The 72,089-nt window shown below is 43.3% G+C and overlaps 2 protein-coding genes across 3 annotated transcripts; both read right to left on the reverse strand.

Moving 5' to 3' along the window:
- Positions 1-14,149: 14,149 nt before the first annotated feature.
- On the reverse strand, positions 14,150-34,908 carry efnb2a (ephrin-B2a). 2 transcript variants are annotated; one of them, XM_028393718.1, is made up of 6 exons: positions 34,778-34,908; positions 34,045-34,653; positions 26,165-26,448; positions 18,862-18,954; positions 17,662-17,763; positions 15,681-16,090 (listed from the first exon to the last, which is right to left on the reverse strand). In XM_028393718.1, exons 2-6 carry the CDS (start codon positions 34,155-34,157, stop codon positions 15,681-15,683), a joined length of 1,002 nt encoding a protein of 333 aa, XP_028249519.1. In that variant the 5' UTR covers positions 34,158-34,653; positions 34,778-34,908. The 2 variants fall into 2 exon arrangements, with proteins under 2 accessions (XP_028249517.1, XP_028249519.1); XM_028393716.1 differs by having other exon boundaries at positions 14,150-16,090; positions 34,045-34,903.
- A 2,902-nt stretch (positions 34,909-37,810) lies between these two features.
- arglu1a (arginine and glutamate rich 1a) lies at positions 37,811-44,783 on the reverse strand. The gene is made up of 4 exons (XM_028393411.1): positions 44,209-44,783; positions 42,594-42,819; positions 39,876-39,959; positions 37,811-39,324 (listed from the first exon to the last, which is right to left on the reverse strand). Exons 1-4 carry the CDS (start codon positions 44,538-44,540, stop codon positions 39,160-39,162), a joined length of 807 nt encoding a protein of 268 aa, XP_028249212.1. The 5' UTR covers positions 44,541-44,783; the 3' UTR covers positions 37,811-39,159.
- Between the last annotated feature and the right edge of the window lie 27,306 nt (positions 44,784-72,089).

The raw sequence follows: 72,089 nt of genomic DNA on the forward strand, positions 1-72,089 counted from the left end.
ACCTGCTTTAGTCTCATTTCATGTGCTTGATTTATTTGTTCTGTATTGTATTAGGCTTTGTGCTATGTGTATGGACCAAAATTAAGGCAAGTAAAGGAGTGTCCTGTGTTATTTTGATGAGGCCTATATCCCAGATATGTACTAACTGTTTGTGTAAACAGCGTGGACACTGGTACTACATCAGTGGTCATAACATTAACAGTACATTGACAAAGGACAATGAGGTGCAGTTTAATGAATATTCCACATGTGGTCTCTTGTGTCCACAGCATCCCTGTCGGCTCAGATCAGTGTCATATTTGGGTTCCACCCTTAATAAAAACATAAAGCAGTGACTCAGAACCATTCTAGATGAGCATCAGCAGACAAATACTCAGACTAATCACATTTTTTCACTGCAGGAACTTTGCATGGGAGAATCTGGGTTATGTAGTCCACTGCTCTTTGTGTTTCTCCCACTGGTCTGCAGGTTCTGTGTCAACTCGCAGACATCAAGTCTTACTAGCATAAACTTTTAATCCATGGAGGTTTCCCCAGGATTGAAAATTCATTGCAGTTTTTCAGGCTTCAAGCGATGTGAATGTGAGTATCAGTGGAGAAACCTTCCCTTGCTTGCTCTCAGTACACAGGTGGGATTGAGCTGCCAACAGACTGTGTACTGTGCCAGTGGGCCGTGGCTCTTGCAGAGTGATTGGCAGCTGTCTGATCCAGTTCTACCAGAGGAAAGTCAAAGTCAAGTCATTAGAGGTGAGGAGGTCCTGTAATCACGCCGGGCTGTCTGTGGGGCCAAATAGACGGCCTGCTCACCAGCACTCTGTCTAACACACACACACACAGTGAAACACACATCAGTTATTTGTCCAGCCTAGTACTTGGTCTCGGTTGGAAAATGTGTATGTGTGTGTGTAGCATAGATTAGAATGTGCCAGGGCTGGTCAGGAGTAGAGAGAGGATCAATGGTGGAACGCAGCCATCCATGGCCGCTGACTGTCAGACACAGACCTGTCAGACACTCCACGGATAGATTGGTGTATCAGTAGGTGGAAAGAGTTCCAACACACACACAGACACACACACACAGATGTTAAACCATCATTTTTAGAGAACCTCAGTCTGTGGATCTAAATACTAAGTGCCAATAGTGTTTTATGAACACTATAGGGGTCCACAGAGAGAGAATGTTGTGTAATCCCATTTGCTGCATGTCTTCCCACAACATCCATGTGAGGTGGTCAGTTAACATGACTGAATTACAAATAATATTAAGCATATTCTGTAAACTGCCTATTTACACTGCACAGTATGCAGAAATATATCATGTTTTTGCTAGCCATATTCACAAATATCAATATACCAGAATTAGCAACATTATCTCGGTTAAGTCTTCCAGCTCATTGTTTTGTTTTTTTAGGTCTAATGTTTGGTTCGGCCTCATTGCTCCTTTACCTGCGAGGCAGCACCCAAATTCATTAGGTCACAAGACCATGACCTTTGACCTCTCACCACCTGTATACTGTTTTTAGCTAATTGTTGGTGCCAGAAATTCCCCTTAGTTATTCCTGAGATTTTAACTGAGCTCACAGTGACTCTGACCTTTGACCACCACAACTTAATCAGATTAGTGATATTTTTACCAATTTTAAAAAGGCATGTCATCAGGCATGTTAAAAACAGGATCATAATACTTAAAGGCATGGCTTTTTGTGTTTAATAGTCTATTTGTTAAGTATTCAATCTGCTTGTATTTTGGCCCTACAGCATGTTCACATGATTAAAGTGTGACGTATCCCACCCCAGTGCTTACCAAAGTAACTGCTGAGATCTTGGAACTAAAAAGGTCCAGCCAGCACAGAACTAAGCATTCCAATGATCAGACGTGTTGTAAACAAATGGACAAGCCAACTTTATTTGGAGAGAAAACAAAGACTGATGTTCCACCCCTTACACAATAACTTTGTGATTCTGTCTTGTGTGAAGAAAAAAGTTTTTCAAATGACATTTCTGTAGCTATTAAATTGTCAAACGGCTCCACTTAGTGAGACTCTGGCTTTTATTGTTAATCCAGGCACATTTTATGACTTTAGTCTGCAAGACCTTCAATCAAAGAAAACTTCATTAGAGGTACACACAGTGTAACCTGTCATCCCACCAGCATCTGTCTCCTTTTACCCACTGGCCCTTATTTGTCTGCCTCTTTCCACAGATTGGCAGGGATAAAAACTCTCATAGTTTTCCAGGAAAATGACTAAAAGTCACATTAGCAGCCTGGGTGTGGTTTTTTGGAGGAGCTTTAGAGTTTGAACAAACCCCAACATCTTTGGTGTAAACTTGCCATAACTCTCCAGTCTTCCTCCAAACGATTCTCTGAGGAGCAGCTCCACATTTCATCTTGTGGCTGACATCACAGATGAACTCTGGATCTCGTGGACTGCAGCTTGAAAGAGGGAAGAGTTGTTTATGTATTTAATAAAAAGACAGAGCTCCGCAGAGTAATGTATGCGGACCCAGTTTTAGCCTGGATTATTTTCATTTTAATGCAGCACAGTCAGGGGAAGTGATTTTACTTGCAAAGGCTGTTAGGATTCTGACATATTAGACATATTGCTCCATAGGATTACATCCACTGAGAGAGGCCACACAACGCTAAAGATGATATTTATGAATGTGAGCTACATACATTTAAGAAAACATTATTTAATGGCTGTTCCTTTCAAAGCCTCATTGCAGAAGAAAGAGCCTCCAGCAGTGGCGACTGAGCTGTATGTGAAGTTAGTCATACATAATGAATGTAAGTAATGAGCTAAAGACATGAACCCCCATCGCCCTCATAATCCTAATCTTCACCTCCGTTATCTTATACTAACTTCAACCAATCAGATCAATGAATCACTGAAGAGGAAACACAACAAGCTGCTGAGCATCTTTGAATGCAAGCAAGTAGCAATTAGCACGTCACTAGATGATATCTGCCATTTTGTAGGGATACAAGATAAACAGCTGATTCTTGTCAATAGGTTGATGTCACACTTGAATTATAACTACAAGGACATTTGGTTGGAACCAGCCGCGGTTCAGCTGCAGGCACATTTATAATCTTATAAATCTAATGAGAATTCCACTGCCTGGCAAGGTGAGGGATGCGCTGAGATGTCCACTAACACTGCTTTATTTACCTTCTGTGTATTAGTGCACAGGTTTTTATTTTTGCCTGCATTTAAATGGTCCCAATACGTTTGTGATTTTAATCTTATATTCAGTTTTTGGGGTGACTTTGTCACATCTGTCCACATGAAATATTGCCTCTCGGGTAGTGAGCTCACGAGGTGGGCATCCCTCCTAATTTCCTAAAAAGCACAATGGAAGGAAAAGGCAACAAGGTAGGGGTGTTTATATCCGTCTATATCTGAAATCTTTCCATATTTCTGTTCCAAAATCTTACTCATTTCCCATCTTACTTGGCTGACTTGTGTCCTCTCATTATTCCACCATAATGTCCAATTGTCTGTCACCACGCTTGCGATTAGCATCATGTCCCAACACCTCATCATCAGCCAATCATACGGATCAGTGCCGATGAGCCGACTGGGGCGTAAGAAAAGAAAAGCAAGCTATTGTTTTTTTTTTAAGACTCGCTGCTTCTTTCTCTATCTTCACCACAATTGACCAAACGTGTCGCTGAGCTTTTCACTTTTTTTTTTAGCCAAACAAGATAATTCATCCATTTATATTTATGTATGCAAAACCCTACTACTCTGCCATTAAAACAATGCAAATGAAATTGAGTTGCTTTGTTAATTTGCCTCCCAAACCTCTCAGATAGAGGTGAATTAGAACCTTTGTGCTGCAGTCATGCACCGCTGAACATTTTGGGGGAGAAAAAAAACAAAGCCACCGTGAGCTGATAAAACTGACAAAAGAAGTCCATGATCTCAGCTTCCGAGACAAAAAATGACAAGAGATAACAGGGACACACCGAGACCGAAGCTGGGTTTAATAACTGAACTGATTTAGGGCGGTGGGAAGAATTCTGAATCACAGATCTGACACTATTTCAAGTTCACTTGAAATCACTGCCTATGGAGTTATCTTTAGCAAAACTAGTCACACAGTATAGAGCAAAAAAAAAATTTAAATATTAGGATTGCACTGTGCCATATGATAGACTGGCAACTCGTGCAGGGTTTACCCTGCCTCCCCCATTGACAGCAGAGATTGGCTCTAGAATGGATGGATGGATGGATTGCATCACTATGTAATTTGAAGTAACTAACAATATATATCAGCAGACAGCTAAACAGGTCCTTCAATGAAGATGGGTAAAAAAAATGACAAGCCAACAAAACACATGCACCTCATAAAAGGGGCAGAACATTTTTTCTATGTTGATACTCAACTCACTCACTCTGATGCACAAATGTCAATGATGTGCCAGGTCTGCAGAATTTGATACAAAAACAGCGTTTTTGTCATGGTCACACGAACTTGGGGAAACAAAGATGGACAACCCTTCTGTGACATCAGGTTTTGAAGCTCAGAGTGGAGACCCCACCTGGGCAACCAAATATGATGTCATATAATTCAAATTCAATTTGAAATTAATATTTATTTTTCCTGTAACCTTTGACCATTGGACATTTTAACGTGGTCTTTGGGGATTAATTGACTCAATTTTAGAGGAAGCCTCCAGGGGTCAGTGGAAATTATTGCACACAGCAAAGGAACAACATTGCATGTGCATCCTGTATGACACAGAGTTGTGCTTAATTCATCTTTTTGAAATGTTTAATTTTACAGCCAGCTCTTTTACAGTGTAAATCCTACTCTTCTCTAAATTCTTACTTCATATTCCTTTGGCTTTCAGACATCAGAGGGGAAGTGAATTATTATGTGAGTGAAGACAACATCATAGTAAGTTTCATTTCCCAGTACAGCATGACAAGAAGACTATACACAGGAGTAAGGATTTCAGAGTAATAGCAAACTGTCACCCTCAACTGATGCTTTCAGCTGAGACAGGTGATGAGAAAAGAATTGGAATGAAAGAAGAAAGGATGAGGTGTGGGGCTGTCTTCTATTGTCAGGATTGCATTAGAGGCAGTAGAAGAAGAAGATGTAGGTGAAGGGATATGATTATGTGTGAAAATGGTAGCGTGAGGTACTTTTTGAAGAGATGAGTTTTCAGGCCTGGATAGAAGAATCTCTGCCGAGCAGGAAGGTCAATTCAGGGAAGTGAAAGCTCAGTGGGTGGAATAGCACTCCTTCTTTCTACATGCTGTGAGATGATCCTCACTGAGGTGACGGAGATTCACTTGCTTTACACTGCAATCCAATTCCTCTCCTACAAATCCATAACTCACATTCAGCCTGAGCAGCGGCATACATAAAGTCCTTAAATAATGCCATCAAATGTACACCAGCAACAGTTTTTTTACTCCCTGTGACATGGGTGGTACAATGGTACAATTACAGTCATCAGTGCAGCCGTTCTATTTATTACATTCCAGTGTATTAGCCTATTAAGTGAAAATCATGCAAGTAAAATTGCCGTAGACCTTCAGCCTGACATTGGTTTTCTATTCATAGACAGAACAATCTAAATATCACCTCGACAGGTGCTTGAAATAATGAAACCACCATTATGAATGTACATTGTGTCTTTAAAGAGCCTTTCTGCTGTCCTCGCCAAAAAGGTGCCGTCTCAGGCCGTGTCCTTTAGCTAGACAGCTAGAGCAATTTCAACAATTCAGCCTCCAAGGATTTTTCAAATATGCAAATACCTTAAATCATAACAACAAGGAAACTATAAACCAGGCAAAACACTCAAAAATACAATGAAACACTCTCAACCAAACACAAACAAAAGGCTACATTAAATGAAAAGGTCACCAAACCATCGGGAAATTATCATTCAATTATTCCTAATAATGAACCAACGCACCAATAATTAAACAAACAAATTAATATAAGCGTAAACTAAACATAACTTACGGATGGTGCTGTCTCACTGCAAGGTTTGACTGGATTGTGCTGTGGGGTGATTAACTACTCAGGCCAATTCAAACTAATTCAAACTGGTCCTGACTTCCTGTTACCCGTTTCCTGTTGTGAAGATCTTCACCTGCAACTTATTTTTTGCAGTGCCACCAAGTGGCGGTCTGGAGGACAATGCAGAATACAGCACACTCCCTGCCTAGCATATTAAGAAATATGCCACTAAATGCCAAGTTTCAAATTATTCATGATTTACATAAAGGCAAAATTCACTGGATTATAAACACAATAATATTTCATAAAGTCACATACAGTTATTATGAGGCCACTAGGCCTGAGATTGTCCTTCCTACAACATCTAGGCCTAATGAGAGTTTAATGCATTGTTCTTGTCCTCAGAGACAAGCAAGATCACTTCAGAGATGGGCCTGATGAATGTCTTTATTGCATCATTTCACTAGGGGAAATTTCCTTCGATTTACATCTCTTTAAGTCGTATATGGTATTTGTTTTTACATGTGGATGACCATGCACAGCAGTAGTACAGAGATTTGTATGAAGTGTCCTCACAGATGGACAGAGTCCTCTTTGTGTTGACATTGAAACTGAAGAAATGGGGTCAGTCACACTGTTTACCAGAAGACACCATTCAGCAGCAGTGTTTAGCGGTATCTCTGTGTGTTTGCGAGGACATGTCTCTACTGGGACATGCAGCAGAGGGCTGTGGACTTTAAAACAAGTGTGGTGGCTCCTCGGAGGTTTATGTTTGGGGGCTGACAAGGTTCTAATGATGCCGGTGTGACTCTGGTAACAAAGGTAGCTGAGCAGTTCAAGAGATAGACGGTCCCATGACAACAGGATGAGTGACAGTGCCCAGGTCAGTGTGAGCAGTGGGAGGGAGGGATCCCTGCACCGATGCACCCCTTGATTTGCTGTCAGTGAGCTTGATTGACAGGTGATGGTGACATGGCTGCAGCGCTGTTCAGTTTAAGGTCCCAGCATCACTTAGTACAACAAGGTGCTAGGACCAGTGGGTATTAAAGAGGCGGTTCAGCCAACCTGAACAGGCCGAGCCATTAGCTGAAGGATTACTGCCTGTGCTGTGGTTAAAACTGCAGGACAAGAGACACTTTAAAATGAATTTACTCTAAATATAAAAGAAAAAGAAATTAAAAGTAATGCATTTGCACTTTTATTGCTACATGAAATGAAGTATTTTGTGCAAAGTAGTGTGTGTGGACTACAAAATAATACGCGTTGCTGTAATAAGTGTTTAGGGCTGACCGACAGTGTTATCATACCCGAGTCAGACTTGATAAAATGACACAGTCATCACAGTCAACACTGAATGTGCTGTCAATAGAAACAGCACAGGGTTATCAAAGGGTTTGCAAAAGCACACAGTTTCATTGCTGTGCAATCACTGGGAGTGTTCTTTATCTGCTGCACATACTACATGTGACATGGGAGTGTTTATGAGTAATCATAAATACATAAAGGCAGGAGGCTGGGGTGGGTTATTAAAATGACAGAAAAAGTATTAAAATATGCTGAAAAGAGGCAACGCCACAGCAGCATGGAGAAGGGATTAAGTGATTTCAGAGCTTCCTCTTTTGTTCCTTTTTGTGCTGCAGGAGCCTCAGACGCTAACACCTTCCATTCAGCCACACAAAGAGCAGGGGTGGCGCTGGATGTCTGTACAATACTGAGCAGAGCAACAGGTGAGGGAGGCCGTGCTTGCAGGGAATGGAAACAGGTGTGTGTGTGTGTGTGTGTATGTGAATATATGTGTGTGCATGCTCTATTAGCTGAAGGTGTTGGCTGTATTTACATGCCTTTGAGATATGTCAGCAAAGTTGACACCCTAACGTTCATGAGTAATGTTTGCTGGGTTTTTCTGTGGTTCAGTCACACAGACTGAAACTGAAATTTGGTTTGGTTTCTGTGGATTAAACTGATTCATATATGTTACCTCTCCAGGACTCCCATGTCAGAATACTGTATGTATAAAGGTCCTCTACAGTCTGTACCTTCTCACTGTTCCCTGAAAGACTTTAAAGCCTGGTATATCTTATCCCTCTGTGTCAGAGCGCCGTTGTTGTCCACCACAAACACATTTCTTCATTACTGGGAACACGAGCACTCAGCTGACTCAATTCCACAAACACTGACCTGCTGGCTGTAAAAAATAGAACTCCTGTGCGCAGTAATCCCAGACAATGGTATGGGTTTGTCTGTGTTTTAGAAAATGAAAAATGAGCGAAGACACCAGTGGCCGGTCTCGTTAAGATTTCAATCTGCAGCAGAAAATCACAGGGCTTAATGAGTGGAGGGGGTGGGAGGTCAAAGGGAAGCATTCATTCAGGATGTTTACATGCACACAGAATATTCTGGTATTATAATAATATTGTCTCTGTGTTAGGCCATTTTAGCAAGGATGTGTCAACTGTTTAGAAAAGAGAAGGTGAAAATCTGACATTGAAACTCCAGACACAATTCTTGTTTATACAACAGCAGAATATTGTATGTCAACAGTTATTGTAATTCATTTTAGCTGCTAATGAGACAGCACTTACAGTCAGCGTATACTTTGTGTGGCTGTGTTCAGATAAAGGGAAACAAAAGTCGCAAAACAAAATGATTTTGTACCACAGAAACAAAAATCCTTTGTCATATGACGAATTTTTCCCATATGCACTCACCCAGGACCAGACTCCACATTCCTGCATGAGTCACACTGCAGGAATGAAGAGTTTCTGTGTGGATTATCTTCTTATTGTCCAACAGTGATGCACCCTGATGACTTATTTGTTTACGCCACATATCAGACTTAACGTGGTCCAGCCTGTCAGCCTGTGTGCGCTGTGAGGGACAGGAGTTTTCTTCACTGTTTGCCATCAGAATATATGATGAGTGCAGCCTTCTGCTGCTTTCTTCACACCATCAAAAACAACAAAAACTGTACGTATGCAGGTCTGCTTTCAAAGCAGCCTCCACAGAGACAGTTTCAGCAGCTGTCTCTCCACTAAAAAAAGACATAATCAGCATTGACACAGGAGCCTCCTGGGCTTTCAGACAGCAGGGTTCTCAACAATGTTAAATTACAGACATGTGGAGTGAGGTTAAAGGCCTGAAAACCTGACTACTCCCCGATGTTAAACTCTTCAGCCTCTCCAAAACAAAAAACCCATTAAATATCCGCAAAGCATCATCGCCTCTGAACAGTGTTTGCCGGTCCAAGGCATGAAAGCCAGGGAGATAAAACGGAAACGTTAAATAGGAAAAACATCAGAAAGCCCTCCCCCTTCTCTTCTTCCTCATCAAAGTGTGTGTGTGTGCGAGGAGTGAGGATATGATGGACCACCGTGAGAGAGCAGAACAATTCAAGCCTCACAATTTGTTTTCTCTTTTGTTTCTTGCTGTATTTTCATCTTGGCTTCTGAGGCAGTGAGAAACAGTCAAGAGTTGAGCTCCTCTGCTGTGAAGATATTTTCATTTTCAGCTGCAGCCTCATAAACAGAGGGCTGGGAAGACAATGTGGTTAGAAATGATGAATATATAGCCAGTGGCTTTAATATCTTTAATGCTCGCCGCTGATGTGGCAGAGAATGGAAGGCGTATTGGATAATGATGAAAAGCAAGAAAAAAGATGGCGGGTACAGCTCTGAGGTTTCTCTCTCCTTTAGGATTTTTACTGCAGGTTGTTTCCATAATCCACACTCGAAGGCTTTTTACAGTTTTGTCCTGGCAGGTTTGACAAAGTAACACGAAGATCTGCAATACAGTCATCCACTCATGTGATGCTGAGTTTTAGTAAATCTCAAAACCCTTTCTTAAGTTTTTTTCAAATAAACCCTTAAACATCCAAGCTCTGAGCTTGAAGATGAATCACGTGTGGTGTCCACCAATAAGTAGCACAGGCAGTGATGGAGAGTGCTGGATACAAAAAACAACCAAAGCCAGTAGAATGAAACAGATGTAACCAAGACTAGGCTAATAGGCTAACAGCCGGCTAGCTATTGTTTTGTATTCTCATCTACCTTTAGAGGAATAATTTCCTGAATTACTCTGTTAAGGTTTAAAGCTCTGATTTGAACCCAGAAGCAGACAATCAGGCACCGGGGAGCTGGATAAGGAGAAGGGGAAAAAATCAAATGGAGGCAAAAAAAAAAATCACATAAGTCATGTTGGCTAAAATGCAGCAGTCAGCACTGAAAGAGACAGAGTGAACTGATACTGACTGATATTCAGGAGCTGACGAGCTTGATGAGAAGAAGGTGTGTTGCTAATCAGCCAGGTGAGGGGGGCGGAACAGGAGCCACACAGGGACAACAAATCTCTCTCTCTCTCTCTCACACACACACACACACACACACACACGTTATAAAGTAATTGTAGAGTATGTATGTGCTTTACTTTGCATCACTGGGTTGATCTCCATAGGTTGTTTTGCACTGTTATTATGTTATTATGTGGACTGCATTGTACAGTCACATGTTTCTGTTTTTTTTTGTTGGCGGCTGACATTATGGAAACTGCAATGGTCTCACCCTAATCATCCAATGGCTGATTACAGCTTCATTAGCAGCAACCAGAAGAAGGTATGACCTTAGGGTTGATATTAAAAAAGCTTTCTATTAAACCTTGTTGCAAGGTTTAATATGTTTCAGTCTTTTCAAGAAAGCGTAGAGCCTCGCTGACCTGGTGTTGATGCCCAAATAAAGCCAAGAATCTGACCACACTAATCTAAACTTGGCCAAGCCTGGCTGCTTGGCTGTCAGAACTATAATCCTGCCTGTTGCTCGATACCCTGGTTTGCGGACTCTTTGGCTACAGGGGCGAGCTGCAGGGCTATACGAGCTGATTTAGTTGCTGGCTGCTTGGTTTTAGCCAGCTCTATAGTGGAGGGGATGCTTGGCTTTGTGTGGTTCTGTGTCTGTGCCTGGCTATGTTCTGGCAGGTTCTCCTCCTGACTCACTGGCAGCACTGCTGGTTTTACAGGCAAGCTGCCTGGATGATGTTGGCTGACAAAAACAAGACTGACTCACCGGCTTAGTGACAATTTGGCCCTGTGCTGGTTCAGTTTCAGAGAGTAACCATCATCCCACTGATAGGAGACAGGAGCCCTTAATCACTGTGTCCACATTAGAGTGTGGCCCACCCTTTATACAGCAGACACACCTTCCCACTGAGCCCACAGTACCACAGTACCACTTAAATCTCTGCTGTTGTGCAATATATGGACAGAATGATGTAGAGCCTTAGGTAAGTAAGAGACAAATAGGAAAGGCTGGCTGTTCTTTAAGATCATGAATGGTGCCTATTTTGCATATTACAAATTTCACACGTAATCCTCACTCGTAGTCAATGATCACCTACCCTGCTCTATCTGTCTATTAGACACTCCTTTACACTATAAAACTGCTGGATTAGGTTTAGTCAATACAACTACTTGGTTAGGTTTAGGTATTAAAATATAAGACACATACCCAAAGGTGTTTAAGTATCTACCTGCTTTTACATAGCCAGGATGGACTGAACATGGAACTCAATCTTAGGACCCTGTACCTGCCCCTGAGACCCTGACTAATCCTGGCTATTAAAAACCTTAACTGTTCCACTGCTTTTAATTTAAAGATCACTAGAAACCCATCCCAGATCCTGGACAGGTGCAAGCCAGCCACAGGGCCTCTTAAAAGCTAATGAGTTTCTTCAGAGAAATGTCGACATGAACCGAAGAGGAAGTGGTATCATTTTTGTATTTGTATCTGTTATTAAAACACAACCTGCCAACATTTTTAGAGTGCAGCACATTCAGTAAAGAGGCTGCTACTTTGACTAAAGAGGGGACAAGTGTTAGTGAAAGCTGTTTAGGCTTCATAGCTGTGCAGCTGTTAGTGATGGAGTATGCGGCTGACTGGGAGTAAGACCCTGCAGCGATCCAACATTTGTTTTTAGTTTGTTTAAAAAAAAAAGATGGAATAAAAAATATTCAGCAATCCTCGCAAATATTTCCTCAGATGTGACTTTGTAAATTAACAATATACATGTCACGTGGTGTGAAACTAAAAAAACAAACATGATTTATTCACACAGCGGAGCAGCAGAAACACAGAGCAGCACAGCGTGTCCATAGGAAAAACATTTTATTGAAAAACATTTTCAGTTTGTAACAGACTGGTGGAATGTGTGTCATTTATCCTCACTTTGAACTTTGTTTTAAATTTCTGAATGTTAAAACCATTTGTTTTCACAGCCTGGCCATCTCATAGTGTGAGGAACAGGGTAGAGGAGGGCTACAGCCGCCCGGTTACCATGACGTGACAAAAGAAAAACCAGGGGGAGACGAACAAACAATGCAAATATAATACTGTGTTACTTACAAACTGGACTGAAATTAAATCATTAATAGAACAAAAAAAGAAAAAAAAGAAACTAATTCAATAAATATTTATGGTACACACTTATGGCACAAATATGCAGCAGTCGGTTTGGCAACTTTTCTCTCATTTTTTTTTTAAACCAAATTACCATGGAAACAGTGCAAAAGGGGAGGGAGTGGGGAGGACACGGGCTTTCCATTGAGCGCTAGCTAAAATACATAGCAAAAAATTCAAATTTTATACAAAACATCTTACTTTAAGAGTTTATAAAAAATGTTTTTTATTGGGTTCTGGTCAATATTTACATAAGCTATTTACCAAAAAAGTAGTATGCTCTGTTTTTACTGAAGTGTATTCCATTTTTTCTGTTCTTTTTTTTTCCATTTACTTTCCTAAAAAGGTGAATAAGGCTATTGTAACAACCCAGGATCCATATACAATACAAACATTAATGTATTTACAGTTTCTTACCTACAGAAGTACGGTGCAAAATTACTGAGTCAAGTGACCAAGGGCTGACCATACGAGCAAGGCATTTTACAGTAGCCTGAGGTGCTTCTCCTAGCCCGTGTGCTAAGACTCTCACAGCATCGCTGCCACGTGTCAGAGCAGGTCCAGAAGCAGACCCGGTCAATGTTGGGAGAGCGTTAGACGGTTTGGCAGCTAAGAAAAGGACGCCAGATTCTAAGAAACTAATAAGATTGTCATATTCTGCCGCAGACAGACAGCAACTAAACAGCCATTTCTTTGTGTATGTGTGTGTCTTTTTTTTCCCACCTCTGCTTTAAATACCTGTTGACGTGTGTTACATATGCTTTTTAAATGGTTTCATTTTTCACAGTTTACCTTTTGTAACTACGGCACATAGTCAAAACAGAAAAGGTTCAAATAATACTACAAAGAATGCAGGAAACAAAAGCTAACAGCAGGCTTGTGAGACGCACTTTGCTAGTTTTGTGTTGTTGGTTTTTGTTGTTGTTGTTACATCTTTCAGTGGTTAAGAACACTTTCCATGTTTTTCTCTCAGAATTGATTAAAAAAATAAATAAGAATTGCATATTTGCAGATTTTGTAGCCTCTCAGAGGCACAAACCTCAGATCATACAAGGCTTGGCTTTTCGGTGAAATTTGATGTTCTTCATGAACGAATGAGAATGTGGACGATGGGCTGATATATGCTCGGGGTAAGGCCTAAGTCACCATTGGAATCCTAAGCCAAAGTTCTTAATGAGGGTGAAGTCACTGAAATGCACACGCACGCACACACACACACACACACAAACACACATGCACAGAGGACATGAAGGGTGTGTATGAGGAGAGTCAGGCGCACTGGGTGTTCATGGGAATTTTCCTTTGGGAGATGCTACACTGAGTGAGTGTGGGAGACACAGCTCTGCCCTTAAGTATACCAATGTAAGCTATTTGGGGTCAGATGGCTCTACTCCCCTGGAGGTCGGGGTCAGGGCCCAGGCCGCCCCCTCCCCTGATCCTCCTTCCCAGGGCCGAGCCCTGTGCTGGGACTCAGCGAGTCAAGAGATATCATATAATCAAAATCCTAGATTGCATAATGTGCACTTATACCATAATATATTAACATTACTTCTTCTCCATACCGCCTGACAACACCTGTACTCTATGTGTCTATCATAAATAAATTCTGCTTTTTATTTTTTTTTCATCTTTTAATGTCCTTTTTTTAAATGTACATCTATTTAGTTAAAAAAAGAGAGAAGTAAATCAAAAACTCACAATGTGGAAATGCTAATGGAGACAATAGAGAAACAGTGACAATGTAAGTAGATGTCCCTGTGCTTTTTTTTTTAAAACAAGAATAGGAGAGCACCGGTCACACGGATTTCAGGCCCCCTAGGGCACCATTAATCATCACTGGACCTCTAGGGGTAAACATTACAGTACCTAGAGCTGTTTGAGCCAGCTTTGCTAACCTCAACTAGATCTCGGGCCTCTTCTTCACCTGATGCGTTAAAAAAAAACGGCAGTAAGGCGAATTGGATTTCTTATTGCCCCTAATGCTTTCCCCGTATGAAAAGCCCAGGTTTTAGAGGCGAGCCCTCGCTACTTAATCCGACAGGATACAAGTTGCTCTCCCATCTCTAGCTATCACTGCGGTCTCAGGGGACCGCTGCGAAGAGTGGAGGTACCAAAGAAACAGAGAGGGGAGTTAAAAAAGTGCTGCACTATGTCATATGAAAGTCCTCCACTCTTCCCAGAAGCCACCTGGGCAGACCAGTTTTTGTTTCTTTTCTGCACCCTCTCACTAAGGGGGATTCTGTTTTCACACTCTTGCCACTCCTAGCCACTGTGGGGTCACTTGAACGCCGCACACATGACAATGTCACAACAGGAAATAAATCTCAACTACACCAGGATATGAAAAAACCAGATATGAGCTGTAATGTTGACAAAGAAAAAAAAAGAGGGGGATCTATTTTAAAAACTTCAAGTAAAGAAAACACATCTGGGAATGAAGAGAAATGGTGTAATCCACACTTTAACCCAAACAGTCCACATTGACCGGTGAGACAGTGTGTCTGTGCGCGTGGGTGAATGTGTATGTGTTTGTGTGTGTGTATGTGTGTGTGATGGTGAGCATGTGGGTGGCAGGGTGAATGGGTGATCTAAGTGAGTCACTCAGGAAAAGTCCCAGAGAGAATCGACATGAGAATCTCTCCTTCTTCCTTGTTTGGCTGGTAAATTCAGAGTCTCTCTGGCCAACAAGGCAGGGCAGCCATTTTGATAGTTCATGGTTAGCCCATATCCTCCTCATTGTTTTGTCTCTTTTCCCTCTCTTTTTCCAAGCAGTAGTCTCTGTTAAGGTGAGGCCAACAATTCCTTTTCCTCCTCTCAGACAACTTCCCATCCAGCCATGTGACTCTCCCATAGAAAAAACAACACTCTGTGCATCTGTCCAACTTCCTGTTTCCAAAAAAAAAACCACTTTTTTTGCTGGCTGCAGTGCGCAAAATAAAAAAAGGAGCAACACTGGGGAAAGAAGAGATTGTCCTCTCTGCTTCTGAAACCCCCCCACAGAGCAGCAGCAGCAGTGGCAGCAGCAGCCTTCTCTCCGGCCCTCCACTCGTCTGTCCACACTGACCGTGACAGAGTGACATGGTATCAGCATAACTTCAAGGAAAAAATAGTGACAAAACACCAGAGGAGAGGAGGAGGAGTGGACAAAGTGAGAGAGAGAGAAAGAGTGTTCAATAGCGGGGGTGTCAGCGGCCGAAGCCAAGAACCCGCTCTGCCCATGGATTGTTCCAGTTACTGCTTTTGTGTTCCTCCTCAGACTTTGTAATAGATGTTGGCCGGGCTCTGAGGCGGCATCTCCTGAACTATGTAGACTGGGTGTCCATAGTCACCGCTGACCTTCTCGTAGTGCGGGCAGAAGACGCTGTCAGCAGTCCTGAGCGGGATGATGATGTCGCTGGGCTCCGAGCCGTTATTGTTCCCGCCGCCTCCGCTCCGTTTGGGCGTGGCCAGAGTGCTGAGAGACAGCGTGGCTGCGTGCTGAGGCGAGTGCTTGCGATGCCGCCGCCGGTACTTGAGCAGCAGTAGGACCAGCATGATGATGATGATGATGAAGATGACGCTGCCAGAGGCGATGCCAACGAAGATGGCCACCTCAGAGCCAATGACGCTGGAGGACTTTCCGCCATTTCCATTGCTGTCATTGCCTTCTCTGGGTGCTAAATCTTGAGGAACAGAAAGAGGCAAAAGTGAGTGAAGTGAACACTGAATCACACCTGTGTGTTTTTCAAAGCCCATCGCTGTGGGCTCAGTTTCACTGCAATATAAAGTCCTTTACCTCTATGGTAACAGAACAGTCATGGCAGAAAATTTGACACACTTTTGAAGCTTAGATTTGGTTCTATGTTTCGACAGAACCATGTGGTGCATTCACAAGATGCTTGAGCAGCGTTCCTTAGTATTTCCCTGCCTTTGCTTTTCATTTTCTTCCATATCTTTTTTTTTATGGTTTCTTAGTATAGGAACACAGAGCTGAGAGTGAAGCCTGTCTATAGAAGGCTTTTTGTGCAAAGGTCATATTCTATCTGTGGCTATTCAAATTCAGCTAGTGAAGGCTGCAACCTTGAAACTAGGGCAAGCACAGGCTGATAGCAGACACAATAGCTTGGGAGATCCACGCGAATGGCACTTAGATAATTGCATTTTGAAAGACATCTTCATTTTCTAACTAACAGCCCAGAGCGAAGAAAATAAGAAAGAAATATTTGATGTCATCATGAGACATCAATTATGAAAGCCAAGCTGTGCTCTGACTCCCAGCGATGGACACTCTGGTTCACATCCAACACTCAAGGGCGGGTGTGTTCTTTTCTCCCCGGGACTAGAGTGTGTTCCCCGAGCAGGCGGGATTACTGTGTTCCCCTGTCTGCCACACTCTCCCGAGGGCCTACATGTGCTTTCACTGTGGTAGTGGGGAGTGGATACAGGATGGCAGGCAGCCCAGAGCAAGGACCCTTTCGTTGTTTTACAAGGGGATTATGCTGCCTTAGACGCTCTGCCCATAGCACTCTAACGCCCATATGCTCCGGTGGTGGCCGGGATGGAGGGATGAGCTGTAAAACACCATGAGAGGATGCTAATGTCTGCACGGAGCGAAGTGTCAGAGAGGAATTAACAAGCGAGATGATGCCACATCTGTATGCATGGATTTGGGAGAAAAGGACCACCCCACCCCCCGGTGAACTGTTTATGCAGGTTGGCTTGTTTTTGTTCTTGGACCCTTTCTCTTTTTTTCTCACAGCGGAAATTGCCGGTCTTGATTTTCTTCTGAGGGGGATTTTTAACTGCAATATAATAGCAGAGATAAGAGCTGCGTGCACGTCTGTCTGAGTTGTGATTTAGTGCTTGAACAAGTGCGTGTCTGTACTCAGAACAGGTCGTTAGAAAGATGGCAGACAGCGATCAGATCATTTTCCTGAAAATGTCACTTAAGCGGTAGGTTAAGGCTGGAATGGGACAAGCCTGGAGATACCTTATAAGTCCTTGAGGGAGGGAGGGGGGGGGCAGAGATGCCTATCAGTTTTATAGGCAACATTCAATTACTTGCTGATGAATCGCTGACCTTTCTTTCCTTCACACACACAAACCAGTGCCTCTGGCAAATACGCACACACTTACTTAGCGCTATCTCCTCTTAGCTGGCCGAACAATTGTGCACCCAAATGCCAAATTGTTTCGATAAATCCTCCACTCAATTACCACTTCAAGGATTTAAACCATAAGGAGGTGGTCTCACCTGGATTTTTCAGCACGTCATTGTCCCTGCTGTTATCCAAGGGCTTAGGATAGCTGGGTACTCTGGTAGGGTAGACTTTGGGTGAATCAGGATCAGAGGGATCTGAAACAGGCAGATAAAATGCACACGAGTTAACACAGAAGAACAACATAGACAGCATGTGCTTTAGGCTAACATTGATTCAGCCTCGAGCACAAAAAGAAAAAAAAATCTCAAAACTAAATTTTCCTTCTTCTCCTGTCTCCTCATGATCCAGATATGAGGGCAATCATAAACCATAAAGAGCAGAAAAACGGCTGAGTTCTGTAGTGGACCCACACGGTCTGAAATTCTGATAAAATGTCAGTTGTTCCTTTAAACGCTGAGCACACTCAGGCTAAACGGTGGAGTAATTTGCTAAACATCTGCTGTTATAATCGCCTGCACTCTCAGGTTGAACTCAACAGTACTTTTCTTTTAATACCATCCACTGTTTTGTACGCAGCTCCGTGCAACACTGGAGCTGATTTTCAGTACTATTAAGCGACAGAACCAATTTCCAGGGCTGCTCAGCACCTGTTCTTTTCTTCTTCAGCTGATTCGATTAATTCCCCTGACCTTTGCCAGTTCTCAATAGCGGTGAGGCTGGCTTTGACGAGAGGGCCAAGCTTAGGAAATTACTACTCCAGGTGGCATCCGGCCCACTGATTTACAAAGAATTATGGCTATAATTAAGAATATGGTCCGATCTCTGTATAGAACAAATGGCTGATAAAGTGTCAGAAATTGCAGTTCCACCTGCAGCCTTTAGATGTGTGACATCACAGAAGATTCATCCATATGTTTTTACAGTCTGTGGTTTATAATGCCCAGTCAGGAACAGAGAGGTCATAGGTGTCAACACTTGCAGTGTCATGGATCAGGAGAATTATGTGTGAAGCTCTGAATGACATTTGCAAGTGTAGAAAGCCTCCTAGCTGAAAATTCAGCAGATGCTCTCAGTGCATGTGTGCATGCAAGCATACACAATAATGTGTGTGTGTGTGTTTCAGCGCATTAGGCTTCCGCTAGATTACATTTCCTGCCCCCTCGAAGCCCCAGGTGTCATAGAGACGATGGAGCTGTACGCTGCACAGCCTCCTGTGACCTTATTAGGGAATTTTCAGAGTCGCACACAGTTTTTGCAGAATAATAATTATAATTCAATGACGCAGTACTCACTTTGTCCCACTTTCATGATTATCTTCATGGACTTGGTCTTGCACACACCGCCCTCCTGGTTGTCGATGCCCTCCATGGTGCCATTAGATGTAGCTGCAGCAGATAGAGAGAAAGAGAGAGTGTTAGGATGAACGATCACTGTAAGCATGCTGCTGATGTATACACCTAAAGTCTTCCCAAAGACAACAGAAGCTCTGAGCGCCTTCCGCTGAGAAAGGGTATGACTCATACACCCCTTAATAAAATCACAATTTGAGCTTTCATCCCCTCGCTCGCTCCTCTGCGGTGGAATATTTCACCTCCCCAAAGTCAATTAGCTTGAGTAATAGTGACTGTAATATCTCTAACTGTTCTGATGGGCCTTATGAAGGAGGCAGTTAAGGGAGGTGAGGAGAGGAATGAGAGCGATGACAGCGGCCATCTTGGCAGGCCGCAGGAAATTCTGGGTCGGGCGTATTGTGCATTAGCGCTAACGACTCTCCAGAGAGTGGTGGCCAGTTATTAAAGAACACATCTTGGTTTTTAAAAGCCCTCAAATAGTTTGATCTAAAAACCAAACTTTGCTGCAAGGCTTAAAGAAGGAGGAGCAGTATGCTGACGACATGGAAAAACACACATGGATGTAAACAGGAGGGGATGAGAAAGAGTTTTAAAAATGAGGGCACTGTTCCAAGAAAGGCAGTGAAATTAAGAAAACAGAGGGAGGTGATAAATACCTCAATGGCCCTTAGATGAAAAGAGCCTAAAGGATCTAAAAAGGTGTTTAAACACAGGAGGAGACAGAAGTGCACTAAACACTGTGTTTAAGGGCTGGGAGCAGATGCTGGGAGAGGAATCTGCAGGGGCGGTGCTAGGCAGCCCACATGTAACAAGCAGATGCTGTAAAAGCTTTTTCAAAACATTTTTTAAATATAAAAATATTCACTTGAGTCAATTTTGTACAGATGTAGCCCACACACACACACACACACAAACCAGGGCAGCCGACCCAGCTGAATGAAGCTGAATCAGCTCTATTAGCTGCTCTCAGTGCTGCCTCCAGAGGCTGCTGGGCAGAAGTGCAGCTCACATGAATCATGAGTGGGGACAGGGAACAGGCGAGCGGGGAGGGGGTGCGGGGAGGATGGGAGGTAGGGCTTGTGGTCTATCAGGTCAGTAACACAGAGGCTAACGAGCTGCCAGGGCCTAGCGGCTTGGCTTCCTGCCAGCACTCAGTAACCCGCATTCACTACACTCCCCACCCCCTACTTTATTCTCCCTTGAACACCCCCAGCATCGACAGCTTCCTCATCTTGAGGACCGCCTTACCTTCTATCCTTATACCCATTTTGTTACCCACCCCCCCTCAACTTGTGCATTAAAGGGTGCAGGTGCTTTGGCAAGATCCTGATTAAAATAGCTTTGAAAAACTGAGCCCAGCATTGTCCTCCATTTTCTCTTCCTCCGCCTACCTGTTGTCTCTCTTTTTTCTCCATTCTATCCCTTTCCTCCCAGCTACCAATCATTCTGATCTGAATCCCCTGCTTCAATAAGACGGTGATGGGAGCGGACACAAAGAGCATGTTAACAAGGACTCCCTCCTCCCCGCGCTCCTCTCTCTCTCTCTCTCTCTCCCCCTGTCGCCTTCTCAAGCTGACCTATGGCTTTCTAGTGGAGACCGAAAAGCACATTACAGACAAAGCTCCTTAAAGGCTTGTGCTCCTGTTCCCCTGTATGTATGTATGCATGCATGTGTGTGTGTGTGTGCATGAGATTGTTTCATAAACCTGTTAGCACAACACACATGAATTCTACAATCCTGCAGGATGCCATTAGCCGCCTTAATGCTTTTTATTTTGCTGAATGATCCGCCTGTTCAGGCTACGTTAGGTGGTGCATGCACACTCAAAGCCACTTGTGCCCGACAGGTTAAAGTTCACAGAGTGAGATGGGCACTAAACCGAACAGAAGAGCCTCCAGTTGTGCCACCTCCTTCCCTCCTTCCCTTTGCCCTATATAACCGTTTAACACATCAGCACCCGTCCACGCTCAAGACAAAAGAAAGAAGCCTCGTTCTTATCGAGCCTCCCAAAAAAACCTCTCCATCAAACATAGCTGCAACATTTCCTTGACATTTAAAGGACGCCAGAGGAAAATAATCCTTCGAATCTGAAGCCATTTTAAACTTGAAATTCTTCTACCCCTTTAAAAGTGAAGTAAAACACACACTGCCTGTGCCAAGACTGCAGTCCAGGCAAGCCTGACTTGGATTTAAACAGAATGCGATTGTTGAATCGGCTAAGGCGGGCTGAATGACTGGCCCTCCTGGGCCCAGTCAGATGAAGCCAGGCTCGGACTGGCTGACAGACTAGCTGGCTAGAGTTAACCAGCTAATCCGTGGAGGGGATTGAGGTGGGGAGGGGGAGTGGAGGAACACGCTTGAGGAGGGGGGGGTAGACCTGGTTCATACAAGACCCTCACAAATGGATTTAGTCACCAACTACTGCTGGCATTACAGCGCCAAGATAAGACTCACAGACAGGGAGGAGGAGGAGGAAGGAGGAGGTACAAGAAGGGAAAAAAACACCATCTCAGCTGTGTGACCTTCTGAAAACCGGCACAAAAAAACGACAAGAAAACAAAAGCTACGTCTGATTTTTCCTTCACCGTTCCCTCCATCGTGAGTATATTTTCTCATTGTTGTCCGATGTGCTTAGGATCAAGGTGTTAAACTTGAAAAAGAGTAGTCACACACACAATACACACCCTGCAACAGGAGGAGAAGGCCATCAGGAAAAATCACTCACTGGCTGTGACAAAGTACCGCTTGAGACCAAAGTGACAGCTTGAGTGGGTCTGTAAAAAATGGGCCAATGTACACACACACACACACCGCACACAAACAAATGGCAAAGAAGTGTCCTCACTCTAAGTTGTGTATGAGGCACCTGTAAAATTAGACCTAGCACTCCAACCACAATGCTGCCACTCACCCCACTCCTCCCCCTCCTTAACTTCATTTTCTCCTGTTTATCAAATCAAGAGAGTGGAAAATCACCCTGTGTTTAACGAGACAGTCAATTGTGTGCTGCAGTACAGATAAAGACTGTGAGCTCTTAACTGCCTTTCCTCCTCTGCACAGAAAAACCTGCAGTGCCATACAACAAGAGCATGTGGCAGTTTAGCTAATGCAAAATTCATAGCAGTTCACAGCATTGTTGTTACGCTGTTTATATGTGAGTGTCATTAAAACTAAGCAGGAGAACTTGATGACCATCTTTATGACATTTCGGGTTATTAATTTGAGCATTTTCACATGAAGCAAGAAAAAGTACACTTTGTGAAAGCTGCTTCGCTAACACTGCCAAATTCCCTGTGTATAATTAATACACAATGCACTGCCGAAAGACAATGCTGGGCTGCTCATAAATACTGGAACAGAGCGAAAGGCATGGCAACAAGAGGCTGAAGAGAAAGTGTAGGACGGACAGAGGGAGGATGTGTTTGTACAGGCAAGGAGACGAAGAAGAAGAGAGACAAAGGCAGCTATGATCTAAATGTTGAGCGTAATTGCCATCCGTCGGGTTTGCTGTGAAGCGTGAAGACATCATCGCAGCGGCGGGGTTACGGGCCGGTTAATGCCAGTCACAGCCGCGTGCCCTAATCGCCCGCGACAAGAGGCGCCACGGCCCCTTTAAGAGACCCCGGTGACCCTCGGAAACAGACCGGGGCAGAGCCGGGTCACAGCAGATACCAGAGGCTGCACAAACATTTCCAGTTCATGGTTTAAATCCACTATATGTAACATTCAATTAGCACCACAGTCAGAAGCGTTTAATTATAATTTTGGGTGCGAAAAGCAGTTTAACTGGGAGCTACAGCAAAAAAAAAAAAAAGCCTTGCTCTCGACTTATTAGCAATGCTATAGCTGATTAATCCTGCCAGCCATTTTCATAATGTGATAATGATGCCCCCACAAATCTAATTCTCTCTACCTGGCTGTATTAAGGTGAACAAAGAACCAAAATCAATCAGACAAAAAAAAAAGTTCATTCTGAATTCACATCAAATTTAATGAGAAGAATTTTCCCCCTCAGAGCTCATGCTAGACTTACACGACATTCAGAATAGCAGGGAGACACTATTGTCTGTTGTGACTGAAGCAAAAGGTGATTAAGCCCTTGATGAAATTTCTCTGTGCATGCCTGCTCTGACTGTAAACACAGCCTTGTCCTTCTTCTGCCCTCTTTAGCTGATGTCTCTCGTTCTCTTTAGCTCTCTTCTTCTTCCTGCCTCCCCCTCACTCACTCGTTAGCTCTCTTTCGCTTTCGTCACTCTTTCTGCCCCCTTCTCCCTCCCTGTTCAGCTCTCTCTCTCTCCCTCTCTTTAGCTCATACAATCATCTAGCTCACTAGGTTCTCGGCTGCAGGCCATGCTGCCGCAAACAATCACATCAAACTCATCTGCTCTCAACTGGAGCAGCATTGTGCGCGGCCACTTTGAAACAGACACACACACACATGCATGCACATATATACAAATGTGTACACATGAGAGTGTGGTGACAAATATGCCTGTGTACAGCAGCACCCCTTCTAGGCATGCAAGGATGCACAGTTTGCAAATCCACAGCTGCACATACACACATGATGATGAGGCCAGGCAAAGCACAGACTTGGACACATATCCAAAACATCACTAACCGCCTGTCACCACATGACAGCATGAAACATCCACACTGAGGCCTGATGTCCCACTTATTTAAATGTAGGTGGGTGTAGGCGGGGGTCGAACATCTAATCTAGGTCTATGCCTTGGCACAATACTCAACACAAGGCAGTGCTAATCCAATTGGTTGAGACTGAGATCAGCAGCATTGATGTGGGGGCCGGGGCAATTGTGAGAAGAAATGGAGGATTAAACGCTGGTTAATTAATTACGTATTGAGTGCTCTCTCTAAAAGACTAATGAAATCCTCACAGTGAACTTTTCTGAGGCGGTGTCACACTTCGATGGATCTTGGACAGCACTGCTAGAGGGACACACACACACACACATACTTAAACACATACAGGCACAGATAACAGGATGGAGAAGCCTTTGCGTACAGCCGTATGCCCTGTGTGCATGTGTCTATGAGATCCACCTACACACACACACCTCTGCACATTTCTGCATGTATCTCTGTGTGTGTTTGCTTGCAATCTGGCAAAGTCTCTTTAGGCTAAACATTAGCATTTTAGGGTAGCTACGAAGGGAGGCAGGATAGCGGCAGAGAGAGGAGGGGGATGAAGGGATGTTGGTGGAGGGGAATTTGCAAGAACTGCAAAATTGGATTTTCCAACCGCTTCTTTTTAAGATCCAATTTGAACTTTCCCACCGCTCTTTCTGTTCCAACTTGTCGACTCAGGGCAACGGAGAAGAGCGAGAGGCGGTGGGAAAGTGTGGAGGACTGTCACAGGGCCTGTGTGTGTACAGGTACAGCTGTGTGTGCACAGAACGTAACCCCGTCTTCCATATTCGGATTCAGCTCAGAATCACCACATTCAGCAGCGGGAGCCTGGGCAGAGCGCCGGGAGAACAGGCCCGAGTAAACATCAGCACCGGCTCATCAATAATTAAGAGCAGCGTTTGTGGTTGGAGGGAGCTGAGGAGGAGACAAGGGGAGGGGGGTCGCTTCTGCACCTCTTCAGACAGGAGCCTTTGTAGTTTGTGAGCACACAGATACACACACACACACACACATGTGGACGCTCTGGTTCAACCAATCAGATGACTATACCCATTTCAGCTAGGAATAAACCGTCACATGTAGGACCACAGTAGAACCTGTTAGACTCACACACAGCATGACATGTAAACAACCTGCAGCTACAGCGCAGCAGTGACAGAGCAGCACTGTTAAACTGACTGAAGTCTGAATCAAGGAGCATATTGTGTCCATATGTTTCCGTTAACCTGTTTTTATGGAACAGGGGTCTCCTCTTTGTGCATTCAAATGTGCAGCAGCTACTCACTTTAAAGCAGGGTTTCTACTGTCCTACCTGCACATTTGCTTTGCAAAAATTCACCTCTTCCTCCCGCACAGTGGAGCTGTATTTCCCTGCTCTCCTTTCATCCTCTCCTCGCTCTCCTTTCTTCCCCTTCCTTCTACTCAGTCAGAAATATGGCCTTCCCCTACTGTGACAGCTCACAGATGGCTGTGGCAGAGCCTCGCAGATGGTCCTATCTGCAGCGTACCCCCCCTCTTCCATCAGCGCCACACAGATGGTTCAGTCCACCTCCCATGTTTCAAACCGGGGGGCCATCGCTAAAACCCCATCAGAGCTTCCTCCCGGGATGGCGTTATAGTACATCACCAGCAATCAACAAAGCAGGGTGGCCACACCTGCACAGTGGGACTGGATGGTCACTTATTAAGAGAAACAATGGAGAATGGAGAAAAGCCAGAGGTGTGGTAGCATGTTAGCACTTCTGATTCCCTCATCCTGAAGTCAATGGGTTTTTTTAATGTGGATTGCAAGTCTGAAATAAGGCCTGTGGTTAAAACAAGCTCGAGAGATGCTGACATTAGCATAAAAATCCTTTCCATGCTTTAAACTGCCATTCGCTAACCAGCTAAACGAGACAGAGATGTGTAAGATCACACTGAACTGGTGAGGAGTCCTGTGCTTACAGTGAAGGTCATGTTGGTACTTTGTAGTGTAGCTTTGTACTTCTGAGAGTAAAATGACAGAGCTGATGTAAGTTAATTGTTTTTTTATTCAAGGAAATCCATGAGATGGTAACTTCTGGGTTGACCTACCAAAACACGCCACCCCTGCAGTACCCTATGGAGTATGAGCCCTTTTTTTCATGTGCTGTTTCACACGTCAAAGATTCAAACATGCTTATCTCCTCAAACATCAGAACTACTGTACTCATCGCACAAGTTTTCCTACTGCTGGACTGGTTTGATTCATGTTGGATCTTGCTGAAGGCTTGAAGCAAATCCCAACGGGAGAATCTGCAGACTCCTTTGAATGCTGTCTTAACATATCTTTAGATGGATCTAACATGTTTACTTTGTTCTCATATCCGCAGAAACTCTAGGAAAACTCGCCCTCTGCCTCTGATGTAAGAGTTATCTGTTAATGAAACATGGCCGATTTGAGCAACAACTAGGGGAGGTGAGTAAGTTTCAACTGTAGACCCAAACATTTAAGGTATGCCACACACCAGCTGCTTCTTTAACCTTGCCACACCATTTAGGTCGGTGCAGTCCCCTAAATTATGCAAGTCCTGATTTACAATAGCTGCAGGGAAGGAATGAACAAGTACTCACAGATGATGTAGTAGTCTTTGCCCCTGAAGAACTCCAGTCCCCACAGATTGGGGCTGAACTCCTGAAACTTGAGGGTGAACTTGACGTCCTGGTCGGGCTTGACACAGTTGAGGAGCGGTGTGTCAGCCTTGGTGATGGTGCAGCTCTCCAGCTGCTCTCTGGGCACCATGTACACCTTGTAATACTCCACGCCATCGCCGACCCCACCGTCCACGCGGGGACAAACAATGTCCAACTTATCCCCGATCTGGGGGTACAATACCACACCTTGGCCCGGCACGAATCTGAAAAGGAGACAAAGGGAGGGGGGGAAAGGAGGGCAGAGAGTGGCAGATGCTAGTTAGCCACAACAAAACTGATGAGCAGTCATTCATTATGCATTGTAGATTGGAGTGTTTGCCATTGAGCCTCTCCATACTTGCAAAAAAAGAAGAGAAGTCTGCTTAATTATTGATGTGGTAATTACTGATTTTGTCCATTAATTTTAGATGATGAGGGATAATGACGGAATGTGAGATATGTGTGTGGTGCAAAGTGACCCCAGAATGTGAAGATAAAAATCACTGAGCTTTTCTTTGTGGCAGCGATGGAAAGAAGAGCGAATAATTAACCGGGTAAATGAGGAGAAGGCGGCGGATGCGAGGGAAATGGCGGAACAGCGCTGGCATACAAAACAGAAAATGAAAAACACAATAAAAAGCCCAGCTCGGTGAGGCAGATCCACAACAACAGGAACGGCAACGGAAACACACACACACACACGCACTGACAGAAAGCCTGGAGGGGCTTTGTCTGGAAGTGTAGTTGAATTTCCCTAAATTCTTCCCAAAAGTAAAATAATGTTGCCATTTAGTCTCCGAGTACTGAGAGCCCCTGCAGCATTCCTGTGATTGCACACTCACGCGCAGTCACAGTTGGAGCTTGAGTTGGAGGTGAAACCTTCTATTTATCTGCTAAACGAATTTGCCCCACGCTTGAATATCATTTGGAATGTTAACCGTGGAAGCCCGGGAGGCTTTTTATGGCACGCTGTGAATACCGGTAAACAGACAGGAATGCTCTGCAAATACATACTCATAAAAGTGATGTCTAGCTCTGTTATGGGGACGATTTAGGGCCACACATCAACACTTGTGATAGTGGGTTGTGTCATTGAATTATATAAATAAAGGAAAACCAGCTTCAGTTTTTTTTCTGATGGATTATTTTAAACGTTTTAATAAATGATCAAAAATAATCATAAGGATAATCTGAGGATTTCGTATTTTCATGTCTAATCTTCATGCACCGCTGACCTCTGACCTCTCTGTGTGAAAAATAGGATTGTTTCTAAAGCAATGAGATGGAAAGTACCACGCTCTTGTTCTCTGTCAGTGAGGACTCAGCACCAGCGTAAGGCTTTTTTTCTGTGACTACAAAGACAGCCACCGCAGGGCAGCAGGGGAGCCTTCACACGGGGGACCTGTGGCAAGGCTCAGCCGATTCATAATTAACAAAGAGAGCTAAATGAAACAGAGAGAGGGAAAAATCCACGCAGAATCAGTTTTATACATAAATATACATACATATATGCACACACGGTGGCTGCGAGCTCCTCTTCTTCTCCCTATCTCTGTCACACACACACGCTCTGTCTTTCAAACGTACAGATACAGACACACACATTATTGCCTCTTCAACAGTATGCATCAGCGCCTTTGCTCCTGGCAGAAGCATGTGCACACTCATAGACACAAAGGCGAGCAGAGCTACACACATATAACTAGGCCGAGAGAATATTTTTTTATGTCCCACCCCCCAGGGACATATTCAGTGGTGGTACAGTGTATGGCACAGGGATAGGGTGAGAGAGAGGAAGGGTATGCACTTCTATGCATTGCAGCGGCATCTGGCATCATCGTCTCATCTGTGTGTGTGTGTCTGGAGGAAAGGAAAACTGAAGGGGAGAACTGGAACATAGAGTGGGAGCGGCAGGGTCCTGACAAAAGCCTCCAGGGCTTTGCTTCTACACTAATACTGTGTATGCGCTAACTGTGTGTATGTGAGTGTGTGGCTGGAAGCACTCATTCATGCATGCTAGTGGGTATGTGTGTTTATACAGGGGTGAAAGCATGCATGCATGTATGTGCTTATTTTAAACATCATTGTGTGTGCGCATGTAGTGCAGCTGCTGGTTGATCGACAGGCTGATCTAAAAGAGCTTCAGCACTTCACGACCTGAAGAGTCGCAGCAGACTGCATGTCCTTAGCCTGCTCTGCTCATCTGGACACATGTGCACTGTGTTGTCAGCTCCCTGTTGCCTAATAAACTGCTCATAAGAAATGATTTCTGAAAGATACAGAGTGTCCTTGTGCTAATTATGGAGCTTCAGTTAATGCAGGTCAAGCTTGGGTTAGCATATTAAAAGATGCTAGCCGTTTAGTCTTATTTATTGGCATACAGAAATATGTGTTTATTGTTTTTAAATGTCTATCAATGAACACTGGTGTGAGCTTTGTACACAGGACAGGTTAAACCTGGACTAGCACAATGGCTTAGAGCGCAGACATGAGCTGAAACTAGAGAGGCTACCTGCACAGACGTACCAGACAAACTAGTTCGCCTCTTCAACACTTTAACTTCCTGACAGCAGCAACTGTTTGACATTTCTATCAGTATACAGGATAAAACTGCCACCTGTCTTTGTGCTAAACTGAGCTAAACACAGATTAGATGCATAATTATTACATAAAGATGTCAGAGGAGAACCTAGGTTATGCCTAAATGCTTAAACTTCATGGTTAGGGAGGATATCTCAACAGTTGGCAAGAGATTAAACATGACTGAACCTAAAGAGATAATTCACTGTTACAGTTGTATGGAAATTGTTGTGATATGTCATCACACACACACACACACACATAATGGGTATTCTTCCTGTCAGAGTATGAGATACGGTATCAGAATGGTTTTATCCAGTTCTTTTCTTTTCTGTCTGTACAATTCAAAAATGAGATCTGCCTCAGCCAGCGGCCAAAACACGAGGCTAACACGCACCACGGCTGTTCTTTAGCCACTTGATTTACAGCAAAGCGCCATATAATGTCAGCATTTATTAAATGCTGACAAAGAAGACAAATACTGACTTTGGGCTTAAAGATATGCCAGAAAAAGGCTGATTATAGGCAAACATGAACTGCTCTGAATGGGTTTAGACTGTTGTCTATGTGGATGGCTGGCACCTGGCTCAATGGCAGCTATTAGAAAGATCACCAGGTAGGCAAGGCCGAGGCAGCTGAAGGGACAGAGGAGGGGGAGAGAGAGGCAAAAACAAATCAAGGCCACCCCCCACCCATCGTAAATATTCTATCTTAAGAGAACAAAGCAGAGAGGAAGAAGTTTCAATGTATACAGCAGACACACACTGCTGCAAACTGTTAATGAAGATATGGTGTGTGTGTGTGTGTGTGTGTGTGTGTGTTGGGGGGGGGTCTGTAAATAAATTGAGTAAAAACTCATTTTAGTGTATTGATTTCTTAATTAAACTGCTGGGAGGATTACAAGTTTAATGGACTGCAAATAAAAATGTTAGCATGTAGCTGTTTTTCTTTTCCTTCAGTTTCAATGAGTTTTAAAAACAAAGCTAAAAAAAATGAGTTTTAACAATACTTTTAACGGCTGTTTCACCACGCTGAGGACTCCTGCAGACTGTGATCAGAGCCCTCAGAGGGGAGAAAAGTTAACAGAGGAGGCGTTTTCGGCTCCTCTCTCACCGCGCCGTCGGGACATTTGGTGCGTAGGTGAGAGGAGCCACAGGTGTCAGAGCTTGTTTTTTTTGTTTTAAATGTAGTTTTCATGATGAAAAGGCTCCATCATGCAGCTGTTTTAACCTGATTATACAGAAAAGTCTTTAAAATCAACAGAACACACGTGCCAATGAGATGCAAATGTTTCAGTGTTTATAGTGTGCGAGCTAAAGGGAAAGTTAAAAGTGTTGATTCAGGCTCACAGGTGGGTGACACCGTCAGGCCCACAGACTTGAAAGCCAATTTGGATGGTTGACATCTGTTTTTCTCGTTTATCTTCTAACCGCCTGAAGTTTGGTGTTGTGTTTAAGGTGTGGAGGAAAAAAGGAGGTGTAAAGAGAAATCAGGAGGGAGGAATTTAGATGTGGGCTGCTACTTGATGAACATTTGTTGCTAGTGGAAAAAAAAACAACAGTGAGGTGTCTGATCTGATCCTCCCGGCTCTCCCTTTTCAGACTTCCTATTTAAACCCCTGGATTGTTGGATTTGTGTGTGACCAAACAGAGCCACACTGGCCGCCCTGGTGTAATCCACGTCCCCTCCTCCCCTCTCTCCGTTCTCATCCGGTGGCCCTGAAGTTATTGGAAAACAAAGTAAAAAAACGAGGGGAGGGTGAATATTTACTGCAGATCAAGATCAACTGTTGGTGACTGTGAATCCAGCTGCGGCAGCAAGGATTCATTAAGGCTGCAGACAAAGAGGCCAGGCCGGGGCTGCGGGGAGGGTTAATCCACCCCGTGGTCCTCCACGGCGGCCGCGCTCTCGCCCTCTGTCGGCTGAGGAGACAGAGGTCTTTATGTTGACTTGTCAGTCTCCAACTCAGTCCGTCCTCTCTCTCTCTCTCTCTCTCTGATTCGGCCCGTACCTTTCATCCAATAATCCAAGCCTATGGGATCTGAGCGGGTCTAGACATAATTACCCTCCTCGTCCCGTGGGACCCCGAGCCTTTCTTTCCTCCTTCTCTGCAGCTCTGTTTCATTTCTCTTCTTTTCTCCCTTCTCTCTCTGCTCTTTTATTACACAATGTTAATTATCAACTTTTTCTCCTGGCATAAAAAAGCAGCAGAGTGAACTCCACCATCGTCTCTCTTTCCTGTTTTTTTTTATTCTTCTCTAAATTAAATCAGCATAAAAGTGTAAATGTTAAAGGCATCACAGGGTGCAGGAAGGGGGGGGGGCACCAGGAGCACGAGGCCTCGTCACTCATTCATGATGGACTTGCATTTCGGTGCCCCCCCACCCTCTCTATCCCTCTCTATCCCTCCATCCTTCCACATTTACAAAAGGACCCACAGAGGTGCCCCTGTCACTGCCCGGTCACAAAGGGCCTTTGGGGGCTTCTATGTAATCTCTTAATGAACTGCAGTGAAGGAGAGGGAGCGCTCCTTTTACATAAACCATGTAAAGCAGGCCTCTCTTTTGTTTCTCCCTCCCAACTACAAAATGGATTACCAGACGAAGGAGGTGTGTGTGTGTGTGTGCTGCAATGTGATGTGTGTGTGTGTGTGTGTGTGTGTGGTGGTGGAGGGGTCATTCTTTTTTTTTCTTTTTGAAGCTCTGCAGAAAAGTAGTAAAACGCAAATAACAATGAGGTTTAATCGACACAGCCGTGGGCCTGTGGAGGGATTTTTAACTGATACACACACACACAGTATAGGAGAGAGAGAGAGAGGGAGAGCTGTGTCTTTATCCTCTCCCCCAGCCTACACACACACACACACATACAAAGGCATTAGACTGGCCCCGAGCCTTCACATTTCTAACATTCATCCTTCCTTGAATAGTCAAAGAGGAGGACTAAGACAAACTAAAAGAGAGAGAGAGAGAGAGAGAGACGCAGAGACAGGGACAGCCGGGGCTGATCAACATATTGCTGACCTGCTGAATAAAGATATTCAGGCTTCTCTGTTACAGGCAGCAAGAGGAGATCAACACAAGCTTGTCTGTCAGTTGCTCAGCAGACAGAGAAGGTTGAAAATGAGATTCTACAGACTGATGAGGACACTTTTGTACAGCCACTGATGGCATCCTGTCACACAGTGACATCACTGTGTGGCCTTCTACCTCTGAACTCCTCACCCAGACAGACCAGCACGGCGAGAATACACACACACAGACACACACACACACTAATTCTGCCGGAATGCCTGATGTATTTTTGTGGTAGCCAGAGGCCTACACTTGCTCTGAGGGTGGACGCACTTTTTTTTCCTGTCTCATCTGAAATGAAATGACAGACTAAGTTGCTCCAAAACAACCAAAGTCTATTTAAAAAAATAGCTCAGAGGGAGAAACTGGTTTAAAAATATTTATCTTTCTTGCTGAGCTCTGTTACTTTTCAGCCAAATAATAAAGCCATCATTGCCTCATCTTTAAATGGCGCCTTATACAGATAAATGCCATGTGTGTTAAAAAATAAAAATAAATACAAATAAAAGTGTCACCTTCTCCCGTTTTTAAGGCTCTGTCTTAAATCGAGGTGATCTGACGCGTCACCGTGTGGACGCACGCTGACACAGATGGCCGTGGCAGTCAGGAGGCTGCAGGCCGCTCAGCCTCGCAGACAACGCAGCAAATCGTGCCGAAACAAACAAGACGGGGCGCGCACGGTTACGCACAGCCCCGCGTTCATGCTCATTCAGAAGGCTGCTGCAACAATAGACACCTGTTAGACTATCATATCTCCTCCACTGTGTGTGTGTGAGAGAGGGAATGGGGCTTTTCGGCTGCACTGGAGCCTACAGCTGAATTATTGAGAGGAGTTGGGAGTTTGGCTGTGACGAAACGGCCACAAAGACAGGCGCCCCCCGCCGGGCTGAAGCCAGGGGTGTAGAGGAGATGAAAGACACCTTTTTTTTTACTCACAGAAAGGGACATTAACCGCCTTTCTTGGCTTGGAGGAATATTTAGTAGGCTCATGATGATTCTGATGCAGGAAAGGGGATAATTTAGGTCCTCTGGGGGCCTGTTTGCTCCCAGTAATCGGCCAGCGGAGGTCAAAGCTATAATGCGAGTCTGTTAAAAACATACAGCAGGAAATATAGCATGAGCAAAGAACGGAGCTGGAAGATCTGTGAAAAGTTTACAAAACATATTCCAGCATAAATAACTCCAAAACCCAACCTCATTGTTCAGTAAATTATTTCACACACTACAAGAGTGCATCAGAGGCCCGGCGGAGAGTCCCACCAGCTCCACGCAGCCTCATCACGTCGACACACACACGCAGAATTCTTCCTCTCTGTTCATTATTTGTCTTTTCAAACGACACGAAACGCACCATCATACAGAAACACAGCCAGCAGGCAGCCTCCGATCAGCTCAGAGCAGCGCGGCTATTTTTAACGGATTCCAAACCTGTTACAGTCAAATATGAAATATTGTACACGCATTTGTCTGACCAAAGTTATTATAGAGCCTGAGAGGCCACGCGTAAAATTACCATTAAAATGACAATACGTTCCGCGGCCGCTGCTTCGCTACGTCCACAAAAACACACACAAACAACAAAAACTAAAGAGGCCACTGAGCTGATCCCTGTGTGCCACCGCGGCGCGCGGCCGCACGGGCCTCGCCGTCCCCTGCGCGTATAAACCTCCCAACGTCGAGACGCAAGCAGTAAATCTATGAGCAAAGCAGCACCGTGCAGTGTCCTTTATGTAGACCAGATGATGACTAAATCATTTTTATCCTGTGTGCTTTAGTTAAAAGCCGGTTGGAGAGTGTGGGAGTGAAGCTGCAGAGCGGGCTGGGGTTGATTTGAGGTGTTTACGAACCATCGGGGTTATCACGCGAGCGGTGCGTATTTTGACCAAATCCCACTTCTCTGACGCGATTGTGCCGATGTGAAAATGAAGTGCAGGATAAATGTGCTCTGCCTGTTTTTGTTCTAGTGCAGCCGATGCTGAAATGTGTGGATGCGTCAGAATTTGGAGTCTAATTTTACGCATAGCAGATGCGCCAAAAAGAAAACCATAAAGCATAAAATTGTTAGATTTTTTTTTTTTACCGGAGTCTGACATGAAATCGTCTCCACACGGGAGAGCGTGCGGCGCTACGGGGGCCACTGAACAGCACGGCTCGCGCTCCACTTACTTGGTGTTTGTTGTGTTCCAGTAGATGGACTCCAGGATGAGCGCCCGGCACAAGTCCACTTTGAAGGCAATAAACAAAACTCCAAAGTAATATCTCCACATCGAGTCCCCCATGATGGATGGTCTGCGCGCGGGTGCACAATCCGTTTCACAATAACCAAAAGTGTATGTCCAACACAGAAGGGGGGGTCAGAAAACAAGCGCTCCACGGAATCTCTTCACCTTATATCCCGGTTCCAGTGGGGATGCGCGCACTGACCACAAACCACCGATCAGAGCATCTCCAGATGAGAGACCTGCTCCAAAAAAAACACACCAAAGGCGCACGGCAGTAGTTGACAGTGCGTTAATATTCTCCTCTGCTCAGAGCGCAAGACTTCACCCCGCTGTTATACATCCCTCAGAGAGAAAAGTGGTGGTGCCCGCTGGTGGACCAGGCGGCAGATGGAAATCAATACAAATATAAATCCCTCTGCGTTATAAGTCCAGCAGTGCACGCCAAAAAAAAAATCCAGATCAGCTGAGAAGAGGTCAGTGATGGCTGGTGGTGGAATGGTGAAACAGGCTATTCTCCTCTCAGCCGGTGCTGGTGGTGGTGGTGAGCAACAAACTGTGGGTGACAGCAGCAGAAAAATGAGCGGGGCGAAACAATGAGGTCGGATGGTCAAAATGAAGAAAATGATCAAATGTGAGAATGAAAGAAATTAAAGGAGCTGGAATGGAAGTTCTCATACCAGAGGTCTCCCTAAATAAAAAAAATACAAATGCAAGTACTGCGGTTGAGTCCTGCGGATCTGTCCCCCCGCAAAAAAGCGCCCGCAGACATACGCAGGGAGGATGGTGTCTCAGCGGCTGCTCCGAAGCCTGGATGGAAAGTAACTGCGAGGGACCGCGACTGGGAATATTTGGTGGAGCTGCTTTTGCCGAGGCCCCGCCCCCAGACGCCGCTGATTGGTCCCTCGACAGGGGAAGTCAATAGGAGCTGTGCTGTCAGTCAAGGGAAAGGCAACTGGTTCAGTAGGGTGATGAGAAGAAATGACACTTGAATCGTACTTTGGTCAACAGGCAGGTGGATGAAACTAAACTATAACCGGAGTGACGTCACATTTATCACTTCTGATGTAGAGTCACAACACAAGCATGATGCAGAACACAAAAATCATTAAAATGATCCGTGTCCTCTGACAGCAGCTTATCTGATCAGAGCAGGCTTCGTGTAAATTAAAGGCATTTTTTTTACCCCCTCATTAAAAAGCAGTGCAGCCCTCACACATTCATTACAGCGCATCGTGGACACATTTCCTCCCACAGGACTGTGCAGCAGAGCCGCGCTGCTGCGGGATCAGCGCCACCAGGCTGCTCGGGCTCTTTTTCGAAGAGCAAGAGCGCCCACTAGCGGACACATTTCTGCAGGAGAGACCAGCCGAGTAGTCACAAATAATTCTGTTTTATCTGAATTAAACTTTGAAAAACAAACAGGAAAGTTTAGATAGAATCCGAACACATAATTCCAACACTTAAAACACATTGATTACAGGTTAAAGTCAAATATCTTCCTCAAAGTTTTAGGAGTGAAAGGTTTGATTTGTCTGCTTTTTTTCCTCATATAGATAACTCTTAACTTTTACAGACGTCTGTCTCGCTGTATAATTGTGTCTGAAGACGTAGCCTAACATTTACCTAATGGAAATGACACACTCACACTTTCTTTTCACAAACACTGACTTCTAGTAAACAGCTTCTAATTGATGATCTCTCTCTGTCTCTCTCACACACACACACTCACACACCTCTGAGCAGTTCAGGTGTGAGGTTTTCTCACTTTTTAACGACTTAATTCGATCAGGGCTGTTTTGAAGCTGCCGCTGTGGATTGCGCCTGTTTGCTTTGCTGATGATCAGGCTGATGTAACACCGGGCAGATAATTGAGGAGTCCGGAGCTTCTGGAATAAACAGGCAGCACACTTCACCGCAGACTGGCTGTTTATTGCGAAGCAGCTCTCATTAATTCAATTGAAATAAAAGGATATATATTTATTTTTGTTTGTTTGTAGTATAAAACAAAAAGAAAGAAAGAAAGAAAGAAAAAGAAATTTCAATATTTCTAGAAATACTTATTAAACAATTTGTTTTGTTAAGAACTGTAAAAAGCTTAGCTTCGCTAATATTAGTAAATAAAAAAGTTTTAAAAAAAGTTTTCCTTCTTGCCTGCCGTGTTTAAACAGGTCGAGAATCCATCAGACAAGAAGCGTCCTTCCTCAAATCTCTCTCTCTCACACACCTTTAAGTGTGACATGCAAACAGTTGAACTGGTTAGACAGACGTGTTGATCCCACAGCACAAAGTTAAAAGACGAAGCTTCCTAAATGTCTTTATTTAAAAAACTGTTCAATTCAATTTAATTAAAAATATCTGCTTCGTCATTTGCGTTGAGATAAATTAAATAATTGAAATAATTCCATATGAAAATGACAACATTAATACCATGTATCCCTTCTTTAAACTTCCCCTGTCTTCATGTAAAAGCTGCTTTTCTTTTGTTTTTAGTATTAGTTTTCTAATCACTAAAATGTATGAGTTTGAATTTTGAGAAAAAAATAAGTTTTTTTTACACTCACAGGACGTGAGTCCACTCGGCTGCCTGCATGGTGGAGCGGGGCTGGCAGCAGCAGCAGCAGCTGCTGCAGCGGGCGCAGAGCAGCACTCAGGCCGCGGTGGAGCGCAGCGCGCACCGGTGCGGGCTGCCGGGCACCAGGGGCGGAGGTGGACTTTCAGGGACCAAGAGGGGGGATTCCTGTTCAAACACCAGACCTACAAAGATCTGGAAAACCTACAAAGAAGGTCCCAAATGTTGATGTTGGTTTGAACTACTGAATTAAAATGAAATTATTGAAACTAGTTTGGGCGTAGCCACTCTGAACATGCAGTCTAGGTAGTTTTTAACATTTTTTTAAATGTTTCACAGTTATAGAGGAAGATTACAGCCACTGAATAAAGTCATGGATTTTTTCTGAGATTAATGTCAGAATTCTGAGAAAGTCAGAAGTCAATTCTGAGAAAAAAGTCAGCATTCTGACTAATCTCAGAAAGAGCCATGACCTTTTTGTTTATTTTTTCAGTGGCACTAATCCTCCTCCATACACAGTAAAGTGTGAGCTCAGAACACTCAGCCTGATGCTTTTAGCATTGTTGTGCAGAACAGTCATGGAACACCAGCAGAATGTGCTTCACTATTCTTCAGTATAATAATTCATCACACTAATCATGACCTGCATCCATCATAACTTCACCTGCACACTTCAGCATGGGGTCAGCTGACAGCTACAATTGGATTCAGCACAATCTGATTTTAACCTTTTTTTTCTTTAGATTGAGGATATTTAGCTGAGGTCGTTTGTCATCCTCCACCCTGTGAGTCAGTGAGGTCGTTACTGCTGAACCACCGGTTTGCAATGATCTCAGTCTGTGTCACATTGCCTTCACATGTTGGAAACAAACCAGTCTCAACTTGGAGCTGCCAACTAATTAAGAAATGTTATTACAGGGATTTGGTTAACTTGACGTTGATGAATTGGTCCCGTGCGGCTCAGGTCTCCAAAACGGATGGTAGTGTGCAATAACCTGCTGACAGACCCCACGCCGGAGCCAGTAATGCCATTAAAATTTGTCATTGACCAGGACAGAATACGTCTCTGTCCAGTTCTGGAGTTTCTTCTTTTTTAAAGTTGAGAAACTGCTGTAAAGGAATGAAGACCGTCACACAGCAGTGTAGGCATTCAATGGATTTATTCATCTGTTCAGTCCCTTGACAAATGGGGGAAATTACATGACAAAATTAAGATCCCACAACAAAAAGTCAACATACCCACCTTCCTTGTTGAGGACAAACACACACACACACACACACACACACTCTCTCTCCCTTTCACTCACACATACTCACACTGACCTCAAACCCCGTCTTACCTGAACTTGTGCATCCTCTACGAATCAAGACTTACCAAGTGAGGCGGCTTGCCAAGTAAATTTACTACAACAACCGAGGGACAGAACACGACAGGTCGGGTGTTTTTCGCAATATTCACAAAGATTCTGATAAAACAAAGCTCAAGTATTTACCATCACTGTTACTGTTTCTTTTGCAATCGTGGATTGTTTTTATAATCTTAACTCGGGGGGTGTGGGGGACTGGGAGTCAGCACATCACAGCAAGGCTAATAACATCACATCGCACAGGAAATGCCCTCTCCTCCGTCACCCACAGGCCACACTATCGTGGATGGGACATGTATCCTGTATTAGGCATGTGGTTCAATCACAGGCAGCTTGGGAGTTGGGCAAAGTTCTCCTGTGTGGCAGCAACAAGTTTTGCTGCAAAAAAATAATCACCACACAGAGCAGACAGAGAAAATAAGCTGTAGATTTATATGGTGAACACAGTATGTGAGGCTGGAAGACACAAACCTGTCAGCTGGACGGGAAGTTTACTGTGCTTTTACAGGCTGCGCTGTGATTTGTTACCACTGCGACCGCCGCGTTAGGAGTCTTACTTTAAAAAAAAATACAATGAAAACAGGAAAACCACAGGCCAACTCCCAAGCTGCACACTAGCCGTTACACTAAGCTGGACTAAACAAAATGACACGTACTGTTCTCTACGAGGAGACTGGCATTCTGTTATAGTTTGCTGGCTGTGAAGACGTATAAGAACAGCACAGGCGCACAGCTGCTCACTGTTACACCAGAGTTAAGACTTTAGGGGCAAAGGACATGTTAGAGCATTCTACATCAAAAGTTCAAGTTCCCTAAAATGAAAATAAAAGAGAAAAAAAAAACAAAGCACAAACAAGAGTCTTCTGTGCAGTGGGCTGAGGGAGGATGGAGGGAGCAGTCAGGTCCTTTGAGGGCGAAGAGTCGCCTCCTCTGTGACACCGGGAGGGACGAGAGCCTTCGAGTTAACACACTGGATTTCGCCCCTTTCCTTCAAGCACTTCCAAAACGAAGCGAGCCTTCCACAGGAGGAAGAGGAGGAGTGGGAGTGGGGCTGAATGATGAGGAATAAAGCTGGATGGGGATGAAGGCAGGGGCGTGACGTGAGGACAAACGGGGAGCAGTCTTATTCTGTAGCCTTGAGGGAGAAGGAGAGCTTGGGCCTGGACTTGCCCTTGCCAAGGATGATTTTCTGTTCCTCCTTCTGCTGCCTCTGACGGTCCTGCTCCAGCTTCATGCGCTCCTCGTGGATCTTTCTCTGCTCCTCCACAATACGCAACTGCTCCTCAGCCTGTTGGATGACAGCACAAACAAGGTCAGGCAAGGACAGAGAACAATATCCTGCAAGCCTTGTGCCCACAAACTACTGGCATTTACTTCATCCTCCCTGAGGATCCAGCTCAACAGTGTCCTTGTCTTTCTGTGTACAGCTTCAGCTTGTACAAATCAAGGCAAAATCAAATAAATACTGTTTTACAAATTAGACTTTGCTTATGTGGATTGTTAACCACAGCTGATAACCATCAATTCAAAGCCACTCACTCTGCCAAAAGACTATAAAGATATTTGGTCATGTTGTTGTACTGAAAGCCGTGAAGTCTCAATCAGCACTGCTTTTTGTTAAAATGTGACATTAAAAACACATAAACCAGATGCGTGTGTGTGAGAGCAGAGTATTACATTTGTAAAGTTAATAACCACAGTCACCATTTCAGTATAAATTTAAATAATGATGCAAGAAAAACAAGCCTATTTGTGCAAAAGCTGATCATTAGGGGGCTATAAATTTGACGAAAATAGGTGTAATATATTCAGTGCTGCTGTTCACAGAGCAGGGCGTACCAGCTTGGCCTGAGCCTCGGCGATCTTGCGGTTATTCTCCTCCAGGATTTTTTCCAGCTCCTCCCGCTTAGATTTTTCTTCCTCCTAGACGGGTGACACGGTGCCATGTTAGCGCACGCACAGGGTACATCCACAGAGCACTTATGCATACATACACATTCGCCCACTAATTGTCTCACACGCACACAGTCACCACCCACAAGCATATACACACGCGCTCATGTTACAGAGAAGTTTGTTTAGCCTCTTGCACATGACCACACTGGCAATCTTTGCAGTCAGCCTGAATTCTTTTTAAGATACATAGAGTGAACTGTGGGGGGAATGAACCCTCTATGTTTTTCCCCTCCCTCTACTGTTAGGATTACCCTCCTAGGGAAAAAATTAAAGCTATGCCACGCCTGCATTATTGTGATACACACTAATATTTAAACATAAATCAAAAAAGGGGGTCCCCACTCATCACACTCATAAATATAAGACAGATATAAATGAAAGACAGACTAGAAGAAAATACAATTGCTCTTTTTTACATCACTATAAGCAAGAGAAAAAAGGATACAAATGAAGGAGGGAATAGTTTTGGCTCACCAATGCACGTATACCTACGCATTTTCCTTGCCTGTGTACCTACAACTGGTGAAAGCATTCGGCATTAAACGGATGAATATTTACTGTCTCGTCCGGACTGTGTGGCCCCTGCAGAGACAGAGAAGCGCTCCCTGGGTGGGTGGGTGGGTGGGTAGGTAGGTATGGGGGATTCTGCCATACCGCGCCATTCCTCTTTATAATTGATCTCTGTAAATGCTTAGCCTGCGCCTGCAGCCGCAGCTCGCACTCATATGTTTTGTTTTTCCTTTTTCCTTACAGCGGCTCAGTCCCCACTGAGACGGAAGCCGGGCGGAGGACAGTACAGTACAGTACAGTACAAAGTGGTGTGTGTGCGTGTTCGAGGAGTACACGACCACGGTACACTTACAGTACAGGACACAAGTCACAGGTGAGCTGAAAGGCTGCAGGCCAGCTCAGGTCAAGTGCTAGTTAAGAAGGTGGTGAGTTTTGTTCCCAAAATAAAAACAACACAAATGTATTTACAAATAACAATTTCAATGTAGCAGCAGCCCTATAGGAGAAGCAGGTCATCAGTACAAAACACAGCACATTGTTTGTCTACGGAGATAAGCTCTTTAACTAAATAAAATAAGGAATATTATAAAATATATATATTAACAGATAAAGTTTAGACCAGAAATGGTTAACCTTGTCAAACAGGAAAAAGGAAATGTAGCAGTCCATCATTACGAAATCCAAAGCCGATGCCATCTAACAGAAGATACTCAAAACAAGGACTGTTAAAGAGCAGGTGGTACAGAAAGCCTGTACAGGACAACCTGTCTGTGAATTAAACAAATGTGATTAATATTTCTTTATATCAAATCTGAGAGGAAGAGAGACAGGAAACCTCTCAGAGCCCTGCCTGGTGCCCCGACTCCTATCCCGCTACGTAAAGGCGAACCTCGACCTTTGGGTCGCTGATGGAGGGTCTAGCTAATTCTACCAGTCCTGTGGGTGAAGAGTGTGCAGGACTGAGAACAGAGATTAAGAGTAGAGCGACAGCGACAGAGCAGAAGGCTAGAGAGAACTGACTGAATAAATCCATGTACGTAGGTAAAGGAGGCGCGCTCAGACTACATTTCTCACCCTATTAGTACCGAGCCACTGGCTACTCGCTGTGCAAGTCAGGGTCACTAGGCTTTAGCTGCCCCTCTCATTCACAATACATTATGACTGTAGTGTAAACAAACCCTACTTTTTCTTAATGATGCCTGGGTGGTGGGCACAGGGTATGTCAGACAGTTGTCCACTTTATTCTCTAAAAAGCAAGAAAAGAAGCAAAGTGCTAAGTTTAGGGAAGGCTGTAAGGGTCATTGCAGGATCAGGCTTTGTTTGGGACGTAAACTAAGGCAGTTTAATCTATTACCAAAAAACGTCTTCAAAAAAAGAAAGAAAGAAAAAATGACAAAGATAAGTAATGGCCGGTGATTGAGACGCTAACTGTCAAACAGTGTCATCCTAAAAATGAGATTTCTTACAAACAATAACAAGGGTGATTACAAATGTGAAATTAAGGGAACCATCAAAAAGAAGTTGTCAACTATTGTAACCCTGCCATGGCAAAACTCTCATCAGCAGGTCGGAAAAACTGCAAGGAGGTTTTAGTTGCCCTTCAGTTCCTAAAAGGTCTCCACTGTTAAAAATCTGAAATCCAGTTTTCTAGCTTAATAGAATCCTATATATTTTGGTACCACAGTTGTGGTAAGGTTTCCTTACATTGAGTAAATAACTCTGAATAACATGCTTTCTAGTGCATGATGGTTTAAATCTCTCATATTGCAATAAACAACAGGATGCACTGCCACAGATAGCGCTCAGAAAAAGAATGGGTGGTTGGGACTCTCAAATGGCTGCAGTGCATCTTGTATTTTGCATGTTGTGTGTCAGAAAAAACCACCCACCTGGGTGAAACCTGTGTTGTGCCATGGCTGTGTTACATTCAGTAAAACAAGAGGAGGTCTTTCCACCTCTGTCTCCACATGTCGCTTAATCAGGCCCCAGTCAGAGAGGTGATTGGGGGTGGGTGGTTGGGGTCAGGGAGTGAGGGGTTTGGAGTGGGGTAGAGGGAAAGGAGGGGCTGCGTTCCAAACGACCGAGCGTTACCTCTCTGGCCTTCTGCGCTGCCAGCTCAGCCTGCCGCTGTCTCTCCAGCTCTTCCAGCAGCTGCCGCTCCATGATGCGCTTCGCCTCCTCGACACGCCGCAGCACCTCTCGTTCTATCTCATCTTTCCTCTTTTCCAGCTCCTCCTCTACCCGCTTGGCCACCAGCTCCTCCACACGCCGCGCAGTCTCCTCTTCGATCAGCTTCTCTTCAATCTCCTGCTGCCGGCTGGAGGATGAAGCAGTGGTAAAGATGTCAGCAGGAAGGGTTTAGCAGAAACATGAACCAAGTCATTGTAAAACTAATCTGCTCCTACTGTCTAACACTGTAGCATTCAAATGTGCAGTGTCAGTGCAGGTAGCAGTTCTCTCATGAGTTTTACATCAAATAAATTTCACAATGTAGTGTTTGGTTATCTCTGAATCACTGAGCTCTATATTTCATGTCCCATCCAAGGTCATTTTTTGCTAACTGGTTATTGCAAGTAAGAAGGAATCCAATGCTGCATTATAATAAACTTAACTAAACTGGACTAAACTGAAGACTTGCAGGGGTCAGATGCTTGTGGCAGACTGGACACAGCTCTAACCTCAACACAATCCAGTTCAGCAGCAGAGTGTTAATGAAGATGGAGGTCACCTGTCATCCTGTTTACCTACTAGAAATGCTTTTTCATTTGTCTTTTTTTCCTGCAGCTGCTTTCTTAACAGGATCTATTAAGAGTATAAAGAGAGTGTAGTCACATCGCTTCTGGCAGAACTGTAAACACACACTCCCTCCCTGGATCTGGTTTCATTCTGTCAACCACTGGGAAACTGGAAACCTACCCTGCCCAGGCGATTCCTTAGCCAACAGGTCTCTGTGTCCTGTAAACTATTTACATTTGTATGCCTGGTTAAGTGGCCCTGTGGCAATTAAGCTGCAGAAAAAGAGAAGTTATGTGGACACCAGGTGTGGGACAGTGTCTCAGGTCTCTGGTGTCTGTGTGCCTGTGGCCACCGCACACAATAGCCGTTCCCCTGTCAGGAAGACCTATATATCTGTGCTATGATCATTATGTGATGGCACCAGGGAAGTGGTCCAAGATGAGGTGACAGTGTTTTACTTCTAAGATCACTGCTGCAAAAGCTGCACAGTCAGATCCTTGCAGCTTTAAATATGGAGGTGTTAAGACTGTTAAAAGGTAAACTTGAGCACTACAAAATATCTTACATGCTTACACTATGTAAACTGATCAAGCAGCAAGTGTGTATATTTACATACACACCGTTATACGTATAAGACCACGGTATGATGGAAGCATGGAGGGCACGAGTTCTTTATTTAGAATTTAGCTTTTAATTGATAGGTCTAAATATTAGGAAAAAATTAATCTCCCAGACTGGGTGCCAAAGCAGTTGCTGTGCAGTTGTCTGCTCTGAAAGTGACAACAACCTTCCCTGTGTGCTGAGGGCCCTGTGCAGCCCGACAAGCTGACGTTAGCATGTTCCTTTAGCCTGTTGGTTAGCATTAGCAAGCTAGTGCCCAAAGCTAACGTTAGCCATATCACTTGCAGTTAGCCTAACATTTAGCTTGGCGTTATGCAACTTCATCAACACAGAGTTTATTAATACTCACATTTTCCTTTGTCTCTCCATTTCTGCTTTTCGTTCTTCCTCCTCCTTCCTCTGCTTCTCGTCCAGGGCATTTCTCTTGCTTAGCGTCCTTCCAAAGATGTCGATGCGCTCCGGCGGCGAAGCTGCTCTCTCTCTGCGGGACGTGGCTGTGGTGGACCGGGAACGAGAGCGAGATTCTCGGCGACGATTCCTTTTCGATTCTCGGGACCTGGACCGCTTTTTAGACCTCTCCCGGTCTTTGGACCGCGATCGAGACCGGCTCCGTTTCTTACTGTGCTTGCTGCTTTTTGAATGTTTCGACCGGGACGAGCTGCGGCTTCTAGAGCGGCCCATGGTAACCACCTCCACTTGTCGAGCGCTTACACCAAACTGCAATGTCTTATGACCGATTTGTGAACTGTATCCAGAGCTGCACCCACCGCTTCTCTTTAAACTCGTTATTTACAACAACCGATCAATTTCAGTGGTTCTATTTTGGATAAATATCACTGTGAACAGCTTGTTATTTTGCCCTACTAACTCGCTACGATCAAAGATGGCGGATCGTCGCGTTTGTAGTCTCCCGGCATGCACTGCGGCTCTCGGCATTTTCCGTGTGTCGTCGGAAAAGCCCGATTAACCAGATACGCGCTCTCGAAATCTACCTGCCACGATAACGTTGCAAAAAGGAAATTAGCGTGAAATAAAAAACAAACAGATCTAAATGAAGTCAGCCTTATCTAGTATATTTGCTTCAATTAATCAAAATTATTATTATTCGCAAGTTTATGGGACAGTAACGTCATTCTGTTCCAAGTACAAAATCAATGTAAGTTAGGGAGTGAGTAAATCAATGATTGGCAACAAGAGTCTAAACAATAACTAAAACGTCTAAAAATAACTTAAAAGTGGACAGCAAAATTAGAACAGCTGACCATGTAGGCATTGAAATGCCTGCAAGTACTAAATTTGCTTACTAAATTCTGTGAGTGGTCATATTGTTGCACTTTGTATCATACTGTTGTAATATTACACACACAACAGAAATGTACAGCTGTACCTATGATCAAGTGCTCATAAGGTTAATGCAGTTCTAAGTGTACACCACAAACTGGACATGATTAGAGAGCTCTGCCCACCACAGGAACTTTACACTAGACTCAGCCTCATTATTGAGGGGGAGGCTCTCCTAGTCAATAATACAAATCAATAATAGCTGTCTTCTCTTTTCTTTGAAGAAGTCCCCCAGCTCTATGATCCTGTCGACTGTGGTATATGTATAATGTGTATAGATTGTGTTCCTCAGAAATCCCAAACATCTTCCTTTCTCAACAATTTATTCAAAATCATGATCATTATATATAAGCAAACCTAACTATATGAGGCAGCCAGTACAACAACCACAAAGAGATGTAAAACAACTATAAAGGAATTAAACTACTTGAAAGAGACACCAAACAACCAAAAAGAGACAAAAAGCCATAAAAAAGCTATAAAATGTACAAAAAAAATGCAAGTATGTAAATACTTTGCATATAAAATGTGCTTTTGTGTGACTGCAAGAGTTTGTGATCATTTCACTAGTTTGCCTGACTCAGTTGGTGAGTAAAACAAACTATTGAGGTTCAAGAAAATGATGTTTTTTTCAGTTGTAGCATGAATCTGATGTGATGGTTATTTAAACATGTTGCTCCACAGCCTCCTGTCATAGCAGGCAGAGCAGAACATGATTGTCATGTGAAATTTTGTCCCCGTTTGACCTATATTTAACTCTGCCTGTGTCCATTTTAAATGTTGTTTTCATGCATCAGCAGCTAATGATGCTTTTATCTGAACTTGTAAATATAGCAACAGAACCATCAGAGAACAGACCAACAAACAGAACAAGGGAAGAAGAAGAAAAAAAACACAATTTGACAATGACACAATCCGGCACGGTAAAGATTGCCATCCCACTTTGGCAAAATGAGGCCATTGTGATAACTCTCCCTGGAGTGCTGTGCTCAAAATAAACTGGCATTACTATATTTAAAAGCACATGACTCAAAAGCCCAGTGAACCACCTTTAAAATGGTCACAGTACTTGAGCTAAAAATGAAAGTGTTCCAACTTCAGAAGGATGTTTTGTTATTTCGTTTTTTTTTAATTACCTGGAGCTGAGTCTAATTTTAGAAGAAAGAAATGATTTGCTCACAAGGCATCATGCTGTGTGAGTGTGTGTGAGGAATACTTGTAATTATTGTCAACTGATAATATTTGCCAGATGAATCGTTGTCATACCCACTCAGGTGTAAAAAGCTGAGTAACTGAGCATTCATCTGGGAGCCTGTATTGTCAGACTAAATGTGAGCACCACCTCAGAAATACAAATTTCCTCTGAATTAAAGCAAAGACAGACATGTTGTGGTTTTAGTGCCAGAAATTCAGGGCAAGTCTTGGTTCATCCACCCAGGAAGAGCTTCCCCTGCCTTTCTTATTCTTCTGCTTGAAGCCACAGAATTGATTTTCTGTAACTTGTGGTTGTGTTTCATTTTAAATCCTGCTCCCAGAGATGAGAGGAATCAGCATTAAAGAGCCAGATATGTCTTGTTTTGCAGTTGGGAAGGGAGAGGTGCTTAAAGCCTCTTTTGATGAATAATAGAAACGGTTTCATGGAGGTGCAGAGGAAAAGAGTTCCAGTGCAACTCTGGTGAAGGGGGGGGGGGATGCAGAAGTGGAGAAACAGTGGATGTGTAAAGGGGAAAAAATACGCCTGAGTTTGTCTGCTTTGCTTCTGGGTGGTTTGGGGTGGAAGTTGAAGAAGTAGAATAACACCATCGGGGAAGATGGGATTGTTGAGAGGGTTTCAAAGAGCAGGTTTCGTCTTTCTGTAATCCTTATCTGAAAGGAAGCCATGCAGAGGTAATCTCAGGAGAAACAATTTAGATATTTCACTAATAATCACATGTCAGTCAAACCTTAGTGGCGTATGTGCCACAGGGGTGCCGCCTACGGATTTTCAGCACAAGCTGCTAAAATAATGATGTACTTGATGTCAGCATTTCTTTGATTGGCATAAGCCAGTGTCCATTACTTTGTGAAAATATTAAAGTCTGTGACGCTTTGCTGCCAAATATATGATTGATTAATCATTAATAAAACAGGAAAATAGACTCAGTACTGGCTAATGTACTGTATATGGCATTATATTGCAAGGCAAGGTTTATATATATCACCCTATTTATACACAAGGCAATCCAGACTGCTTTACAAAGGGTATTAAAATCACAGAAGGGGGCAGAATAACTGAATCCTGCTTCACTTTGACCAAAATTTCTGGATTGAATTGTAACCTTCGAGCAGCATATGTGATAATTTGGATGTATCATTATTCAGATGTACTGTATTCAAGACTTTAATAAGTGCGTATACACATACAGTATAGTGCTGTTGACAATGCACATGTGTTTAGCCCTGCTACTGACCATGCATGTTACATTGTGATAATATGATGAAAATAAAACTAATTTTCTAGGCACTAGTATCAGCAGAATACTGTCAACAGGGCACTGCGTATACATCTAGCTACTATCATTAAAATAAAACCGTTAAAGCTGCTTTACTCTGCTGAGGATAACCAGCTGGGCAATGAATGTGATTCAGAATAAGCCACAGTGGCCATGTTCTCTGTAATGAACGTTCATTGCAACAGTGTGGCTCAGTGATGTGTTTTTAATCATTTCTGGAGAACCATGGAGCATAGAGGAAAATTCATGTAATACACCTACACTTACAGTCTATAACTGTTCATCATAGGGCCAGAACAGGCCCCTTTATCTGACTATGGCTGTCACTGAAATGCAACCTAAAGGTTAAAAAATGTGATCAGTGTAAAGTACATGTATTCACAATGTCAGTAAATACTATTATAATCTATTACATTGGATTACAGATCCTGTTCATATGCATCCACAATTACATCAGAACCAGCAGTTCCAGAGTAAATGTATGCTTGTATGTATGCAGAGCTTGGACTGATATCATGGAAATTCATGAATTAGGATACATCTCAATAGTCTCAGCATTCATCCCGATTTCAAACTGCACAGACACTCAAAGGTCTGAATAATGTGACATATGAAATCCCTTTAAAGCCTGTAAGTCAGACTCTAACTTGTATATTTAAAGGTTTCTTAAAAACATTTAGCTTGGATAGAATTTTGATAAATTATAGATCATCTTCAGAACTCTGCTTTACTCAAACTACATTCTCAAGCCCACAGGAACAAACCCTAGCTCTTCCAGCTCAAGTTAATCAAAAAGTCCACCCCTTTCACATTGTGTGATCAAAGTTGGCCCTCTTCTTTCACAAGCACTTTTCAGGTCTCCTGACCCTGCCCCGTGGTTGCTCTTCAGGGGGAAAAACACTTAACAAACACAGGATCTCTTTTAAAAAGCCCTGCCACATTGTCACATTGTCATGTTGATGGCCCAGGGGTCCTGGCATAAAGAGCTATTGAGGAGGGGAACCTGAAAGCAAGATCTCTCTCCTCCCCTCCCAGCACTGCACTGAATGAGAGCAGTTTTTTCATCTCAGGCAGGGAATGGAAGAGGTGAGGAGCAGAGAGAGACAAAAGGGGAGGATGGTGGAGGTGGAGATCATAAAGGAAAGGAATTGAGGATGTGGAGGAAATGTGGAGTTTAGCAGGTTGTTGGAGTGGATGGTCTGACCTGTGACATCAGGGAAAAGACACCAATCCCTGCTGACTTGTATTCAGAACAAATGCAATATAGTCACAGCACTTTGGTGGTTTAATTTTTTGCCATAAAGCCACTCCGTAGACCCCTCTTCAACCTGCCTTTGCTTGTTCTCAAATTTCAAAGGACATGCTGATGGTGCCCAATCGGAGGTGTGTCTCTGTGTCAACGGTTTCTGATACCTTTCACACAGCAGTCGATTACTCTTCCCCTCTTGCTTGCTCAGAGACCCAACAAAATTCTCTGCTGTTCTGTAAAGAGGGTTCACAAAGTGCTTAACAGACATGCAACAAACAAGAAACCTCCCCCAGATTTATGGTCCCTAGTAATTTGATACTGAAAACCTACCCAAACATGACAGTGAGTCTCCAGAAAGAGAGTGAATCCAAGGCAAATCTGTGCACAGCCAAGACTGATTATGGATAATTAAAACTGATTCATTCCTATCAGAGAGATGGAACATGAGCAGCGGTAACAATATACAAAGTGCTAGTGGTTGCAGCAGGAAAAAAGCAGCAAAAGGTTAGTTTTTTCAGTTCTAAGGAAATATCTTACTTGGTCATAAGAGAGACGATTACATCACACCATTCATTCCTTGAACCTACTCCCCACCAGAGAAGTTTGAATCCAATGATCCCATGTTAAAATAGTCAAGACTGACACGCTGCCATGTCTGTGCTGTGATTTTGCCACTTTCTAATATTATCCCACACTGTGTCCCCCTAACAACCTCCATTGAGCCACTGACCAGATGTCCACTCTCTGACTGACCATTACTCAAGAACACCAACAGTTCTCTCAATTCAACCTCACTAACCCTGAAAAGAGCTCTCCATTCACTACGACTGCCATATGCTTAATGTCTTCCTCCTGATGATCTGTTTGTGTCGGAGAAGACCCTGGACCCGTCTCACATGTGACAGCCATGTCTCCTTCCTCTTAAGAGATGTAATTAAGTGTTAGAGGAGCTTCAGAGATGACTTTGGTGACAAAAGACTCAGAGGGAACTTGGCTGTCACCACCACGTTTACGTGACAAGCAGTGGTCAACGCTGAGGATCATCTTTCTCGAGGGGGCTGGACAAGAAGACAGAGAGGAGGGCAGGTGATTCTGATGGGTCAAACTGAGAGGTCAGGGGTCAGGTTTGAAGTAGTGGCCAGCAGGGAAGCTGATCTGATTAAGCTCTTGTCTCTATCTTCATCTGAGACGAGTGGTCTGCTTCTCTGTCGTCCTGGCCTGGTATCCCGGAGGTCCCCCCTCCTTCCCTGTCATCCAAAACTAAAATGAGAAAAGGTTAGGTATCAGGGCAATTATCAGCTGAAATTAAAAACTGTGAGAGAGCCCAGAGAGGTAGGCCCATGTTTGCTCAACTGAAAAGATGTATTAAAGGGCAAGAGATTGACAGGAACACGAGCTGCACTGTGTGCCGCAGCCCCATGATCAGTGTGAAGGCTGCAGTTCTGCGTAGAGGGCTGGGGGGAATAAAGAATTTGACTTAAAAGACACTCCAGCCCTCCTGAGTATGTGTTTGGTTTTTCCTTTGGTCTGAGGGGAATGAGATTTTTGTCCTGTGACTCATTCATCTCCCTCCACTTTTTCTCCCACAGCGTGTACACAGAAAGCCCGGCAGCAAGTGCATGGGAGTGAGTCTGCAGTTCACAGCATGGGAAAAAGAGGACTCCTGAGAAACTACAAACAGGAAGAGAGACACATCCATCAAAAACCTGCACCACCATCCCCCTCCTACCGCCGAACACACAGTTCACTCCCTGCTCGCCACTGTTCTCCACTGTAACAATGGCTGCTTCCTGAAGACTGGGGTCACACTGACGTTGTGAGCGACAAGTCGCCGGTGTGTGAAAGCTCAAGAACCGGCAGATAGGAAGGAGCCAAGGTCTTACTCAACATACAGCCATCACTCAAAGGACTTTTCCTGAGAAGCCCGCACAACAGCAGAACTGCTTTCATATTCATGCTCCCGTTTCCTCATGCAGAGCGCTCATCATCTTACGCAAATGTTTCACAAGGGAAGGTGCAGCTTACTGCTCTGCTGCGCCTGAATGCAGCATGACTCAGTTTAATCAGCACAGTACAAACACGCAGCAGAGATTCTTATCTATTCACAGGATGGAACAGCTTCACCCCTCAGATGTGGATTTTTTGGCTGCTGGTCAGGCATCACGTCATCATGACTGACTGGAGCTTGTTCACTTTCACATTATAAGATGGATAATTATTCATATTCTAGTATTCTAGTTATATTCTACGTGTCAGAGGTGGAAAGATGGTGACAACAAGAAGAGTCATTTTCTTATAGAATACAGGATGTTGAATATGGTGCAAGAGTCCTCTTTAGCACTACCTGACAACACATTTTGGTGACAAACACAACTTTATTAGTCAGACGCAGGAACTATGCATTTGGTTTGAGAAATTTTGGGCACAAAACCCACTGCGTCAATGACTAAGGCAATGTTCAGAAAGGCCACTGTGTTACAAAAAAAGCAGCTCCCCCAATGAGGTAGCTGAGGAAATGAAAACGTATCTGTTTTGTTCCAGATTTTGCCTCTCAGGGTACACACAGTGTTTTGACTGCAGCAACTTTGCCCACAGAAGCTCTTTTAGGGCAATTTTCAGCCACAGAGCTACTTCTGAGCTGTATAATGAATTTGGACTAAACAGATAATTTACCTTAATCTCTGGCACAAGATTAAGCATTCTGAATTCTGGGTGGTAAAATGGTTGGTTCCAGCACTCACTAATGTAACTTTATAACCGGAGCTGCTTAACTCTACTATTTACCCCGGGAAGGTGAGAGAAACTGACAGTACAACTTACCAGAGCCATGGGGTTCTTACCTGTTGTACTGAAGACCAGGGCAGTAAACCACACTGATGCCTGCAGCAATACAACCTCACCAGTGCTGTTCCTAAAGCATGGAATACATCAATGACATTTTTGGAAATCTTGCTCCTAAATATAGATTCATTTTGGGCTAGAATTAATCAGCATATGATAAATGTTTCTCCAAGTGCATATAATCAAATGTACACTACCTCTAACTACCTAAAATGTCCAGAAAAAAACAGACTTGACTCATTGTGGAAGTAGTCCAGATTACATTTGAACAATTCTCTGAAACAAATGTGTGGCTAAGTGTGTGTGTGTGTGTGTGTGTGCACGCCGAAGAAAAGGATTAAGGTGTGACAGAGAGCCGGGGCTGTTTCTTGGCTGATCATTAGTCTCCTGTTGTAAGGCGTGGAGGACAGGGTGAGACTGATTACACAGTGTGTTTTTCAGGGTTGGTTATTGAAGAGTGCTGAGATGGTGGTCAGGGACTGAAACAGACTTTTGCCAAGTCACCTCACATGCATGCAGAACAGTGTTAGCTTCCTGTGCTCATCTCTCACCATCTTCATTTTCTTAGCCTGTCTTCATGTAGCAGTCTTCTGAAAGACAAAAAAAGATTCCTTATTAGGTCATTTTTCTTTTCAGTTGCAATTTGTTGATCTGATCGTTAATGACTGATTTAAATCATAAGTCAGGGTCTAATCAATGACAGTTTGTTCAAAGTTATGTAACAAGCAAGAGCAAGAGGCGAGTTCAAAGATGTTCACATGGTTATAAATTGATTGGCTTCTCACTACTACAGCTGAGTGAGGTGGAATGTTGGAAAGGTGGGGATACGAGAGCTCCAGAGCTGTTTGACCATCCAAAACAAGCAGTTCTGATCCTCACAGAGCTGCTGACACTGCTAACTACATTTTATGATGTGGAGGGTCTGTGCAATAACTGATTAAACCATGGGTAATACATGATTAAATCTATATGCTGTTGTAAATGTTACATTTAAAATGACACAGCATGTTCCGTGAAGTAAGTTTGAGCCAAGAATATGAAATTTCAAACTGACAACCTAATTAAAGCATTGTATTCTAACTTGCAGCTGGTTAACCCATGTGACCTGCAATTTTTTCATCACCTCAAGCTGTGACCAAACAGGACTGCTCTGCAAAACCTGTGTGTTTGGCGCCAGTTTAAATATATGGCACATCCATTCTATTAAGCCATAAAGATTCTCATCAGGGGTTAAATGTGGTTATAAAGAGCCTCTGGCTCCACACACCCTCACCCTCCGCCTTACCCTCATCCCCCATCTCTTCAGGTCTGGTGACTGATGTCCCGATTAAACAGAGAGGGTGATTGATCCATCATATCCATCACCCTGCCTGTCTGAGACACAGTATGGTGTCATCCCCCTGCTTTTGTGCAGCATTCCAGTCTTTGTACAGCGCACGTGTGTGTTCATAACTGTGTGCATGCATCTGTGTACCCTGCCTCGTGCGTGTATAGCACTCTCTATTCCCAAGAGATGCTGTGACGAATCTAATTTGGTTGTCATAGTCAGCAGTAATGTAATTTCATTTACATATGTGTTTAAGCTTTTAAAGATGCCATATGTTCATTGTGAGGGAGTAAGTAAGGTTGGTGGGGTGTGCGATGCTGTGTTCATGTGTCAAACGGAGTCTAAGATGTCACTAGACCTAAATAGACTTTCCTTCTTCCTGTGTTTCCCCTCTCATCCATCTCGCTGACAGTGGCAGAAACAGTAGCCTCCCCAAGCGCTCCGACAGGGCCCTCGGCTAACAGTAGGAGGCCCCGCCTGCTATGTATGGAGGCCTTGTTTACTGGAGAAAGCCTGTTCACAGTCGGGGTAACTTGTTGAGGACACCCCGTCGTCATAGGCTCGACCCCTGTATAATCCTGAACTGAGCTGCCAGGTCCAAAACCCATTTGTCTGCTGGATAGTTTAACACCTATCCGTGGCCCTTCACCTTTTTTTTCCTGCTGTAAATGGTGTTAATACAAATGACCTGACAAATCCATCCTGTGAGCTGTTAGTGTTGTGTCAGGTTTTTACTTTTTTATTATTTTAAACAGTGACACATTACATAAAGGCATTCTGATAATAATCATCATGATTTTAGCTGAGATTTGAAGTGAAACTCCAGGAAGATCCAGAAATTCTCCTCCTACTGCATTCACATTGTAATTTCATAGCAAAGGTATTAACTTCTTGCCAATATCAGATGATGGATGCTCACACACTTATCTGTCATTGATTGTACCTTTTACTTAATTTTATAGTGATTGCTTTGAAAAGGCCCAATGGGTGTCATTAGCATGGCATTCATGAATTAGTCATTTTCTTTTGTATGTTGATGTCTGTTTGCATGAAACATGCCCACATTACAACACACAAGAGAGTAAGGCTGCCAGCAGGGCTGCAAATGTACTGTATCCTAAGAAGTGTAACAGAGCATGTTGACATGCTAATTAGAAATTGTTAGACTGTGTAAGAGGTGATTTTCGTACAGCTTTCTTTACACAAACACAAACTACAGACAAAGTTGGATAACTTGGTGGGTGACAGAAATAAATAAAAGAAGCAGGAAGCAGACCTGGGAGATGGCTGTTTGTTTTGACCTGTCTGCTGTGCCAGATGGGTGGAGTTTGTGCACCAAAGGAGACAATACAAATACCCAGCACTGGACAATCACAGGAAAGCAATTGAAAATCATTTTGTCAGTTTAGCAGTGACCACACACGAATCTGTCCATAAGCAGCACCGCCCCCAACTGGTGTGGGAATCCCAGCTAGTTAAAAAAATGTACAAATAGGTATGTGAGCCTGGTGAGCTGGGGAAACGTAGGTGGAGATGAAGACATAACGAGTTCCATAAGAGTGCAGCGAGGCGCAGGAGGTCAGGAAAAATAGCGAAATAAATCCTTATACACACATTTTTTGTTGTCTTTAATTATTTCATCATCAAAGTGCACAGTCTCGTACAGATCTCTCAATTATCATATCAGTGAAGTGCAGCATTTTCTCCCTGCAGCAGGAGACAGATCAGCAGGCCTGATAGCAGGAGACCCAGAGGGCTGCTAACTTCAGGACATGAAAGACAATCTATTCTTTTATCCAGACAATAGAGGAGAATGGGCCCCCGCCCTGATTCACATTCAATATGGAGGTAGCTGCTCCTGCAAGAGGAGGCTCCTGTTGTCAAACTCTCTGGTGAAACGCTTGCTCTCTCCTCAGGGCACAACTAAACTTAGCTGACCCTTGATCTAGAATGTAAACCCCTTTGAACCCTCAGTCATATTATGTGGCCCATCCTGGCCTTGTAAATAATGTTAATTGTAAAAGGAAAGGAAAGTGAAGAGCTGTGAAAACCAGACTTTGGAGAGCTGTCAGCTAATGACGCTGATGCAGGAGACAGTAAATTGATTCTCGTGTTTGCAGAACTTCCAAGATGTCCATGTTTCCTTCTTTATAAAAGCCTTGAGGGACACATGGGTTGGGAAACTCATTTTTAAGGCCAATAAAAACATTTCTGCATGCTGTCTGACAAATGTAACCAGAACATTTCATTTTCATTTTTTTCTTGTTCAACAAAGACCTTCACAAGGACACATAACAATTCTGCTTCCCGGAGCTATGTGAATTGTGGCCAAGGCTTAGAACAGAGTTTCCTCAAAAAATGTAAAAAGAAAAAAGCAGCAGTCATGTGACAACAATTCTGGATGTGTTTGCAGGATGTGCAGGACTTTAGATTGAAAAATGAGCCCACCAAACATGAGACAGGGATAAAAAACAGGCAGAAACTGATAGAGCACTGTGACAAACTGATGAATAAATTGTCTTGTGAGTCAACAAAAGTCAAAGTACTGCGGTCGGTTTTCCATTGCATTCTGAAGTGTCCTGACAGAATGAGATTGGAAGCAACTAACTAATCAATCCTTGTGATTATCACACCCCCTTTTCTCACGCACTCCCACTTTGCACTCTTCATTCTTTCCCCCCAGGTCCTTAGAGGTCTCCTGCTTCCTCTGACTTATTTAGAAGCCCTACCCTTCCCAGCACGACGTCCCCAGTCTCAGACCTTGGTGCTGGAATTTGATTAGTCAGTTTTCTCTAAAGGCCTTGTAGTACCTTCCTCTCGCACACACTGCTCAATTTAGCCTTTTTCTTCAGTGGGACTGCTATGACTGACAGCTGTATTGAGCAGGATGAGTGGCGTGACACAGACTCTTTAAAAGGACAAGTCTGATTTGGGCAGGCCTGGTGGCCTTATGACTCTTGATGAAATGGCCCTGAGACCGGCCTGTTTAGTGCTGTCAGATAAAGGATTTAAACACACATATGAACGCCAATCAATGATCGCATGTCATACTGCTCACCATACATACACACAGCACTCCAAGCTCCAAGGCTTAATGATGAAAAATTGCAAGTTTCTCCACAACAAATATTGTCATTTTTCTCTGTAGAACCTTAACAAACACACAATAATGTGCCTACATGCCATTGAGTAATGCATATTTGGCCACTACATATTGTATGCACTTGGCAAACACATTTGAAGTTATCTAATTAGCAAACCAAGTCACTAGGTACACCGCATGGCAAACAACGCTACTGTAAATACACTTTCACCATCTGGAGTGTCTGAAGCTGTCTCAGTTTTCCCTGTGACCCAATGTAGCCTCTTGCTAGGTGGTCACAGCATGCCAGGCATTGGACAGCTGTCTTTGTCTCTCATTTCCCTCCTGCCTCATAATCAGCAACTCATCAAAAAGTTGTTGTATCTCCAGCAGCGAAGAAAATGACCGTGCAGCTCCGCTACCTCTGCTGTTGCACCTCAGCACTAAGAGCAGAGTACTCCTTTGGGGGGTTTTTCTGTCTGTATGTATATTTCTGCTTTAAGATAATATTGAAGTATGGTGTGTGGTGTAGCATGTGACCTTTGGCTGACCCTTTAGACACTTTCATGTCCCAGGTTAGCAGCTCAGCCACTGGGGAATGCCCTCCAGCAGATAAAGGTGTATCTGCCACAGCCTGCACATTCCACGTGTAAAATTAGGAGTTAACAAGAACTCGTTCATTAACACTTTGACAGCTGACTGATAGCAAAGGCTGCCTAAGGTAGTCGTTTGCGTTTCAAAGACGTTTTCCATAAAGACAACATTGTTTCAATAAATGTGTGTCCACACGTATCCACACAAAACCACTGTAGTACATATGCCAGGCCTGTGAGTGGCACTGTAACCCCCAGACGCCAAAAACTTGTGCGATGTTAATAGAATGACATATGATATGATACCTGATAATAATAATAAAACGCCGGATCCATGTGGATGAAACGCCACACGATAAAAACCGCTTGCATATACGCTTGTCTCCATGTGGACAGGGCTTAAGCTTCCCCTACCCGACTTGAGCACAGTAGATGAGATGAGTCAGGATGTAAAGAGACAGCCTGCACTGCAAAAAGAAATGGCAATAGCTTCAAGCTGTAGTGGAAGATTAGGCATTTGTTGGGGGTCAGATTAACAATGTATATGCAGAGACCTCCTGTGTCAGTGTGTTCCCCTGAGAGATGCTTCCATGCAGAATATTTCCACAGATCAGAGCAGTCTTTTGCAGTTTTGTGCACTCTTATATTCTGCTTCCACTCAGATCTAAAGTCAGCTGCAAATATATGTCAGTTCAAAGACAGTTTTTCACTGACTAGGTTTAATGTTGTGCTCACTGACATGGTTTCCAAGAATGAAGCCAGTCGGAGCTCTGATGGCAGTGTTAGGAATGTCTGTGCCAGGTCAACAAAATCTGTCCCTCCCAACCCCAAGTTTTTTCTGGGTGTTTTTCATTCATTCAGGGCTCACTACCTAGAAACAGCACAATCATAACATGATTGTCAGTTGACTAGCTGCAAGTGAGTCAATCATGTCTATTTGGGTTTGCTGGTAAATGTATAATGTTTTGTTTTGAATTTTACTGTTGCATAAGGTTTTTGGAGAATTTCTTATCAGTGCACGGCTGCTAAATGCTACACCTGACTGTGTCAGACTGTATGTACACTCAGCCTTGTAAGAGGGAAAGTCAAACACAGAGGAAACAGCTCTAAACTTGCTGGTATAGCAAGTCAACAGTGAGCATTAAAGGTAGGGTAGGAGGTTTCATTCTGATGCACCTTTTGTTAAATTAGTGTAACTTCTCTTTACAATCCGATAGCAACCAATTAGTTCAGCAGTTTCACTTTAAAACGAAGAATATTAATCATCTGTGGAAGCTATAAAACGCTAAAAACATCAGCCAATCCTACAAGGCGCCCCTGCGTGTATAGTTGGCTGGTTGTCACTCTCTTCAGAGAGGTACGTGCATGATGGCCGAAGTCACAAACTGGTTGGGAGGCGTGGTTTGGGGGTGAGCTCTGAGAGAACAGGGCGTGTGTTTACTTTAGAAATCTGGCTGACTCTCACGGATTTTTTAAAATCTCCTACCCTACCTTTAAATTAATTCACTCCATTGTACGCCATTTACACAGTGGCTGCTTCAAATGCTAACAAGAGGGTTCTCATGTTTCAGCGTCACTTGCCAACAAACTGCCAAATTAAGAGCAAAAGCATGAAAGTGGTCACTGCTGGTTAGCTAGTGCCAGCCACTGTCCGACTGCCATACCGACTGACGTAGTGACATCTCCGCTAGAACAAGATGGTGTAATACATGTTGGAAAAAGTTGTAAAAAAAAAAAAAAAGCTGTTATTTTAATCCTCCTTCACTGACAGTATTGAACGTGTTGTTTTTCCAGTGTAGTTTCTTTATTGTTATGATACACGTCCATGGTATCTGACCCTTCTTTCATAGTACAGATAACACAAAGCTTAATATTAGAGAATGTGAGTCACAAAAAGACACCCACAAATGTTATTACCTGCTGTCATGTTCACGCCATCCATAATCGAGAAAATGTGGTAAAGCCTAATTAGCAATGCAGCGTAGATGTTGTGCAGCTTCAACATCTCATTATTAGCATTATATTGGAAACATTCATTGTTGTCACACCCCACTGCACTGAATTCACTGCAACTGGGTAGTGCCATCTGCCCATTGGATCATGCATATTCAAAAAGGAACAGAACCTGACATAACACCCCACAGCTTATTCACCGTCACCTCTTACTGAACCATATCTTGTCTCTTGATATATTTAGATCACCTTTTACCAGTGACTGGGGAGAGAATCAGGTGGATCCAAGAAGTGCGTGTGTGTGTGTGTGTAAGATGGTTCGTGTTGTGTTTTCCTGAATTTTCCATTTGTTGGAACTTGTATGTGTTTTTTGTTTGTTTGATCATTAAATAACTAATTATGTCCAGGGGTAATTGGTGACACCCAGGGGGGTCCACCACAGACCTCACACTCATCTCTGCAGGAGATCACCCAGGCCACACTGCCATCTGTTGCTGTCACTCACTCACACACACACACACTTGGATGGATGTATTTACTGTATCTCATCTGACTTTCACTCCTCCTCACCTCTACTCCCAGTCATTTGTGATCTAAATATACCAGTTGACATGTTCTGCCACAACAGGAGGTGGCTGTGATTTAGGCTGTAAGGTGTTATAGCAGATCCAGCACCCTGGCGAAAACGCATAATCCCTCAACCAGCTGTCATCCACTCGCCATATTTGTTTTTTTTTTTTTTTGCTTCCTCATCCAACCTTCAGAAGGTAACCATTTGACAGCACTCCAACTTCCCTCATTGCATGTGTGAACAGAAACTGGAGAACATCACACACAAACCTTTGTCATCCACTTCAAACACACTCCACTGGCATTTCATAGTCTTTCCTTTTGGACCACTGCAGACCAGGAACAGTCTGCCCACTTGTTTAGCCTTTTTACCTCTCATTTGATACTCAATTATCCAAATAAAAGTTTACATTTATCTATTGGACTGGGTTGCCTTGTTTATACTGCCTACAGCTAGTGATTAATGAGGTAGTGAAAATTAGTCATTTAAGGAGCCTGAGCAGATAATAAAGATAAAAAAGGAAAAGTCTAGATGAAGCTGGACTCTTACTCTGAGTATTGCAGCAGAGTTGCACAAAAAGGTGCTTTTACTCACATTAACTGGCATTAAGTCACATTATTGATTTTTAGTGTCGGTGGTGGATTTTTTCCTGCAGGATCATCAACTATTTGACTTTTGTCTGCAATTAGAAAAGTCGACTAAGGCAGAGAGAAGGTGAGGAAAGAGATAAAAAGAGCCAGAAGGAAGAGGAAAGGATGAATATGGTGTATGAGATAAAAAAACAGGGAAGCAGAAGCAGGGTGAAAAATTAAGAGACAAAGGGGTGGGGGGGTTGAATACTGGTTGAGTGATGATGCAAGGAGAAGGGATTTGTGGGTAAAGGCAGACAAGCAGAGGAGGAGCTGCAATCGATAAAGAGGGGGATCAATCTGCTGTCCAAGGAAGAAGACTGATAAGGATAAAGGAATCATTCATCACATCACAATCTGACACACACACACACACACAGAGCAAGTTGTTAAACATCACAAGTAAACCCCCAATTACACAGCTCAAACTTCTCTGCAGCTTCTACTGTGTGCCAGCTCAGCAGCTGCACTTTCCTCTAATAAACTCTTGTTTTCACGACCTGACAGCGACCTCTTCAGAAACAATTAACCTGCCACACGTAGGAGATAAACACCAACAAGCGTCTGTTTGACCGCTCTCCCCCTTTACGTGGGTGTAGTGATCTGTCCTATCCTTGCAGAGTGACACTGTCCACTGTCACAACACGGGAAGGCCCTGAGATAACAGTGCAGCTCACATCTGTGTCACATCTCCTCAGTAGCTCACACTGGCTCACACAGTGTTCTTGGGTGGCCATGTTTTCCAGCGACCACACAGAGGCAGGCTGATGCATGCACATTTGTATTTTTTTAGGCCTTTCAGTTGATGATTATACCCAGAAGCACGTGAAATTGGGTAAGCCAAAAAATAGGACAGCAGTTGTCAGCTGTGAACAAATGCATCCACAAATATGTAGTTAATGGTCTTATTGTGCTTTTTGTGTATTCACATGTTTTTAGACATCTGTCAGACATCAATGCTACACGTGGTCAAAGGTCCAGAGCCTGACGACACAGCACAGGCAACAGACACCTGCTGTTTTTTTTCTGTTGTCCACTCATACATTTCTCATTAGATGTATAAGGAATGCAAAGATTTAAAATCTGATAAAATCATGCAACAATATGCAACAAGGTGCCCTGATCAGAATTGTAGACATGGAATTATGGGCCACTTAAGGACCTCTCCTGTAGTTTAGATCCATGTGTTACATTCCATCAAATGTAGCTGGTTAAGCAGTGCAAAATTAGATCTGCACAAAACTTTTTTTCCAACAATTTGCCACAATTGTCGCAACCACAAGAAAATTGTCAAATACATTTGTCATAGCTCATGATTTGTGTGTCAACAACTTGGCAGAATAGAGTTGCCATGGAAAACGACAAGACTCGAATGGAAAGGAAACCAGTGGTCTCTAGATTTTGCTGCTAGCTAAAATAATGTAAAAAAAATATAAATGGTTACATATCTAAATCATTTTAATGATTGGGCAGCAGTGGCTCAGTGGTGAGCAGGGTTGTCCAATAACCGGAAGGTCGGCGGTTCGACCCCAGCTCCCTAGTCATTGTTGTGTGTCCTTGGGCAAGGCACTTTACCTGCATTGCCTCCAGTGCACTCACTGGTGTATGAATGCGTATGAATGAATCGGCGGTGGTCGGAGAGGCCGTAGGCGCACCTTGGCATCCATGTCTCCGTCAGTCTCCCCCTGGGGAGCTGTGGCTACCACTGGTAGCTTACCACTGCCACTGTGTGAATGTGGTGTGAAAGAATAATGCATCTCAATGTATTATTATTATTATTTAGATATATATCACCTGAACATTGCATTAATTGACACATTTGATTGGAGGAGTCTCCTGATGTTTTCTTTTGAGTTGCTGAGCACACAGAGACTAATCCACCTTCCACTTCAATCCCAGTGCTGAGAAAGTGAATCTTGGCAGTGATTCCAGAGGATGAAGCTGTTGGCTGAGTTTGGCCTATTCCCAGCTCCTTTCTTGTTTGAGTTTATTACTGTCTGACAGCATTTCCTCCCCAACGGCTGCCGTAGTCACAGCTGAGGGCTAATTATAGAAAGGACTTATCTCACCTTTGACGGTCAATACATAACAAAACTCTGTAGCTGCTTGTGCTGCTGCTTTAATTGATCAGACCGGGTACAGTTGCATTGCTCTAAGGAACAGGTGAATTACATCCTCTAGTTTTGGAACAACTGAAAGTTTCTCAAGGTTTCATCATCCGGTATCATTACAGCACATATATACCGTAACTTTCTCCGAATGGTAGTACAGCATCTTTGAGACAAACTTGAATATGTGCACAAACCACAGTTGGAGTGTTTATTATCCATGTGAGCATTCTGCTGATTTTTGTGGCTGATGCAAGTAATTTCCTGCCTTTTAAAGACTGGATAAAAAAATGTATTCTTCAGCACTCCAATGGTTTCCCACCACTGATACTATTTAAAGATGATGTTTGAATATTTTGGCACGGTGCCTGCTACGTGTAGCTTCACTAGGCTGTGTAAAGGACTTCATCCGTCTGAGGAGACAAAAGTTTCACACAGATGTTTCATACATTGGTGCCTCACACCATGTTTAGTTATATGTAGCCTTAGCCAGCCAATGGAACACATGTGTAACAGACACAATAATGTTTTACTAATAAAGGAAATGACCCTTTACAATGAGAGACTGGTGCAGGTTGTTGTCTGATTATAACATTAACATATGCCGGATGAAGAGCCAAGAGGAGATGTAAACAGTATACAATAGTCTAGGTTGGAAATGTCAAAGCTGATTTTATCCTAAAAAACATTCAGATTTATGGTGGCCATGAGAGGTCAATGCAATAAAAACTGTGACTGAAGCACAAGCAAAAAACATAAATCTAAACGATACTGGACATACATGTCCCTCTGTTGTTTTAGGAGCTATTCTGTAGGATTGACACATCAAGTAGCATTTATTGCTGTCACGTGTCCTCCACAGAGACACATGCCACATTTATCCTCGAACCATTCTTTTTAAATCCATCCATTCCTTTCTCTCATGTTGCATTCATGAGGCAGGTCAAAGGACAGACTCTTCTTCTGCTCCTCCTCTCAGGGTCCATCTGTTCTGATCTGCATATTAAACCTGAAAGTTCCCCAACTTCCCCAACCAGTCCCTATCTGTTATATACTATCATCTCTGCTTTCTTGACTTCTCTCCCTATCACAACCCCAGATTATGTATTCCCAGTATAAACAGCTTCCCTGCTGCACTTACAGGTGTAACTCCTTCCTGTGTCTGCACCAGTCATACTTTTCTTTGTACTGTCTCTGACAGACACCATCTTATAAAATGAGAGGCTTATTGTCAGGCTAGAAAACACATGATGGTCCCACAGAGTTTACACAAGATGGGCTGCAATGTCACTGTTTAGTGTTGCCACTGACAACAGCCATACTGTAGTTTTAGCAAGCACAAAGCCGCAGTATATCACATCTTTGTGGTTGCAAATTCCTTCCACACACACACTGGTAGTAGTCATGGAGCTCCACATGGTTCTGTATGATATTCTATATGTATTTATAGCTATCTGCAGCATCAAAGCAGGATGGACGCTGTCTCTTCTAATCAGCTCGCATTTTCCCCAGTATGCTATTCAAAGAAAGCCACATTGTTTACTGGACACCACTGATGGCATACATATAATGACTGGGCAGATTAAACAGGAGTCCACAAAAACTACTCACCAGCGCAAATTTAGTGACCTCTGATTACTTTAACTTTCATTAAACCTGACATGAATTACCACAGAAACCTCTTATTCTGTGCCAGTAATTCCAAAAAGGATTCAGATGATTCAGCATCACTCACTCTGGTCCATGAAATACATTTAACTTTATTTTTTTCCCATGATTGGGAGTGTAAAATCATGGCCTTTGTTTAGAGCTATGCTTCCTCTGTGCTGGCCTGGCTTCCTGGCTGCTAGGGACCTATGCTAAGTCTATACTGGCTAATAGGCCTAACTCTATAACACACAGCAGGACTGACACTAACCGCTAAGACCTAAAATATCAAACCAGATTTTCTTCTACATTTTAAAGATGTTTTTCTTGATAACATCTGATGACCCCTTACTGCAGAATACAAGTGGTGCATGTTGCTGCAGCATAAATTGCTATTTGCAAATGCAACACTGGCACACCTAAGGGTTTTAGAAGCTTGAAGAGGTACATGAAGACAGCACAGGTAGAGCACAAAATACACACGCGCAAACTCCAGTATGCATCTTCCCAGCCACTGTTGTGTTGCCTGTCTGCCTTTGTTTATGAGTGTATTCAGTGGGCCATGGTGGGAATCTCACAGCCTTACTAGCAAGAAAACAAAGACAGAGAAAGAAAGTCGCTGTTGTCATCTTGGAGCTCTGCGGTCATCCTTTGGTCAACATGTTATTTTCATTACTGGACTTTGGCCAGCTGGCCAGCAGTAAGCAGCAACACACACAGACAGTGGACTCACACACAAACAGACAGTGGACACGAGCGCAAAGACAAGGGGGGGGCTCCACATCCAAAACAATAGACATAAATATAGCAGCCTCTGGGAAAAAGAATACAAACGCTGTGTCCATCCCTCCACCGAGGAGCAACGCCCAGTGCTGCGTTTCCTGTTCTCTGAACCCCATGCAGAGAAGAGAATACTGGGACAGTGGCCACAAGTCAACAGCTCACCTTCAGATTCTTAGAGCTGTCCTGTTATTTATACCACTCCTTGTTATCATTAGTCTAAAGGCATCTTCAGGCCTTTCTGCAAGCCTAAACAACCCTCAAACAGCCCAGGGCTAGCTTAACTTGTTTTCTCACGTGTATTTCAGGGCTTCAGTTAAACCTGGCATTACACTTTAAAATGAAACTAAAATTGGTGTGTTTTTGCAAGCAATTTGAAGCCTTTATGGCCCCCAGAAAGCCTCATATTGGGTTGTGATAGCTGCACTGTGGGTCATCAGGCCCGCTGACAGAGCGTAACAATGCCATTAAAACAGTTGAGTTTTTTGATGTTGGTTTGGACTGCAAGTTTGGCTGTGACTCTGCCTTATGACATTTACATTTTGGGCTGACTGACCCATTAGTATGCCAAGGTAGAGCGATTTTAGCACATTTGGAAAGAAATGTGTTCTTTTAACTTCCTGAATACATAAAGACTCTCCGAGCCTGAGGTTTAGGGATAAATGGTTTTCACCCGCTTTGCTTACAACACAAAAAACTAAATGTGAATTGTGCATCAGATATTATAATAATATGTTATATTAGGGCCCCTTGCCTGTAGATAGTTGTAGAAATGTTTGTCATCCAAGCTTCTTCTCCATTTTTGGGTTGCCAGGGTCACCTAAGACTGACTGAGCTTTTCCTATTGCTTTAATTTATTGTTATGGCTGTTTGGCGAAACAAAGAGTTTGTAGCTGGTATGTTTTATTTCAGTGGTTCATGAGATCACAGGAGTCTGAGTGATTCTGCCTTCCATGAGAAACATCTACAAAATGCTACATTACACCCAAAGGCCTGCAAAGCTGTGTGCACCCTTTGTGTGCATACAGTCCTCAGTGCTCATTGCTTGTGACTTGTGTGAGGAAACACACAAAGGCTGTCTCTGCCACACACTGTGAAAACTGTCTCTGGGAATGACAAGTATAAGAAGCAGTTCCTCTGATGAAAAACTGGATGTGAGTGTGAGTGTGTACTAGAGAGCAGGGATACAGTGGGGGAGGGGGGGGGGCTGAGCTAGCAGGAGGCCTGGCGGATCTGTGGGGGTGGCAATAGGCCCTGTGGGCTGTAACCTTTGCCTCAGTGGGTCACAGGTTCAAGGCCCAGGTGGAGCCTAGAGAATGCACTTCAGCAGATGCAGAGCCCCAAGGCCAGCAGCCACAAGACATCCAGACAGCAACAGCAGACATCACACAATTGTTTGGAAGAAAATCTGTTTATGGTATACGTCTCAGCCGAGGCACATCCCCAAATACCAATCAGCTTTTTGGCTTTCTTAACAATGTTGTATTTAAACTGTGCAGCCAAGCTAATCTGAGAGCAAGATATTTATGATGTAAGATTTCCTTTGAATGCAGAGGATGTATGATTCGGAGCGAGATTACAATTTAAGGACACATGGCTTTAATGCTGTGCTGTAGCCACAATCCATCTGATTTTATCTTAAATTTCGATTTTTTTCTGTTGACTGTTGAATTAGTTTAAAAGATCAGCTTGGTGTGTTTATATATTTTTATTAATTTGAACAAATCCCAGCAAAATCTATAAAGTATAACAAAGAACTGATGATCATAGATTTTTATTACCAACATCTGCACAGCAACTGACTTTTTAGCCAAAAATATTTGCGATAAACAAAAAAATTATTAAACTGTTTATTAATCTTTTCTTTCTTTCCTTATTTTTTAAATTAAAAAGAGTTAACTTTTTTCTACTTTTACTTTGTATTAAAAGTGTCAAGTTGGGTTAAAGTGAAACCAAAAAGAAGGAACAGTCTGTTGTATCTGCTACATTCATTTCCTGCACTGTTCATCCTGCAGTACATAGTGACAGATACAGCTACTGCTGATATTAACACAGCATCTCCTGCATGTGTTTCATAATTCATGTGTTTTAATGTGAAGGTGGCATCTCAGTGGTTGGCTTTAAAGAGAAACAACTACAGGAAGTGAAGAGGATGCTCGTAAGGTTAGCAAGGCAAGAATACTAAGACCAATAGCACAAGAACAAAAAATAATCCTGGCAAATACCAAAAAAAGAGGTAAAATGACAACCTGTCTGCAACGGGTACACTGCAAGCATGAAAATAATATGTGAACCACTTTGCTAACACCTTATCCAAAAGCTAAATGGAGTCAGAGGATAGGTGATAGATGTGCTCAGTACATAAAAGCATGCAAGGTCTGATTACTGCAACATTTACAGTTCTAGCTGGTATGAACTGGGTCTCGATCATAGCACCCTTCCAGACAAGACAAGCTGTCTACAAGTGAGAAAAATTCACCTCGGCCCTCAATTATATTCACAACTTCTGCTGCCAGGATCACAGCAAAAACACCTGCAGATATTTCTACAACTTGACACTAAATCATGTCACTGCAAGTGACTGATTGTTTTGGCAGTATAATGATGATACTACAAGACTTTTTCCAAGCTGTGGTGGAGTCATTTGGAAAAGCTGGAGAAGATATTAAATGAGGCTCACATGCAGCACTTATATATATATATATATATATACACATATATATATATACATATATATATATATATATACATATATATATATACATATATATACATACATATATATATATATACACAAAGTATATATATATATATACACAAAGGCAAGTATATCATTTTAAAGCATCATTAGAATGTTAGTGTTATGTGCAAATAAACATGGTTCCCCTGCTTCAAGAACTCCCCTTCATTTACGGTACTATCAAAATACAATAGCATAGCTTGATGCCAGCAATATAGTGTGCAGAGGTTATTCACTTCACTTTCTTTCTGACTAAATCTGATGTCCTATATCGCCACTATAAATATCATTGTTTCAGATCATACAGTCCTGTCACATTTCTTAGTGTGTGAAAGCACTTCAAAGATATTCAGCAGACATCAGATCACATTCCACATGAGAGAGGAAATAATCAGAACTCAGCTGCAGCGTGAACGTTGCCAAAGGCATCATTTAAATCAATGCGCCATAACACTCTGAGTCAGTTTTTCCGAGTCAGCTCTATTTTTGATTTTGTTTACCACAACTTATTGTCTGATCTGTATGCGTGTTTACATAAATGGGGGGGATTGCTTTGCATGTGCGCCTCTGTGAGTGTGTGTACCTTTGCCAAAGTCGGCTGTCAGTGTGAGGCATATGAACCTGAGGAGCCTGAGCTTTGGCGTGTTTGACTTTGCGTCTCCTCATCACTACGTGTCTCTGTCAGAGGAAGATCATTGTGGTCCAAAATAGCCCTTTTGTTGCTTGAGGAGGAAGTGATATTGTGGTGGTGGTGGGAGGGGGAGGGGGAGAGGGGGGCTGAGAAAAGAGTGAGGTCATGATGAGGAGAAATGACCTTGGAGACCATTGCACACTCAGGTTCCCACCAACCCACACACATCTGGACACACACACAAGCAGGTTCTCATTGCCATACACACAGCAGGATACACACAAACACACAGGCAGGGGAGTTCACATTTGAGATGAACACAAAACACAATGACACACAGAAATGTGTTTTGACCTTACCAGACCTGTGCAGCCAAGATCTCATTACTGCTCCAGGCACCATAAGTAATAACAGTATGGATTAAATGCAAGACTGATTTCAATTCACTGCTAAAGTACTCTGCTAAATTAGTAGAGTACTAAATACTGGCTGAGATCTGGTCATATTTTCCAGTTTTTATGGTTAAGTTCTATGATGAATGGTGTAATAGATTCTTTTAATCAGACAACCTGTTTCTAAGATGTAAAATTATAGAACTTCCTCCATCACATAATGTGAATGAAACCACTACAGTTTAGTAGGTATTGTAGGTAAGCTCATTTATAACTTGCTTCTTAGTTTCTCAGTCTAAAATTCTGCCATCCGTGGACCACAGACTTAACCTAAGTCTCTTCCACAAAAACACACACGCTTCCAAAGCTCCAGATGCAAGTTTAATGCTATCCTGAAAGTCGACACCGACATTATCGTGAACGTTAGCATCACATTAGCATCCCAGCATCATCTCAGGTGTATGTGACAGAATCTGTGTAGGGGTCTAGTGTGTATGAATGAGATGGAAAGGAAGTGTTTGTATCTGGGACGTTGTCAGAGAGTATCTTTCTCCCGCAGTGACGGCGCTGTTAGCGTTCCCTCACCGAGCCCGCCTCCCATGCAACGTTAGCAGCTTTGGAGTGCAGCCACCTGCTGTGATGTCACCATCTGTGACGCGTTTACCTGTCAGCACACACACATTCACAGCTCAACGGATATTGGTGGATTAATTACAGATAGTATTAGAGAATCAGAGAAGATTGTGAAATGAAACTAAATCTTTACATGATGATACAGAGTTCACTGTGCACAGGGTGTGACATAAAGTATGCACACACTCTGACAATACACACATTTTTTCACTCACACTTCAAATGACTTTTTCTGTTGGTTTTTTCTATTAAAGAAAAGGAAGTAATTACATGACTTCTAGTGTCCAAAGTATCTAATATAATCACCTTTTTCACACACACACACACACACACACACAGAAAGAGAGAGAGGGAGAGAGAGAGATTGTAATTAGTGACATAGAGGTGATGATGAGGGGAAAGGATTCACATGGAGCTGGTCTGACAGCTTCATCAGTTCCACTGCAGTGAGGACAGATGGCTGAACCATTTCCCTGGACTGACTGTAGACAGACACACACACACACACAGTGCTTGGCAAGGCAGAGGACAAACAATCCAGTAACAGCTTGCCATGCATTAAGCTTATAGAGTCCTTACAGTAGCTGCAGACTGAACCATATAGTCTGCATATGAGGAGCAGAGAGGAGGATGGCCAGGGAGTATAAGAAATAATCACACAAATGGACACAAGCACAGAAAGGCAATTACTTTACATTTTGCCAGTGACTGCTTATGTATCCGCTTTATATCAGATAGTAACCTTAGTTTATTGCAACATGTTCACCACCATTGCCAGAAATGCAGCCTATATTTATTTAGTAAATAAGCAGTACTTCTAATGGTCACAGTTGAAATGACTCCAATAGTCCTTCCTTATTAAATAAAGAATTTAATCTGACGCATGTTCCATGTGTTCTAACACAGGCAGTGAAATTCTTAGCAGCCTAGTCAGCCTGTACTGTCAGTACACATCCTTAACTAACCTCATGCATGCCAGAAACACTACATCAGTGATGCCCCCTAACTGCAGAGGAAACAAGCCCCGATGCTACTCAACTGATCCGTTGCACTGTTGTGAAACAGCTATTTTGATGTGGAAATCTCCTTCCCTTGAATATACAGCATGATCTTGCGATAGCAGGCTTAGCCTCTCTTTGACTCCGCTTAGTGGACACCAGGAAATAAATCAACACCAAAGAAAACACAGCACCCTAGCACAATTAATCACAGATGCTTTCTGAGCCTGTTTAAGAAATGTTGAAGTAATTAACAATTAGCAGTTCAAAGAGAAGGTGATGGGCAAAAGCAGATCAACCATATCCCTTTAGAGTCAGAGTCACAGTGTGTGTTTTAACACCCACTTTTCAAAAGTTAGGTGCCAATCCACAACTCTTTGTGTACTTTACTGTTGACCTTTTTTTAAGGACAACAAAGACTACCTTTGGAAAAGACTTAAAGACCATTATTAAAATGATTAGCATTAATTAGCAATACATGTTGATCCATTTCCTGTGGTACACATTGGGGTCCAACCAACCTTAGGTTGTGGGCTAAGGTTGGTTGGACCCTAAACTCATCGATAATTTTCAATCAGTCACTAAATAAAACTGGAAGTTCTTTTAAATCTATTTTAATAAAAAAAATTTATTATTATGTGTGTGTGTGTGTAGTATATGATGCTCTGTTATCAGTGCATTATTTAAACTAAATCACTGGACCCCAAAAATGGACAATTGTCTTTGTTTCTGTCAGTGAAAGTGAGCGCAGTGTTCGTCCTTTGTCCTTCTTCAGATCAAAGAAATTCAAAGATTGGAGACGTTTGTCCCCGTGTGGACTCTACAAAAGACTTACTAATTTGATATCTTAGTAGGTACTATTGTTCTGGCTGTAATCCTATTTCCCCTTTTAAATTATTACCGGCAATTTCCTTTTCCTCCCTCACAGAGCTAATGCTCATGACTTAATTGTTTTCTTACTGGTTTCAAACTGCCCAACACGATCTGCCCCTGGGAACCCGCCATGTCTGCCATTAGCCTGAGGGTATGGAATCCGGTGACACAGCCTGTGTGTGTGCGTGTGTGTGTGTACATCCCTGAGTAAACGTCTCCATGTGCGTTTTTGTGTGGACTGAGTGTGTATACGTGTGCAGGTACGAATGTGTGCGTGCTGTTTATGAGTGAGCACGAGCTTCTCACGCATGTCTCCCAACATGAGTGGCAGGCTTGCTTAAGTGTACTTTGTAGCAATGTGTGGGAAGCCAGCTAAGAGGGCTTCCTCCATGTTTTCTCAACGCCAGCGATTACCAGCCGCGGAAATGCTAATGGCTGTTTTGATAGCCACGGAAAGGGGCTAAAGCATTTGTTTTACTACGTAATCTGTGTCTGGCCTGCAGAGCTCTAAGCCTGTTGACTTTAAATCATGAGGGGATATTGCTGCCTCTGCAAAAGGTACTTTCACCAGAGGTCCTCTGTTCTTCTCAGAGTGCTGAGTGATCTGAATTTAAAAAAAAGCAGCTTTGACTGATTTACTCTATATGCTAACTCACCCTCAAAACTGCCAAGTAAGCAGCATCCCAAATTGGCACTGGGTCAAAAATGGACCAATTCTGCCATAACAACCTCTGACCCCACTCCAGCATCTAGGTCATTAAAATAACCCAGCATTTTTGAGTGCAAGATTTCCCTTTAGTGGAGATAAACAACACAATGTGGAGACTTTTGGTCTCTGTTTTAGGAAAAAGACAGTCCGTCTGCTTCTTAATTAGACAACAAGAAAGTACCAGACTGTTTTTTTTTTGACCAGCAGCTAGTCTTTGAGGCCGCCCAGGCCATCATTAAAAACCACGATTGTTTTGGACCATTTTAATGTTTACACATCTAACAGTTCCCTTGGCAAGATGTAAATACTGTGATAGTGAGAATGTTTCAATGACTATTGCATTAGTTGTGGCAGTTGCCAGCAGCAACATACAATGCAACTTTAATTGCAAAAATGGCAGCACAGTGTCTGTGCATTCTAATGTGCAACATCTTATGCTTCAGTGGTGAGTGTGTGTGCCTCTGAAAAGCCCAGTCCTACCATTCTTTGTGTGTGTGCTCTCCATAATAAAACCAGGCTTAACCAGTTCTGAACTCCAGAGAGCATTTCAAGGGTCGGCCCCATTTTTAGCCTCTCAAAGGGCTAAAAATGTTGCCCATTATGTTTGTGTTCAGCCTGTCCAGATGTTACCATTTGAGGGA

The sequence above is a fragment of the Parambassis ranga genome, chromosome 21 (genome assembly GCF_900634625.1).
Source record: "Parambassis ranga chromosome 21, fParRan2.1, whole genome shotgun sequence".
Classification (NCBI taxonomy): domain Eukaryota; kingdom Metazoa; phylum Chordata; class Actinopteri; family Ambassidae; genus Parambassis; species Parambassis ranga.

Excerpts from the sequence above, each read along its gene's own strand:
- efnb2a (XM_028393716.1), bottom strand. The coding sequence starts at position 34,157 with ATGGGGGACTCGATGTGGAGATATTACTTTGGAGTTTTGTTTATTGCC. Across the intron at positions 18,955-26,164 it reads CAAAGACTACTACATCATCT|CTACATCTAATGGCACCATG; the intron begins GTGAGTACTTGT and ends TATCTGCTGCAG. Across the intron at positions 17,764-18,861 it reads AATCATGAAAGTGGGACAAA|ATCCCTCTGATCCTGATTCA; the intron begins GTGAGTACTGCG and ends TGCCTGTTTCAG.
- arglu1a (XM_028393411.1), bottom strand. The coding sequence starts at position 44,540 with ATGGGCCGCTCTAGAAGCCGCAGCTCGTCCCGGTCGAAACATTCAAAA. Across the intron at positions 39,960-42,593 it reads CAGCGCAGAAGGCCAGAGAG|GAGGAAGAAAAATCTAAGCG; the intron begins GTAACGCTCGGT and ends TCACCCGTCTAG. Across the intron at positions 39,325-39,875 it reads CCGAGGCTCAGGCCAAGCTG|GCTGAGGAGCAGTTGCGTAT; the intron begins GTACGCCCTGCT and ends GTCATCCAACAG.